At 40.4% G+C, this 60948-nt stretch overlaps 4 protein-coding genes across 6 annotated transcripts; 3 read left to right on the top strand and 1 right to left on the bottom strand.

The window, feature by feature from the left end:
* The first annotated feature begins 1882 nt into the window (after positions 1-1882).
* tm4sf4 (transmembrane 4 L six family member 4) lies at positions 1883-5285 on the top strand. Its single transcript, XM_029500784.1, has 5 exons — positions 1883-2053; positions 2666-2755; positions 4077-4225; positions 4695-4881; positions 5173-5285. The coding sequence occupies exons 1-5, from the start codon at positions 1883-1885 to the stop codon at positions 5182-5184; spliced, it is 609 nt and encodes a 202-aa protein (XP_029356644.1). The 3' UTR covers positions 5185-5285.
* Positions 5286-6610: 1325 nt separating this feature from the next.
* LOC115041671 (transmembrane protein 69-like) lies at positions 6611-9563 on the top strand. Of its 2 annotated transcripts, none has more exons than XM_029499327.1 (3): positions 6611-6704; positions 7346-7390; positions 7484-9563. In XM_029499327.1, exons 2-3 carry the CDS (start codon positions 7346-7348, stop codon positions 8270-8272), a joined length of 834 nt encoding a protein of 277 aa, XP_029355187.1. In that variant the 5' UTR covers positions 6611-6704; the 3' UTR covers positions 8273-9563. The 2 variants fall into 2 exon arrangements, with proteins under 2 accessions (XP_029355187.1, XP_029355186.1); XM_029499326.1 differs by having other exon boundaries at positions 6622-6704; positions 7346-7402.
* Positions 9128-19461, bottom strand: slc25a24 (solute carrier family 25 member 24). The gene is made up of 10 exons (XM_029499323.1): positions 19025-19461; positions 17086-17212; positions 16888-16975; positions 14984-15095; positions 12238-12396; positions 11846-11998; positions 11465-11572; positions 11007-11174; positions 10740-10890; positions 9128-10271 (listed from the first exon to the last, which is right to left on the bottom strand). The coding sequence occupies exons 1-10, from the start codon at positions 19202-19204 to the stop codon at positions 10090-10092; spliced, it is 1428 nt and encodes a 475-aa protein (XP_029355183.1). The 5' UTR covers positions 19205-19461; the 3' UTR covers positions 9128-10089.
* A 1849-nt stretch (positions 19462-21310) lies between these two features.
* On the top strand, positions 21311-37843 carry LOC115041670 (protein FAM102B). 2 transcript variants are annotated; one of them, XM_029499324.1, is made up of 11 exons: positions 21311-21553; positions 25629-25749; positions 26751-26780; positions 27199-27315; positions 27733-27779; positions 28704-28798; positions 31262-31363; positions 32256-32484; positions 33814-33950; positions 34215-34284; positions 34590-37843. In XM_029499324.1, exons 1-11 carry the CDS (start codon positions 21408-21410, stop codon positions 34630-34632), a joined length of 1137 nt encoding a protein of 378 aa, XP_029355184.1. In that variant the 5' UTR covers positions 21311-21407; the 3' UTR covers positions 34633-37843. The 2 variants fall into 2 exon arrangements, with proteins under 2 accessions (XP_029355184.1, XP_029355185.1); XM_029499325.1 differs by having other exon boundaries at positions 28704-28808; positions 31269-31363.
* The last annotated feature ends 23105 nt before the right edge of the window (positions 37844-60948 follow it).

Below are 60948 nucleotides of genomic sequence, written 5' to 3'. Positions count from 1 at the left end.
TGCGAAGGATTGTTGATCAAACCATTTGTTAGGAGCGGGGTGGAATAAAACAAATAAGAATCTAGTATAATTCAAATATTGCATTATACTGTCCACAAATAGTCTATTTTCAGAAATTTTGAAAAATTATTCAATGAGGGCCCAATTCTGGCCCCTCGTCATTATGTTCCCCTTATTGGTGGGCATGATGATGTAATGTTAACGTTAAGGTCTATGCAATATTCAGATAAAAAATGAGAAGAAAAGTACATTAGGTCTTTTTGACAAGTGTAATGGTAAATTTGCATGATCTGGGCTTCACAAGGTCCAAATGCACTATTTAGCAGCTCAGTAGAGCATTCCAGAAAAGGAGGGTCAAACTACAAACTTTTCTTAACTGATGACTTTGTGATGGATATCCTAATTTCAACTACATTGATTTTGAATTAAATATTAATCAGCTAGCTCTCCAAACTAAAAGGTTACTAGTTAATGTGTTACACCCAAAGCTGACGGGTTGGATGTCAGTAATGAATAACTAATGGAGAAGTTGCTCTTGCTAGTCACATAGTAGGTGAACATCAATAATGGCAATACATTTTATTTATAGTGATAAAGACCCTTCACTGATTTCTGGCTGCACATGACAAGGAAGACACCCCGTACACAACTACACATCCACACTAAAGTACCCTTTGTCATTGTGTAGGGTGAACACACCACAATAAACCCACAGTCATAACTTTATATGCATGCACTGCAGTAACATCTAATATTTGGAAAATAAAACACACCCCATCACCGTCAAGTTAACCCCGGGGACTTTATCCATCTCAAAGAAGCGCTCTGTTTCAGTGTCTTCAAGATCTGACATTCTTCTCTTCCACTGTCTCCAGGTCTAAAACAGAGCTGATGTGCAGGGATGTGTCTTATCCAGTGTATAGCTGCCACTTCCAGGTGTGATGTCTGCTGCCATGGTTCTCTGGCCACCAAGGCTGGGTGGTGGTGGTTGTCTGAGAGTGACTGCGAGACAGACCAGTGCATTTTTCTGTTTTTTGCAGTTTTTTTCTTTTGCCACAATTTTGCAGATAAAACCACCTCCAAACGTTTGTGCAACTCCTAGCCGTTTGTCACATTTCTTAGTCAAGTGGACCCATAACTGTTTTGAAACATTTGTAGTGCACTTTTAACAGTGCTCAAAGAGACTTTGCACAATCAGTAGAATCATACAGAATAAATTAAAACATAATACGCAGATATATAATAATAATGATGATGATGATAATAATAATAATAATAATAATAATAATAATAATAATAATAATAATAATAATAATAATAATAATAATAATAAATAGCTAAAAAAAGTTTTATTCATTTAAGGTATTGTAGATTTCATGAGCTTTGAGGGTGCCACTGTATCAACCAATTCAGTCACTTCATTCACTCTGTTTCCATGTACACAAAACACCTGGTGGAACATTAACTACTGTCTCTTCGCATGCATGCCTGTGCACAAATTACATTTATTGGTCTATGTTTGTTTGCCTGTAGCTACACAGAGTATGCAGGTGTGATTGCAAGTGTGTGTGCCATATGACAGCTGGCAATACAGTAAAAGTAAGTTATTAACATGACACAGGAAGACAGGAGGGAGGGGGTCTATAAAGCCTCAGCTGTAGTGCCAACGACATCCTCAGAAATAAGGAGAGTGAAGCAGACAGAATCATTCTATAGATACAGAAAGGAACAAGCAATAGATAATACTTCGGGCCTCCTTGCTTCGAGAGTTTGACATAATTTAATTGAGAGATCGACCTGAGAAGAGTCGTAAGGCTCACAAGATATTTTTAAAACCCAACGAGTTGTTTCTCTCAGAGGAGGTTTAAGAATCAGTATCAGGATGTGTTCAGGCAGTTTTGCCAAGTGTTTGGGGGCCACTCTAGTGCCTTTGTCAGTTCTGTGTGTGCTGTGCAATATCCTGCTCTTCTTCCCCTCTGGGAAATCTATTGAGAGCAAACACATCACAAATGAGGTCTGGTACTTTGGCGGTATTCTGGGATCTGGAGTGCTGGTGAGTGCATGAATACACAACACCTACTGCTTACAATTGGTGAATGTTTATCACAGAACAGAAGATGATATAATTTGTTTTTATATAGTTTGAGACACATTACAGCGTCTTTTGTATAGTTTTCCAAATGTTTGTTGTAACGAGAGAGTGACATGACCCAGGTTCCCTTTTGAATACAATAAAATTTAAACTACACAAAGAAAATGTATTAGTCTTGCATTTATTAGGACTATAGATATACCTACCAGGTTTTTCTTCAATTAATTTATTAGTTCAATTTGCACAATCAAGAAATACCCCTGTTAAAATTCTACATTCAAAAGTGTTGTCTTTAGATTAATTATATGTGTTTGGCTGTCTGGTCCTCAAGACCACGTCTTCTTCGTTTGTAAGACAAATAGACGATAAAGATGTGAAAGCACAGTACTTACAGCTCCACACCTATTATTCAACCTTTGTTATTTATCAGTTTTCTAGACATCTAAGTAATGTCTCTCATCAGCACAAACAGTATGAATCTTCCCAGTCTTGTCGTGTCGTAATAATATAATTAATTAGCATAATTAATCATCTGCTCTGTGTGTGTGAACTTTATGTGTTTTTTGTGAACAGATGATCTTCCCAATTCTGGTCTTCCTGGGTCTGAAGAACAATGATTGCTGTGGTTGCTGTGGCAACGATAACTGTGGGCGGAGATTTGCGGTGAGCAGATGTTTTGCTGTTCAACCGTAATCATAACCAATAACCATAACATGCAAATTTGCAACTGTGGCAACTGTGCTTCCAAGTGCTTCCAGGTGCTTCCAAATTAGAGTCACAGGAAAGGACCCAATGGTTCCCAAAACAATTCCGCAGAAACTGCTGCTTTGTCTGGGTGTTTGTTTGTTTGTTTTTGCTGAGTAAATGATGAACACACACACACACATCCCACTCTATTCTTGGATATGTTGATCACCTTAAACTTAATGTTTCCCTTATGGACAAACAATTTAGGGTGATGCCTCAACTTCACAGCTTTTTACAGACTGTGGCTAGTAACAACCACACAGTCTGAACTGCAGGTCACACAATGCCCAAAGACTTAGCTGATGCGCCAAAATGCATGTGATGCTATGAAGATCATCTCATGTTTTCAAAACGTACACCTAATGAAGGCTTAGTAATAATTATTATTTTCAAGACTCACAAAAATACTTATGGGTAGCTTTTCACAGCAGACATTGTGACACATGCCACATTAATAAAGTTGTGGGTCAGTGGTCCAGCTGCTTTCTGGTCCTGGTGTTGTTGTAAAGGCTTGCTGGAAAGCCTAAAGAGAACAGAGTTACTGCGGAGGTTGTTATAGGATCACCTCTAATGAAAAGAGGCACACAAATTATGGATTCTTAATTCTTAATTTTAAACATGGTTGCAGGGATCAGAAATTTAAGAAGAAAACAGATCAAATCAATTTATTTTTAGTGAAATTAGGTAAAACCCTAAACACAGAAAAGCTAAGCATTAAAGCTTGCAGTTTACTAACAGTTGAGTTGCTGTATGTTGCTGAATGTAGAACCTCTTTCTTTTTTCTTTTTTTTGGAAAAAAGCACAATCCCACTGTCTGCCCATAGACTACCCCTTGCCCACACACACATACAACAGGATGGCATATGAGTGTGCACACCTACCCACATACACACAAGCAACTTGATGAGATTCGGTCAGTGTGACAAAGAATTCCTCTAATGGGAGTTTCACATGACTTTCTCGCACAGAGCAGGTATTGCACTGCAGCAGACACACATTGATCAATACTGGGGAATGTGTAGGTGTATGAGTGTGAGGAAAAGATTTGACAAACAGAAGTCTGTAAGATCACTACACAGACTCACTCACACACTATCTCAGTGGCTCTGTGTTGGCCGTCCTCTGTAAATGACCCTGTGCCTATTCTCTGCACACGGAGAGAAAAACCTCATTGTTGTCATTGTTTAAGAGGTTCAAAAATGAATGTATTGATTCCCTTTCTTTGCTCTTTTTTCAGATGCTGGGCTCCATGCTGTTTGCAGCTGTGGGTGTTTTGGGGTCTGGCTACTCAGTTATAGTTTCTGCTGTGGCCATCAGCTCTGGCCCTATGTGCATGACTTTCCGTAATGCCACATTGACGGTGTGGAACACTCCCTTCAACAAAGGGTGAGACACGCAAAATCATTTTTGCCATCACTGTCAAAAATTTCTATGGAGTTCCTGTAGTAGAAAGAAATTCAAAAGGAAACTGCTGACGCTGACGTGATTGGCTTATCCAGCGTAACAGATGGTTTCTGGAAAGAGGTTATGCATTTTCTTCTAAAATATAATTTTTCAGTGTTGTGGGCCACACAAACATTTGCCCTTGTTGTTGTGAGGTCATAACAGACATCACAGATAGCATGTTTAGATATAGGGAAGAGTTTATGCATCTGCCTGGTGAAAAATGCTTGGGTCATTACCAGATGTGACAGATTTTACTTTTACTCTTTTAATCTAAAATAAATGGCAATTGAGTTTGTGATGCAAGTCACAGGGGCTGAGAACTGCTGTGCTTACTTCTTAATAAACCTGCTTTCTATTTAAATGTTTACATCTGAAACCATGTTGTCTCTTTCTCACCTTCCCTTTCCAGAAACTATTTATCCAAAACTTCTATGTGGTCGGCCTGTAAGGAGCCAGTGGATGTGGTGTCCTGGCATCTGACTCTGTTCTCTATACTGCTGGTTGCGGGTTTAATCCAGGTGGCAATCTGTGCGGTGCAGGTGGTGAACGGCCTCCTGGGAGCTCTGTGTGGGGACTGCTGTCGCTGCTGTGAAAAGGTTAGTACCTGCTCTCATATTCAGATTAGTCTGTTTGTGAAAGGAAATTATTCAATCAACTAAGCAAACAAAATTTAATCAATATAATTTGCCTGGAATAACAAGAAATATAGAGGAAATGTTAGTGAAAAAGGAAGGAGCCAATGTGGGAATTTTAGAAAGTAAAAGAAAAAAGTCACAAGTAAAACACTTGCAATACAGTACTGATAACTGAAAACAAATCAGTATATCTGTACACTGCTATTCAAGTCAAACTCTAATAACATGAAAATTTTTATGTTTGTCTTTCAGGGTGATAACTAAGTGGTTCCTGCTGCTAAAGGAAAAGAGGAGTCTGATGGTGGCTGTTTTTTGTTTTCCCTTGTATTTATTATTTCTTGTTTTATCTACTATACACCATGGCAACTTGAGCTACAGTGTGTGAAACATGGTGAAATGACGGGGCTCTGATCTAAATAGTTTCACATCTGCAGTCTTTTTATGATTGTTAGATATTTCCAACAACAACCACTGTTAATGATTTTTTTTATTCTATACACTGAATATAGAATAAGAAAATCTGTTATATATTTAGATACATATAAACAATTGCGATATTCTATTAAACCGTGAGTAAAGATGTTATTTTTATATTCATATGACAAGCAGACAGCACAGGACCATTATTGCATCCACTATTGCTTCATATGTTCTGATTTAATTCAAAAGACAACATTAAATGACGATAACCTACTGAAAAACAATTTCCTTTCTTCTTTCTTTTCTTTTTTATATATTGAATTGCTATCCTCCAGCTTATGAATGCCCCCTGCTGGACCTTTGGTGTGCATGTATGAGGAAGAGTGAGTGCACTGTCATGTGCCAGAACACTCTTACTTAGACCAACAGTAGAATAATCATATGTTGTATAAGTCTCACATTCAGAAAAGTAAGCTGAAGCAGGAAACAGCATGCACATTTATTTCTAACATTCCCATTTCTCTACGGCAACAGCTGCTGCCATCACTGGTTGTAAACAAATGTGGCATCATGCCTTTCTATACCAAACCCTTTGTTATTGCAAAGGGAATTCATAAAAATAAATGTCAGCTTCTAATATAAATTTCTGAAACTGAAATAAATAAATGCCTTAGTCTTTAAGAACATCTGATGTTGAAAACTGTTGGATCTGCTGTAAACTGATGGCATAACCAGGCACTGACCTTTACAAGGGCTGTGGTGGTCCAGCTAAAACCACTTTTCAATACCATTTTCAGTGATTCCAGAGCAAACATTTAAGTCAATCTTACACCACGTGACCATGCAGAAAACGATTAAACGGACAGAAGCTGATAATACTGCTTGAAAGGGAAGATCATTAAAAGACTTTGCACTTGCCAGATTTTAAAGAGAATTGCAAATCCAACAAAATTATTTAGCTTCGTAAAACTTTACTTTTAAAAATATACATAGCACACAACTAAGTGCGCTGGCAGCATTGTATGCAGAAGCAAAGATGCATTATTGAGATTTTAAAAAGAACAGAAAACCAAATATGTCCGTCCATGAAGTGATTGCCGCTTAGTGTTGTCATTTTTATAACTTGAAATTATTATGAGGTGGAATGTTATACGCTTTTAAAACGACGAACACTTGTTAGACTTGAGTTGGTACACATCTGACTGTTGTCCCGTTCGGCTCTGTAGTGGAACTGAAGGGAGAGCAGCGGGGCGAACACGGAAGGAGTTATCTGTGGTACCAGCTCGGCGTAGGTCAGCTGGCCTCCCACGGACACTGGGAGTCATCATAACATTAAAATATGCGGATTTTATCGTAAAACAAAGGTAATGACATTATCCGTTGTAGAGCGGCGTGTTTTTTTATCACGAGGCTTTCCAGGTGTGGTTAGGGTGAGCTGTGAGTTCAGTTCCGTTGTTGAACGTTACTTACTCTGAGCGGAAGTAGCAGTCCTGTCAGAAGTCCTTCACCTGAATGAAGCTTTCAACGTGAGCCGTTCAGGTGTAAAAACCACCACGATTTTTTTTTTAAATCAAAGTGCATTTTGTGTTTGTATTCTGTTTGGGAGACAGAGAGATCTTGAACTAAACGAATCCACCAGTTACCTGATACAGAGAAAATAGTTATTAAATAAATAAGGTACAATTTAAAACAATGGTATTTTTTTTTTTTTTTTTTTTGTTTCTTTGTTCGCTATCATAGTAGGTACTATGTCTGGGTTTTCATCTGTTGGACAAAAAAAAAAAACAAAAAAAAAAACAACTTTTATGTGCTGATTTGTTTTTTGTTTTTTTTTTTTTGTTTTTTGTGGGCATTTTTTCATACCAAATCATTTATCAGCAATTAAATCTTATCTTAAATTTCACCCTAAAACCAATGTACATTTAATTTTTATATTTTTTTTAACCAAACACATTAGCATTTATGGTGTTTCTGCTCTGCCTAACTACCTCTGTTTATTGATCAGATGCTCACTGCTGTATTTAGAAGAAGCACATTTGCAGCCCAGAAGGTAAAGGAAAATGTATGATGGTCCTATTGTTCATCTTCCATAATGACAAGTAATATACTATTTTAATTCTAACAGAGTCTTGTTATTCACCAGGTTTTTCACTGGGCAGGTACTCCACAAAGATGCTGGACATCAGCCCTGACTGGAGTTTCTGATGGTGATTCTGTCTTCGTGCAGACCTGCTGGGCATCATCAGCGCAGCTGCCTTCTAGAGAACGGGACAGCGGATTTTTAAAACCTCACGCTTTCCTCGGTTTAAAGAGGGCTGAGTCTTTCCTGAGTGCTCAAACTCATGTTTTTCCATTTCCAGTGAGGAACCAGCATTTCCACTCTTCTGTTGTGAGGATGAAGAAACGACTGCTGCCTGAACCTCCTCCCAGAGAGCTAGACCTGCTGCGCTATGATATGAAGGACTTGTTGAAGAGTCCCAAACCTGCCCTGTACCTGGGGTTTGCAGGGCTACTACCCTTTGTGTGTCCTACTCTGCTGATGGCTGTGACTGAGAACTACCTCCCAGAACTGGCCTTTGCCCAGTTAGCCTACAGTGCTGCCATTATTTCCTTCTTGGGTGGAGCACGCTGGGGATTTGCTCTTCCTGAGAGCAGTCCAGCCAAACCAGACTGGATAAACCTGGCCAACAGTGTGGTTCCTTCCCTTCTAGCTTGGGTGACCATGCTGATGAGTGACAACATCATTCCTGCAGTCACTATGGTTATCATGGGGCTTGGAATCTCACTGCATTATGACCTCTCTCTTCTGCCAACTTACCCCAGCTGGTTCAAAGCACTGCGCTCCATCCTAACCACTGTGGCAATGTTTTCTCTAGTTGGCACACTCATAATGAATGGCATATACCCTGAAAAGAAACTGTTTTCAGACTAAAGCCTGTATAATTACTCAATTTCCACCAGTTTTATTTTGTTGAACCAACATCAAGATTTGTCTTTTTTAATTTATGGCACAAGTAACTAGCATCAGCCCTCTTAAATTGAATGCATTTATCAGAGGATGTACGTTTTATGTCACGTCAGAGCAGAAAAAATTTCACGTGCCGACCTGTCACAAACAGGATGCAGTGAGGATAGTCCTTCTGAACTTCTGAACTGAAGGTCAATTGTCTTTCACATTAACCTATTACATTAAACGTGGTATGTGTATCAAATGTTAATGTGAGTATACCATCTTTCAGATTATATGCTGCCAGAGATTTTACTTGCTACCACTATGTGTCACCAGAGATATTTAATTTGAAATATGGACAAAGCCACTCATGTAACAAATCAGCATTAACTCTATCTGTATTGGTGAGGTAATGGGACTTAAATAATGTGAAGGAACACATAAAAATTTTTGCAACAAGCAAATGTTGCATATTTTAACTTAATTATTCAATTGGAAATTTTTATATGCACATCAGGTATTGTTAAGTTGAAAAGGTATTATTTTCTGCTTTATTATTGTAGTATTACAAATTAGCAGAGCCACTCTCACTCTTTCCTTGCTTAGGATCAGACACCTTAAGTCAGGAGTACTGACATCACAGGGGAAAAAGGCATTGCATAAGAAGTGAACTGGAGTAATCTGTATTTAAACCGCAGGGTCAGCTGCACGCCATCAAATGGCACAACATACAGGGCTCCAGTGAAAGCTTGTACTGAGTTTAGAATGCATCAAGGTTTATGACAAATGTTTAATATGTCTCTCATAAATTTAAACAACCTCACATCTTCCCATATGTATTCAAAATTTTTTATTACTGTAAACACCAGCACCTAATTAACCAAATATTGGAAATAAAAGGCAAGAAAAAAGGAGAGTGGAGAAGTCGGAAGACAGAGAGAAATCACATAAGGCACATTACTCCCCTGTTTACCAAACTCCCTGAAAAGGTGCCATAATAATTCCCTGTGTAAAGGAGACCATTGTGAACCCAGCAACACGTTGAGTGAAATCCAAAAGGTGTAAAGGTGTAGCTGTCTAGAAATTTGTGGTAAATGTCCAATGTTTAAATATGTTATCGCACTTAAATGAGCAATGAGACTTATGAACTCGACTAGTGATGTTCACGGAGATAATAAAATATGGTTATTCAACTTTAGCATGGGATATTTTGGATATCCCATCAGAATCAATAGCACTAGCAAAAGGTGCTTTTGGTAAATTTTTAGATGAACCTGTGACCCATTTCTGGTAAAGTGACATCAACAAGACCGATACATTACACAACTTGTATAAAAACATAGATCGTTTCTACTTAAACCAAAAAATTTGACCAAAATATGTTGGAATCAAAAAGAAACATCTCCAAGTGCTCTTCTTAATATCTTTTTCTTTGGTTGATTAAATGGATAGTTAGTTAACCCAAACTCTGTCCAAAGACCCTCAGTGCAGTTCAGTTTTTTTTTATATCAAATGCTGCCTGGATAAACTCCATACAGATGGAAACACTGTAGAAGTCTAATTAATTGCTTTTATGCAAATGATTTTCTAAACACTTTTTTATGTAGTGGCTCAACAGTTTTACCAAAGGTCCTGCAGTCACTCCAAAACTTCTACAGTGGCTCCATCTGCAGAGTACAAAATGAGGTGACCTAAAGGTAAACACTTTATTAGCATGACAGTCCCTCTGATATGTAAGCAGGGAGGTGTTTTTGAAATACGATCATTTACGTGCTGGTATTCAGAGATGACTCTGCTGCCTACTTCTGAATCCCCAGGCCAGACCGCATGTACTCATACACAACGTAGCTGATGCTGACAGCCGGTATAACCTTCATGAAATTGGGTAGGATGCCACGGTAAAGTCCAAAGAAGCCTTCCTTTTCTAGAATCTTCTTCACCATCCGGCTCATCGGCAGCTGCTCTGAGCCCTCCACAGAAGCTGAGAAAAGGAACAGTTCCAATCAGATGGTAAAAGAAAGCTTAATTTTGTCACATTTCTCGATTCCTTTCATGTGTAATGCTTATTTATTGAGACAGTCTTTTCTTTTCTCCTTAAGGCAGCACAGTTGTTTTTAAAGCTTTTAAAGTGCAGGACTACAACTTTAACAGTGATCTCAAAATAACAGATTTAAATAGCCTCCAACTGAAGAAGAATGTCCCTAAACACCTTTCTCACTGCCATCTTATTTCACTTCAAGCCGTCAAAAAAACAAACAAAACCAAAAAAAAAAACCAGCACACTTTGAACTCATCTTGTGAATCAAACTCAAACCAGTTAACACAACTACTTTTGGAGAATAGACTATATTTGACTTTCCTTGGCAATTACTTTTTTCTATATGCATTTCTAAGGCTATATTCCTAGTCTTTTAATGCAACAAGGTACATTCAGTTCAGTTAATCATACCTTGTGCCTGCATCCTGGTGCGAATCAAAGCCAAAGGGTAGCTGGCTAACTGGCCACATGTGCTGGATATGGTACCACAGCCGAGCAGAACCAGAACACCTGGGTTAGCTGTGTCTTTCGCGTAGCGGGACAACCAGAAGTTCTTCAAGCTCTGAGGATTGATACGCAGTATGTGTGTGAGGAAGATATATTAGTTTTGTGTTCCTACATAGCAAACATGAGTTCCCGTCCATATTTTCCAGATGAAGATGGGTGAACAACAAGTACCTCATAAACTGCCAGATCTATACCAGCATATGGGATGATCCCCAGAATATTAGGAACGTAGCCCTTGTAAAATGCCTTCACTCCCTCATTTTTCAGGATTTTCTTGGCACAATCAAACATTCCTGAGTACTGTCCAGTCTTCCTCAGGGTCAGACGGGTTTTCATCACCTGAATAGACAGAAAATACAAGTATGTAAGGAGTGGAGCTAAATATTTAATTAAGTGTTAAATGTGCAAATATGATCACTAAATGTTTACTTTTTTTCATGAAAATAATGCTACTTTATTGATCAGCTATGCAATACAAACACTGTACACATTGAAAATACACATACAAAATGCATGTCCCTACAAGTTGTGCAAAGTTACCTAAAAATACAGAAACATTACGACCACAAACACAGACACATAAACTCTTTTTTTAGTTCCTCTGAAGTTAAAGGGTCTTATCTGCTCACCTCCATGGGGTAAATGGCAGTTTGGGCTGTGGCTCCAGCCAGTGATCCAGCCATGAATCTCTCATGGGTCTTTATTTTCCCTGGCTCAGTGGACAGCAGCTTCTTATACTGATGAGAAATACAGCGAATAGAGGAGTGAGGAATGAAATAATAATCAGCAAGTCTGTTCCGAATCATCTCATTATGAGAATAACATTGGCTAGTAATTAACTTGAGCTGAAACATGAACCATTTCATAGTTTTAGTTCAATATTTTATCTCTGATAATACAACGTCACATTAGTTGCTCAAGCAGACTGATATGTCAGCTTCATTACCACCAAGAAATTGCAAACTATAATTCATTTGCAATTGCCTGAAACCAAACTTATGTGAATTTACCTGTTCATAAGCCATGAACTTAATGGCTGTCTCAGGGGCAATTTTCAGGACATTAACACCATTTCCTCTCCACAGAGATGTCACACCTCCCTCTTTTAACATCTGTTTGAAACCACCGACCAGGCTTATTTGGTTGCTCTTAGAAGCATGAACCTGTAAAGAAAAAAGGACACTGATGTTATGTAGGTTGAGACTAGAAAACGTGTTGCAAGCATTATGAATGCATATATGGAGGCAGCTGCCTCATCATTTATACAGGAGATGTGAAACCCCTTAAGTAGCGTTTTGAGCGCTCTCTGAATGTGCGAGTGCAAAGGCCTGCCAACAATTCTTGCAGCGTGAATTGAATATGTGAAGTCATACAGTATCTGATAACAAACACACACACACACCTGCATGAAGACCTTCATTCTGTCCAATGGGGCGGTTCCTGTACGGGACACAGCACCTGCCATGGCTCCTGCTGCCAGCTGCTTCCACCACAAACCAGTGGTCTTCTCGTCCTCCGTGAACTCATCTGGAATAGTGAGGCTATCACCGATATCCAGCACCTACACACAATGTAATACCATTAAATCACAATCAAGGACTGTCAATTAGCATCTGCAAAATGTGTTCAAGTCAGACTACTTCTGGAAACTCGCTTTCAATTAAATGTTAATCTTTCATTCTTCTTTGCATTAGTATAAGAAAAGATTTTTGTGGTATATTTGTGTGTTGTTGTTGTTGTTTGATGTCTTCAGAGCCTTCGGAAGCTGCAGCCGCCGCCATTTTGCCCTACAGTTACCATGGTTACTCCTCAGAATTTCCGGACTTGGCAGTTCCCGCTAAACTCTGTTACTACAGCTACCTGTGAAGTTTTTTTTAATAAACAAATAAACAAATAAGCTTTCGATTTATTTGTTATGTAAGAGTAGGTATTATCTCACACAATGTGTTCCGATAACATCTACAGGACGATATAGACGGCGGTTGGCCGACATTGATCGTGGAATTCATTTAAATTCCCTCTAATGTTAGCTTCCCCCAGCGCCTGATAGCAGCATTAGCTTACCTTTTTATAAATGTGCTGCCTGCGTGTTTTCATAGTTTGTGCCAACTGTGTCGTTTTAGCGAGTGACGGGAAAAAGGATAAATCATCTCCCGATCGTCGGAGGAAACTTTAGTTTGAGTAAACATAGTTGCCCCGAAGAGAAACGTCCGTCTTTCACATTGTTTCGTTTCTTTTCGATTATTTGACACCTTTCTGAGACACTTGATAATTCCCGGTTCAATTGATTACATTTTACTGAGTTACTTTTACTTATCGTTCTGAAAAAAAAAAAAAAAAAAAAAAAAAAGTAATTCAACAAACATTTTCGGTCACATTAACGACATTAATTGCTCAGTTTCTCGTTGATCTGAGACGCTTACAAGTCAACACAACCCCAAAAACAGATGACTGGCAGCACCAGATACACAAAATGATCCAGGAACTTACATAACTGCAGGTGCTCCTGAGGGATGAAGCCCCCCCCCCCTCACAGTTTACACTGACAGAGCAGGAAAAGCATGGACAGATCCTTGCTCTGATGAGACCATAGTGATTCATTTCGCATAATTTCACAGCACTGATTACTTCAGACTGCTGGTGACGACTGTTCATTGCCTGTTGTATTCAAGTGCAACACAATAGTTTAAATGTTCATGTTGCTGTTTCCACTCTCTAAGAGTTTACCCACCTGTGGAACACAATATATAAGACAATATTCATTTTAAACATAAGTATCCCTCAAATGTGTTAAATATAGGTATGCGCCTGGAAACGCTAGTTTTGAATTACCCGATACGTACATCTGACACGGTATTGTTGATGATCAACTAAAAGAGGCTGATATACTGGTACAGCTGATCACTTCAGGACCAAAAGGATCAATATACAAACCTACCACATCCACCTCCACCTCATAGATCCCTCCATCATCTTCAAAGTCGATGAAAAACCAGTTTGCCTGGCGTTGCTGCTGCTGAGGCTGCAGCAGAGCCATGGCCATCTCGTGCCTTTGATAAAGCTGCTGATCCAATACTGTACAAGATCCCCCTCAAACTGATATGGATCCTTTACACAAGTCTAACAAGCCGCTCAGTCAGATGAGGTGAGAGATGCTCCGTGCAGAACGGCCAGTAACCATCAATACTGGGGGGCAATGGGAATTTGCCACTGCCATGAATGTTACAAGCTACTGTTGCACTCTCACCCTCCTCTCTCCTGTATAGTCCTGTACTAGACTTCCTCTCTCATCGACCTGTTCCAATCCCATTTATGAGTTAATCCCCTCACAGGTCAGACTGAAATTAGCTTATCTCTGCCAATGTTAGCAGCTACAGGTTTATTTAACCTCTGAGATTGTGCCAGTGAACAGAGGCAGCAGACGTCAGAGATTAGCCATTGACTGTAACCGGCATGCTACAACTGTACGTGTCCCCTTATTCGTTCAATCTACACTTAAAAATGTATTTTAGCATTGTGACAGTGGCGGTCATTGCTGTAATAAAGCTTGTTGTGAGAAGGTCAAGCATCCTTTCCAATGCCAGCCTGTACTTCTCAGTACAGTCTTGATCACTTTCATAAGATACAAAGTTTTCATTCAGTCTTTTCAGTTTCCTCGTATTCTTTCTTTTCTCACCTCTTCCCCAGAAACGAATGAACATAATCTATTACCACAGAGGATCTGTTGCCAAAGTCCTCTGATAAATCCACTATCAACTGACATTTCGCTCTCACAACTCTCTCCCTTAGTGCTGGGTTGGATCTTAATCACATTTAAAGTGAAGTTTTTATTTTTCAATGATAGTGCTTCCTTGACCTATTCAGTTAGGAAAGAAATGCAGATGTTCATGACCAATTTCTTATCTCGGCTGTAATGGCAACTCTTTTCATTGAAGGGGATTGCAACATGACGTTAAACCCTTATCAAAATAAATGAGATGTTACCAAAGAAATTCATTTTGTGGTATGAAAGGGTGCCACTGTGTCTGAAAAAAATAAAAAAAATAATAATAATAATTATCCATGTTTTATGATCGCTGCTCTCTCTCTCAGACACGCTTACATATAGTTGCATCTAGTGCTGTTACAGAGTCGTGCCTGCCCCTCACCGTGCTGTGCTTCCAGTAGCGGATAATCTCCTGCAGGTTGGTAGCTGGGTTAAACAAGAAGTGCTCCCTCCATTCATTCCAGTCCACGGTCATGGTGCCATCCACATCGATACTGCATAACAAAAAGAGAAAACATTTCATTCATTTCATGCTTGGAATGATGTGATCTGTAGATCCTGCCTCAGTTCTGTCTGGAGAGGCACCAGATTGAGTGGAGATGTGTTCATGTAAAATCTTATTTTCTACAAAAATCTGAAACTCATGGCAAATTATTTCAGTCTCACATAATTACCACTATGCTCATGAGGACAATTCAAAAGATTGACTTTAATTTGTGTTACATACTTTAATGGCTGGAAACAACTGTTGGAATTATTAAGAGCAAACCAATAAGGCCTAGAAAATTAACAGAATTCATCAAATTTTGCTCAAATAATTAACCAAGCCACATTGTAAATTTTCTTCTTTTTTTTGCCTTGTTTATTGATAAAGGAAAACGTTGACAGGAGAGGACAGACATGTCCATCATGATAAAATAAAAATAATAATAATGCATTGTCAGAACTTTAATAATCTTTACCCCACATTCCAGACACATTTTACAAACAAGTAAGGCCATATTTTATAATATTTTAGAAGTAACATTTTGTTTTTCATTTACCTTTACTGATTGCTATCTTAAATTCCCATCATATATTTAAACACTCTGTCAAAGGAAAAGGGAAACTAGATCAGTAATAATGCTGATGTTTTGAATTCTTTTTACTTCTTGGACTAGTTAAGGTCCTTACTTCTGCTCAGCCAGTGAGAAGAGAGCGATGAATAGAGCGCATGCAAACCACAAGTAGGTCACAAGATATTAAGACCAAAATCATGTTAATCCCCAACTATAACAATAAAAATATTTATATAAAGTCATTTTACAGAATAAACAATACAAATTAATAACTTCCCCTTTGGTCTGTTCTTAGAGCTATTCTACGCTCATCTGACTCACTGTACATGTTTTATTTCCTTCCGATGTGCCAGCTCAGCTTAGTGATACATAAATTACTCTGGTTTCAAAAGAGTTCTCTCAGTCTGGTTCATTGCCACGCACATCCTGCCTTATTCTCTTTTCACACTATGATGTGGGCTCCCGTGCTGCAGCTTCAGAATTTGTTTATGCAAATGGACGACATACCACTCAAGTCCCTGCATAAAAATGGACAAGCTTGCAAAGCAAACAACAGTTTGAAGTCCTCTCCTTTCAATAACCTTCACTTTTTATATTCGATTTTTATGACCCCTATAATGTTAAACTGAAACTGCACCAGACATCAGATCACATCACATCACAGCAAGGGGGCAAAAAGGTTAGACTCCCATAAGACAGAAAAAAATATTATCAAAGTTACGATTTCCAAAAGAATTTTTTTATGTGTAATATATATAGATTAAGCTGCGTTTTCACACAACCTCAGTAGAGTATAAATGCATTCTTTAATTAAAGGAGGTAGTCTGAAAACGTTTGCACTTCTTCCATCACTACATCCTATCCGCGGAACTCGTATTTCACTACATAGTATGCCAAGTGGTTTGTTCAATCACCGCTAACCAGTCCTGCAATAAATACATCCCTCAGCTGCCTCTACATTCATTCAGTGGGCTCTAAAAGTCCGACACCACCTTCAACTACTCTTAACACGCTTTCCCCCGTTCAGTCCAACCTCTCGCCAGGTCTTTATCATGTGCCATGTACCCGCTTGAACTGGTTATCAGTCCGTCACACTGCTCACAACTTTGTGCTCCAAATTCCATTCTTTCACTTTGAGTTAAAGATGGTCAGATTTTTGTGTCACTGAACTCACCACCAATAAAAACAAGACCTAATTAACGACCAACTATAAAATAAGCAGAAATACCTCTTAAGGATTTTCTTTGCATCTTCTTTGGTGACTTCCACTCCCAGATCAGCAAGCGACTGCTTTATCTCCATGAAATCTATTCTGCCTGTTGAACATAAAAACACAGTAGTCCAGTAGTTGCAGGTGACTTGCCAAAATTAATCCATACTGTGGTCAAATCCATGAAGATTAAATTTGCTAGAAAACAAAACATACCATCATTATTTTTGTCCAAGCTCTTGAAGGTCAACTGTAATTTCTTTTCATGCTCCTTCAGGTACTTGGAAAACTCACTGAAGTCGAGCTTGTCATCTTTGTCTTGGTCACCAGAGGAGACAATTTTCTGCAGGAAAAACAGAAGTTTATTGATCCAGTTTATTCAGGTCATATAGTGACTGACTCTTTTGGCTGTTGGGAGTGTCAGACCTGCTCACTCAATGAAGACAAATGTTTCGGATTTGCTGTGACATTAAGCAACACTGTCATCTATTTCTCAGAGGAAATGCTTGGCTCTGCCAGTTGGTGGCGAGGTAACGCAGTGAAATGCTTCCTGAAGTTATCTGAATTTACTTCCTGTTCCAGCTCCATAACTTGGCCTAATTACCTGCCATAACTTTTCCCTCCTATGGTTTATGCTGTTGCCTTTTGGTTTTATTTGTCCTGATTTACTCTCAATGACTTGTCACCGACTTTTGCTCTGTAAAAAAAAAAAAAAAAAAAAGGGTTGTGCTAAGTTTATAGAGGCATCATTCTTGATTAGGAAAGTTTCTTTCAGTTGTCTTGCGTGTAGCAGTTACACAAAAATGTGCTAAGTCAGACTCACTTCCTCAAGCGATCAGCTGTTTCACATGCCAACATGTGAATCAAGCCTCTTGTTTAGCCTCTATCATGGAAGCTGATTAATGGACAGAAGAAGAGCTGCCATATAACAATTCCTCCAGCTAAATGAGGCTGTTAGAAAAGCAGCCAGTGTGAACGTTTGTTACATCTTTATCAAATTATTATCATATAATTGCATTCATAAGGACACCCCCTGTTTCATAGCACCTGGTCTTGTGCATTGGTGATCTCTTCTTACCTCCTTGTCTGACTCATATCATTACAAGTAACAGACCCATTAACGTGTCTGAAGAATGCATGATTATTTGATTTGGAAAGGTGGGACCATCCCCTTAAAGTCATAGCCCACAATAAAAACACTAATCTACACATAGCAATTTGCACTTTGAGACGGTTTGAGAAATACGCACACACCTTTTCAGCACCCTTACCTGCCTGAACTAGCTGCTATAAGAGAATCTAGATCACTGCGATATATTTATGGTCCTGGTGATTTATTACCATATCAAAGTATGAGAAAGGTTTGAGTAAACTCCTAGTTATAGATCTGGAGGCTGCCCTGAAAACCCAGTCTGATTTGTTGGATTATGAGTAAAACATGCTGATACAGTTCTGGGACATTTCAGCATCTGTAATGAGAGTAAGTCAAGAATAGCCCCTTCCGCTCTCTGCTCCTTACAAGGCATGAATTCAATATTTTACTGCAATAAGGAAAAATCTCAAACTTTGACAAAGTATTATGTAAGACATAATATGCTTAATATGTTAAAGCAAAGATCATGTGCTACCCAAACAGATACTAAATAGACTTTCCAGTGCCACAGAACTTTCATACAGCTCATAGAGCATAGAATCTAAATTTGCCTTGACTAGAAAAGGGTCATCTGTTGATAAAGGTTATGAAGTATTCAGGAAAACTTCAGCAGAGTTGCTAATCCAACCTGCAGTGAGAGGCTCACGTTTACGCTGTGTATGTTTTGCTTGGCATCAAAAGCTCTTTCCAGGACACCACATTTACAGTAGCTCGTACTGAACTGAACATCTACGGGGGGGCACATTTGGAACTGCTAATATGAAATAAATATACTTCAGCCTGCAGTCCTGAGGCTGGCTGATGAATTCAACCATTTATCAAGAGCGAAAAGAGTTTACTGTTAAAATCATGACCAACAGTTTTGATCCAGGGTGGGTGCAGCAGCAGATCCAGTCACTGAGGCCTGTAGTTTGGGTTTATGACTGACACAGCTCTGAAATCTTCCAGCGCTAGAATACATGTTTGTGATTACAACTGCGTCTGCCGCATCCGTGGCTCTACCTGAGCTACTCCCTTCCCGATTTTGAAGCCCATGGCGGTCAGGCCGGCCTTCAGCTCGGACACATCCACCTTCCCATCCCGGTTGGTGTCCAGCTGGGCGAACAGCTCCTCGTACGCTTTCGACGCATCTTCTGCGCACTGGCAGTCCGTAAATAAGAGCTTCTTTACGATGCGATGCATGGCTGAACTGGAAGGCCTCTGGAGGTCTTCTCACACACACACACACACACACACAAACCGATTCCTGCGGTTGGCACTTCTGGGTTCAAGCAGTTGGGCCGCCCCGGGATTTCCGCAGTGCAGCTTGGAGAAGAAATGGACGGGAAGTCTTCATAAATCGCTTAAAAGTGTAATCCTGCAAATATAGCGTGTGTTTCCCGAGGTCTGTTGACGGGATGAGGTAGCTGACAAAAAGGGTGGAGAGATTCTGCTGGGTTTTCCTCGGAGGACCTCCTCTTTTACTGCGCACACACACACACACACATACACACACACTACAGGGACACACCCTTCTACACTAACACACACTTCCCACAACAACACACACTGCTACTGTCAGGATACTCTTTCACCTGCATGTGTTAGTGTACTGGGGAGCTGTTTAACTTTTACTGTTTGAACCTCAAAAAAATAGTCATACATTCATAACTTTTCTATGTGTGGTGACATCACAGACGAGCGCGAATGGACCGCAGACTGCAATCATACGTGTAATCCCTGCCCCCATTGTGGTACAACGTTAAAAGGAGTAATCTGTTTCAGTTCTGTGACTCATATCCAGAGGAATCTGACGGCTGCTCCAAACAAAACATATCCCCAGAGGTTTTTCATCGGACTGTCCATTATTTTGGAGGCCAGAGAGGCAGAGATGTGGTTGCGGCGTTCAGGTGAAAGTCCTTGACCCATGGTCTGCTTCTAGTAACACACAGTGCTTTCACAATAAATAAATGCTTCTAATAAATTCTAATAAATAAAAATAAGGATTGGGTTTCCAACAGTTCTGCATTTAAGAACTCAAGGTTTGAGAAAACTTTGCATGATTGGCAAGAACATACATGTGAATTATTTATATGCAGGTACTATATAGGACTTTTTTCATGTTGGAATTACGCACATGTTGATTTTGCAGATTGTGCCTGTGTACGAATAATATTGGTTAATGCACATGGGGAGGAAAAAAATTTAAATAATGCCATGTTTTTCTTGCTTGAAAGTTTCATAGCAGTGGCTCCATTGGACCAGAGGGAGGCGACAGATGTTATGCAACAGCAGCTGGTTTCACTTTGTTGTCATCAGGTCAATCGGTGCTACAGTTGTTCCGACTGGCCGCCTGGTGGCAGTAGAGGCGGGAGGCAGGTTCTCCTCAACTACAATCAAGGTAGCATATGACATCACAGTGCATCCGTGAAATTAATACTTACTTCATAATACAAGCAGGAATACCTATAAATAAAAATTGGGAACCCCAATCAGTACATATTAGTAAAAGGCTATTCGTTCACACCTAAATTCAAATATGAGTTTGTTTGTTTTTTGTATTATTTTTGTGCAGCATGTGGAAATATGTACATTGAATGTATTCAGCAATGTTCAGTATTTAAATTCCCATGTGAAATACAGTTATTTTATATTGTTTAACAAGAGAGATACTTTTGCATTTGCTGTCACATTGTACAGAAGTGGCAATCTCTGTTCAGATGTGCAACCTTGATCACATAGAAGGATGCTATGTCTGAATTAGAAATGTTGGAGAGAGAGAGGGCTTCACTGAGACCGCGGGTTTAATCTGCCTAAAACATTCAACTATCTACGTTACTGAATTTTTAACATTTGCACATGTGACAGTCTTCTAAACTGTAAGTAATTATGCGTCACACCTCTTACAGAAGTCTTTATAGCTTCTTTTAAAACATCAAGCACATCAGTTTCACGTACTTCCTTACAGTCTTAGTAATTAATATTTGAACAGCCACACTGACAGAGAAATTTCAGTGGACGATGAAGATTTTCTTCAAACCGTGGTTCAGAGCAGAGTGTTTGACAACATGGTCAGTTTGGAGGCCGCAGACTGTGGTGCTGTTGCTGTCATCTCTGCTATTCAGGAGCAGATTTGGAGTGCTACCCCCATTTGGAGTAATAAATGCTTTATTGAAATGCAACGACGTGCCTCTTATTTTTTCGAAGCCTTTTATTTTGAAAATCCGGCGGAGGAAGCTGCTCTCCTCCGTGTCCTCGGTCGGGCTGACTGTTGTCAGCAGCAGCTTCACCTCCCACAACACGACACAACACAACACAACACGGTGTCTGTGCCACGACACAATGGGACTGTAATGTCAGCGGCGGGCGAGGTAAGAGCATCTTCTCCGGAGAACTGAGCCCGTGTATGGATTTAATGATGATGAAGAAGAAGAAATTCAAGTTCAGGGTGGACTTCCAGCTGGACGAGCTCTCGTCGGTCCCCTTTGTCAACGGTGTCCTCTTCTGTAAAGTCCGACTGCTGGACGGCGGCTTCTCCGAGGAGTCCTCCCGGTGAGGACGACTGGTGTTTTGTTTTGGTTTTTTTTTCATTTTAAACAAAACAATACCTGTTTCTTCCCCCCTTGAACCTGCTCAGTGTCTTCAGCCTTTTAAGCTAAGCCGTTAGCTCGCCAGGACTGACCGGACCTGTGACAGCTGACCGGTGTTTTTTATTTGTGTCCCCCAAGCACACATCGACAGACTAACGTCTGACAGGACCGTCAGCTACACGTCTGCATCGTCTGCAGTAGATATATACATTAGTAAACGTAGCAGCTAGGGCTCAGAAATATCCCATAATTAGTTGGCTTTCCCTGCTTATTGAGGTCGATGTCTGTCCTCATTAACCGGGTGAACTTCCTCTCCCGGGTTGAGGAATTGATCGTGCCCCCTGAATGGCTGCTGCTGCCGGATCGATGATGTCTGCCCCGTCCTCCGATCTGACCACGAAGTTGTCATCTTAATCACTTGTTTGGTCTGGCTGTTATTAGTCATAACTAATCAGGAGGTTTAGGCCAATTTCTTCTCAGGCACAACGCATAGCCGCACAGCTCAGCACACACCATACACATATCACACAAACGCGTGTAAATGAACGGGTACGGCAGTCTTTCAGCTGATGATCATTATCAACTAATCTGAGTATTTTGTGCCGTGATGCTTTTGTCTAGAAGAAAAACATCGGCTCTTCAAACTCTCCTCAGATAGGGTCACTTTACCATAGTGCGACAGAAAACGGCAAAGAGAAATTCCTACCTGCTGACATCCACCTAAAAACGAATCCGTTTTTTAAATAGTTGCCATAGCTGATTCACACGTGCAGCTCTGGAGTACTGTGATATCACGTTTGTCATCTAATAGGGCAAATTAAAGTATACTATTTCTTCCATATGCTGTACAGGATAAAAAAAATAGCTGAAATAGCAGCACATTTATTTGGCACGAAATAAAATATCTTGTACTTATTATTTAGTGTCTTTCCTCACTTCACAGCAGTTTCAGGATCATTCTTATAAAGCTGAGAAAAGCAATTACAATCCTCCCCTCTGTAACCTGCTTAAGGCTGTCTCACAGATTACAGTTGAATTGGCTTCTATGACTCCACACATTCTGCATTATAAAAGGATGCTTCCTTTAATTCTTAATTAATTTTTGGGAAATCCTCGATTAATTGTCATTTTTTTAATCATCTCAGAAAAGGAAAAAGTAATTTGCCTGGTAGAGTTCAGGCAGTGTAGCCCTCATATTTCTGTCTCTATAGACACATGAGAGCTGCTTGATTCATTGAAAAATTACAAAGATTTCATCCATTTTAGAAATAGCTGTTAATGTGCTAGTAGCAAATGTTGTAATTCCTTAGATATTTCAGTCCAAAAGCACATCATGTGGCATTTCTCTGTCAGTTAATGGAAAACGGACACAAAATGTAAAAAAAAAAGATTGTTTTAGCACGTATGAAAATGGCTGACACGTCCAGCTTTTGCTACATTAATCAATACTGCTAGAAAGACAAACGTTTCTAAGCCTAAACATCAAAATTTAAATGATCGGCATATCTTGCATGACAAAAATGTAGGTAAAGCAAACTATATGCAGCAGGCGGTGTCCAGGAAATTACACTTGTGCTCAGCTGAAGGCGTCATGGGGTACATCAGAAAGAAAAGGGCAGATGAAGCTGAAATATGGTGCTTTCCAAAATGCTGGACATAAAAAGGGAAGAGGAATGATTGGATTATTCAGAGTCACCCTAGGGTGCACTGTCCTGTCAGGATAATGCCAGTATTTCTGTCAAGTTGAGACAAAGACAGCCCTCTCCTCTGTAACCTGATGGGGCCTTCGCTCATAAATTAGACTGGCCTTTACCATTGGACAAAGAGAAAATCATTGTTTTAGAGGAACACTGTAGGGATTAGATGGCTTCACCATGATTATATAACAAGCCTTCTGTTTGCTCTACAGTAAGTAGCTCGTATAAAATAGCTGAACAGAAAGCTCCAGTGTGTGCTGGACTGTCTGAATCAGGATGCACATAAGGTTATGGCATTGGGGGCAATTTAAAATAACTGCATTTTTCATATCAGCAGTGACCTCTCTTAAATCTAGAAATCAAGTGAGGCTTATAAGAGGTTATTTTAATTACATAACCCGCAACGTGAACTTTTGGTTTGAATAACAACATCCTGTTCTGCCTTTCTGGTGCTTTATACCTAAGCCCTTTGTTGAATTTATGCCTCAGTTTACAGATTTAATACAGACATAAATGTGACCACAATTCTCATAGTAGTTGAATCACATTTTTCTGCAGTAGTTTGATTTGATAGATGTCCCCCACCCCACTATCCCATTTGAGTCATCCCAACTGTGAGTGTAAGGGAAGTGCAGATTGTTGTTTTTTGAGTCCTTTTTTCCTTCAGTGAGGCTTGTCATCAGGACTGTACCATTGTTTCCGTGCTAAGCAGGTTTTTCTTGTTACAGGATTACTTTTTGAAGCCTTTTGCAAACAAAAGCAGAGCTCATGTTTTCATCTCACAAAGCCTTCCATCAAGTTCATACATTTATTTTATGTGTAGCAATGAGTTTGAGAGTCTTACCACAGCTGCCTTTTAAAAGGAGAGCAGCTGTACTTTAACAAGATATGTAGTCCATGTAGAGAGATGAGCGTGACGACCTCTGCTTGTGCTTAAAACCAGACTTACTCAGCCTCACTAACAGGATTTTGCTGTGCTGAGAATTGCTGCAAGCTACAGTGCAAGTAATCAAGCCAGAATTCCTGAAGCACGTAGTGTCCATCTGGCTGGGAGTTCCCACTGCAACTCTGAGAGTTGACTCTGATATTTCTCAACTTCAGGATGAAGTCAGTGTTTATTAAATGTTGGTCACAGATCTGCTGCTTTTTATTTAGTTAGGTGTGCAGCATAGCGCTGAAAGCAGTCAATCTCTCTGATAATCCCAACACCCTGTTTATTGTTTAAGTGTTATGTCACGATACTCTTAGCACTACAACATTTTCTACATCATACCTTGGCCCTTTTGTCACTTTTTCAGAATGGATATAAATTAGTTTGTTTTGAAATGTTTTTAATTGTCTGTATTGAAATCCAGGATTTGATTGAAATGAATGGCGTGTGGACTGTCTTAGCCGAAGAGATTTGGTTAGGTGAGTGGGAGAGAAGACGATGCCAGTGAAAGAGAGGCCATCTGGGCTATCATAATGCTGCCCACGCGCGTCTTTCTCTTTCACTCTATCTCATCCTTTCACTGAGAACAGGCTATAGCTCACAATCTTTTAAACTCCTAGCTGACAGAGGGATGTGTACTTCTCTATTTCTCACACGCAGATACAAGCCGCACCCACCAAGCTATGACCTTTGGGTTCACCAGTCAAATGAATCAATAGGTGAAAAGAGGGCCGTAATTAATGAGATAATTTATTAAGTGGCCAGGGGAATCTGAAGATAAGTACATAAGCCTATATTGGCAGTTTGAATCTATAGCCTTAGTAGAGAAGAGATGTGAGGACAGTTAATCCAGTTGTCATTCCACCCAAGTGCATTTCATTGTTATGTAACAGAGATATTAACATTAATGAAATGATAGACTGTGTGTGGAGTTGTGAGCAATTTTGCACAAGTGGGGCTGCGTGTGACTTAAAATTATTTTATATTATTGTGAATATATTGCTTTGTTTTGGTAAAGATATAAAACATTTTAAAACCAGTTTTTTCATTAGTACAAAAGAAGCAGATACTGTCAGATACTAACAAATATATTCAAACTTTTTAGTGCCAGCTTTTTAAAATTTTCAGTCTTCAAAGTCGCCAATTATTATATTGGTGACTTTGAGTTAGTTTATATTTGATTGTGTGTCACATTGATACATATTGCTTCTCATGTCCAGTACGTGAGGTATGTGAGGCATTTTGATTCTTGGAATATGGGCCAAACTGTTCATCCATGTTGTCGTGTGAGTTGCTACTGAAGGAAATTAGCCAGACTGGCTAATGTCTAAATGCTGGGATGATTCAGCTCTTTGACAAACAAAATCTCAATTCTGCTACAGTTTCACCTTTGTGATTTCCTTTTTCAGAGAACCAGTGCAGGCCAATTGTGTACGATGGAGGAAGCAGTTCTCTTTCCCCTGTAAGATGAGTGCCAGTGCAGGAACTGGTGTACTGGACCCCTGTGTGTGTCGAGTATCTGTCAGAAAGGTACAGTAGGTGGCTGCTGAGCCATCACTCCAGAATGAGTTATTGATGAAGATACTTCAGTATTGTTAATGCTTTGTGTTTGACCAAATCATACCAGGTTAAAGATGCAGCAGGCAAAGTAGAGTTTACTGGATTGGTCAGAGTGAAATATGCATTTCAGGTATTGTTTACATACGGCTTTGTGTGGCAAATTGATAATTGAGAAGGAAACCCGAGCTCTGAAACTGCAGTTAGCAAGCAGAGCATTCTGAAAAAACAGACTCATCAATGAGGTATCTTTTGCTTCTCATCCATCAGTTCACATTTACCATTAAGCACATAAATGTGCTTTGCACAGTTGAATTATATCATGTTACATAGTTTTTATGGATGTAAAAAACTGTAAAAAACAATAACCCTGAACAAGATCCCCTGGCTTCTGTATCCACGTTGTGTACCCAAGCTCAATGCATTAAAACTGTAGTACAGTTATGTCCAAATCTGTGTATATGCACAAAGATATAAATAAACACACATTCCTTTTGTGAGATCTTAGCACACGTGGTTCGTTTTCTAAAAGGCAGTAATTGTTGAAGAAAGCACATATGCATGAGCCTCCTTTCCACTGTTGCAGTTTTCCATAAATAAATGCAGAAACACCTTTGTGTGTCTGTCAGTGGCTATTTATATCACAGATCTGTAAACCAGCAATGCTCCAATAGCTCAATCATCCATTTAAAAAATTACAGCATATTCAAACCTATAATATTAATAATTTTAGTATCCTCCTTATCATTTAGTTCACAGCTGGCCCCATAAACTGTACTCCTGATCTGAAATATATATTTTTCCATGCTAAATTCTAATTTCTCTATAGGAAATGACATGAGCATGTCACATATAATTTATATAATTAATCTCCTTTACTATTTAAGTATTTTGGCAGATGGTGATGACTAAATCACTCTCAGTGAGGCTTTGAGACTCACCGAATACTAAATGTTTGTGCTTGTCCTTTTCAGGAGCTGAAGGGTGGGAAGGCATATGCAAAGGTAAAATGCCCTCACACTTGTGCTACCCAACCCCCATTCGCTAACCCAAGCTCCAGGTCACCTACATTTACAGTAATCATCCATATTGATGTAGTTAGCCTTGTGCGCCCATAGCAAACAGATGGCTGTCACTGCCTACAGGTTGGCTCATTATCTCATATTTTCCCCTTTCACTGTTTGAAAGTAATTATGTTTATAATATTTTTATTGCCTCAGTATTAGGGTTAGGGTTAGCATTGCAGAATGTTACCAGCTTGTCATTTAAAAAATCATTTGCAACATGTGCCGGTATTCTTCAGTTTCTTAGAAAAAGTTCAGTGTTTTCATATGTATACATTGCCACACATTGCTGACAGAGCAGAAGAACAGCCTCTCGAGAGGAAACAAAGTTGAACCCTTGTCCTTCTTTCTCCTTCAGCTTGGTTTTGCAGATCTGAATTTAGCAGAGTTTGCCGGCTCAGGGAATACAACCCGCAGATGTCTGCTGGAAGGATACGACACCAAAAATACTCGTCAGGACAACTCCATTCTCAAGGTAACATTGAAGCAACAGTAGAGAATCCATAGCACCCTGGTGTGACTTTGTTAGGAGGACACCTTGTTGTTTTGAATATAAGCATGTTACTTTTCTCAACGAGGATTGGGGAGAGAAAGGGTTTTTTCCATAAACATGTAACATTGGGAACTGCAAGGGCCAGTTTTCCAGGTAGTCCATTAGATCATAGGAAACTGTTTAACTTGCCATTTGATGAAAAAAATGTGTCAGTTCCTCTAATGTCATATGTGACAAAACTTATAGGAAAAAAAGTTAATTTAACATTTTGAACTAATCAGTGGGTACATTTTTCCTTTTTTTTTTATTTTTTTATTTGAACCAAAAATCAGTAGTAATGGAAATCGTGAATATAAGTCAAACCTGAATTACTTAACAAATCTCTTTTTCTTGTCCTAGGTTATCATCAGTACACAGCTCATGTCAGGAGATCCCTGTTTTAAAACGTAAGTCAGAGTAACGTTTCTCTTCCTTTGTATATGGTACTAAACCTAGTTTTGTGTTGTGCCTGTAGCTGGGTTTGTGTCATTTTTAAGTATTGACTTGTTCAATCAGTGGAAGTCTAAAAACCCTTAATGATACTTAAGGTTATACTCAGTGTGACAATTCTCACGCTGGTGCACAAAAGTGACCTTTCAGAAATTTTTATATTTGTGGTTTGTTTTTTTGTTTTTTTTGTTTTTTTTTTTAAGTTATTAGCCTTTTTACGTCTCAGTGAGAGAAAGAAAGCATATGTGGGGATGACTTAGAGGAATGTACTGCAGATCAGACTCAAAACCAGGCTACTGTGGCTAGGACTTGCTCTTCGAGCTGTAGTTTATGCATAGGGTTCTTAATTTCAACACACCATTTTACTCACGCCTTACAAAGATCTATTATTTAATCAACTTTCCTGTATGTAATCATGTAATGACATCAGATGTGCTACATGTGACTGTACATATTCATGAGCTGTTCCAAGGTGTGGTACTCACTGCTGTCAACACTGCTTTGTCAGACAGGAATTGCCATGGGAATTAAACAATACAGGGTTATGTAAGCCTAAGTAACTCTTAGATAATCACGAGCAATGGCTGGCTTAAGTCTGCAGTTGTATAGGTCATCCATACTAGTTCCTTTAGTGGAAACATGATTGAGTTTAAATATGCCAGTATACCAAGAGAGAGAGAAATGCTTAACTCAAAAATGGATCTGAAAATAAAATGCCAAAAGTTGAATGCTAGCTTATGACCTGAATGGTTTGACTAATGATTATTTTTTTTAAAATAATCTCCCCCCAGTTGTCTTTGTCTTTAGTACTTAGCTTTCATTTTTACTAACTGAAATAGAAAAAAGCAAATAAAATCTCATTGTCTCCCCTCTGTCTGCAGCCCTCCCTCCACCGCCACAGTGATTGGGATCCAGGGTGATGCGGAGAGCCTGCTGGAGGAGAGAAGGGGAGGAGACTCTCAGAAAGGCTGCTCTGGTATGACCAGGCTCAACCACATTACACTCTCTGCTCTGCTTAGTCATACCATTTTATTTTCCAAACACTTGTAGGCATCTGGTAAAGCGTGCTGCTGCTAATCAGTGTAATAGATTTACTTTGAAATGACACATTTCCATCAACTTACGGGAATCTTAAAATATCAGTCCCGACCAGTGACTGTATGTAAACTCGTTTTCACTTTATGCACATTCTATGCTCCTAACATTGTGTCACAAGGCTGAAACAGGATGGATCCCATCTGTGCGCTGTAGATCAGCACAGAGTCAGCACACTGAAGAAAATGCTAATTCTGCATGACTAGCTTTGCTACACATTACATCACTGCTAGTCTGTGATGTTTAATTGAAAAGAGCTATTTAGATTCAAGATACTCTATTAATCCATAAAAGGAAAGTAGTGTTACAGCAACAGCATCTCATACAGACAACAACCATCACAGCATTACGTGCAATAAGTGTAAAAAAAAAAAGTAAATATCCAAATAAATAGAACAGATTTAAAAGATTGCACACTGGGGAATAAGAACAAAACAAATTATTGCATACTATTGATTGTTAAAAAGCCTTTTGGTAGCAAGCAGAAAAGACTTCCTGTAAAAATTTCGTAAAAAACATGTCATTATTCATTATGGCATTCATTTAGGTAGGTCCTGTCTAAATTCACTTTAGGAGAGGGCATTATTAATATGGACTAATAAATTATTACATTATATATTAATAGATTTTCTAATAGATAATTGCCCACAAACTTTGAAAGCAAACACGGTCCTCACAACTGAAGATTGTCTGTTTCTGCTTTAGGTTTGACAGATTTTCATTTTATGTAAGGAAATGGACAATAAATTAATCTAACCTAATCTACATAATTGAAGCAGTGAAGCAGCTACAACAGGCAAAGCCTTCTTTGGCACCGCCTTTAGAAACTAACATATTAAATGTGAGTGAAATAAAGTTCCAACTTCCAAAAAATTTATCTTAAGGCTTGGCTGGTCTGGGGTGCTTTTGTTTTGTTTTTGTTCCACATTATTTAATTAAATTGCATTCATCTACTTACTAATATCTTAATGTTTGTGTGTACATGTGTCGGCCCACTCAAGCATTTTTGCTTCATCTCCCATCAACTATTATGAAAATGTCTCTCTAACAGCCATCCATTTCTGCTACACTTGTCTCCCTTGTTTCACCCCCATTTCCTTTGCTTTTTGTGTGTGTGTTCATGTGTGAACACATTACAGTGTTGAGTGCTTGTTCGTCCTGGAAGCTTCAGACTGTAGTGCAGCTCTTTCATGTATTATTTAAACTAGTTCTGTTCCAGATTAACCACAATCTGCTATGACCCTGTAGGCTCTTATATGGTTAAAAATAGGACTGCATGTATTTCTAAGGGGGTATGTGTGTGCATGTGCACACTGCATTTTTTCTGCTGTACACAGTTCTCTTTTCTGTTGTTTGTAGTATATGTGCAGGTGCATTTTGTGTGTGACTGTTGATGCTGATTTAACATTTTCAGATTTTAGAGTGCCTAAACAACAATATGCGACATATTGTCACAAGCATAGTGGGGACAACAGGGTCAACACGAAAGGGTTAGTCTGTAGCCAAGTTATTTTTGAGACTCCTATACAGACGTGACCTCTGAAATGTTTCTGCTTTCCGGCAGTCCAACTCTTTGTCCATTTGGCTCCTTGACATTATATTGGTGGCATGTGTGCTAATGTTGCTGGCCAATACAATTATAAAAACTATTCTCAGCTTTCAAGCTGTAATATAACAGAATGAGTCAATTTATCTCTTCGGTTAGATAGATGCTGTGTAACGCAGAACTACTGAGTTCTCAATGGTAAAGTTCTGTGATGGCATCACCTCAGGGGTTGCAGTATGTTCAGCCATTCTTCTAAATGAGACCATTTCTGTATGAGCATTGATGCTGTGTCCATTTACCAGCTGTGGTCACCCACTCTATTAGCTCGGAGATGTGCTGAGGAAAAGTGTGTGGGAGGCAGAGAGGGGAGTCTTCTCTGTGAGTCTACTGCTGACTGTTGACAGCAATAAGCGACAAATCAGCTGTGCATTGATAAGATCCAGGCTGTATAAAATAGAACACTGTTTTGTACAGGAAGGAAAGCAGACACAGAGTTTATGTCCGTGGTTTGAAGCAGCAGGCATAAAGGTTTGTGGCCGAGACGGGCCAGGTCTCATTAATTTCAGTAATAATGTCATGGCAATGAAGAAGTAAACAGCCTGCGACTTGGCAGATGACTTGGCAGGTTTCAAATTTACTTTGCCCTAGTTTCTTTGTGACTATAAGAACAACAATAATGAAATTGGTACATATTGTATTTTCACTCGAATTATGACTTTTTTTTTTTTTTGGAGTAGGACAGACCACTGCAGAGTTTTTCAGGAATGTGTCATTCTTGCTCTCTTTCGCTCTGTCCAGCTGAAAGCCGAGATGGGAAGTGTCAAGTTGTTTCTGATGATTTGGGAGGCTGTGGCCACTCCCGTACATCCAGCTATGCCAGCCAACAGTCCAAACTTTCAGGTATGGACACTCTAAGAAAAAAAAAATGCTGTTTGGTCATGACACACTAACATAGACCAAATGTAACATTATGTATCTGTAATTTTTTGTGAGCTAAAGCTTCAGCTTCGTAAGACTTTTAAACTAAATCTTTTGCTCTTCTAAAATAAAAAAAAAATAATGATAATAATTTCTGGAGGGAACGTGTCTAAAATCAAACTGAGGAAATCTATTGACTAAGTAGGGAGGGGAGTGATAATACGTCTGGAGTACTGAAGCATTTCAGACCTGGGGTTCAAGTTTCCATTGCAGGCAGATCAGATGACATGTAATAAAAGATCACAGGAAGTTGTGTGATGCAGTGAGAACAGCTCTAATGGCCCTCTAATTCTGAGTTTTAATATGCATTTCCTGTGCCAAGTAGTTCTCGATAGATTATCTGAATTTATGAGCAATTTAGGAGCAATTCTTGCTCTTCTGAGGCTGTAATGAACTGATTTCCTGAGATCTCTTTTCCTGCTCTACTGAACTGCTAAACCGTTAACTGCTGTAAGTTCCAAGTTAGGTCCACAAAACAGCTAAATGGATTTCACCAGAAAAATTAACCCTGTGCAATTCTGAATGTTAAGCAGGAAATCCCTCTCTTTGTCTGCATTTGTCTTCACTTGGTAATCCAAAAATTAAGATTTTTAGGTGCATATATTCTATTATATTATTATAATATCTATTATTTACGTATAAGTCCAGATTGGACCATTGGTGCAATTACTTCTTACATGTGGATTGTAACAGATACAATCACCAGCATTAGCCTAGTGGCAGTACAGATGCCAATCAAGATAAGGATGACAATCTCAAGACAGCATAGTATTTTAGAACCATTGGCCTTTTTTTTTTTTCTTTTTTTCCCCAGGCTACAGTACAGGTCACTCCCGCTCCTCTAGCATGTCAGAGTTCAGCCACCGGAGAAATCATTCAGTGGGCAGCGCCTCAACCGGCATTGGCAGCATCCCGGAACCCAATGAGGACCGAGAGTCCAGACCCTGTCCTGCACTGCCTGAGCACCCAGTCTCCACTGCCACCACTAGCAACCCACAAAGCACACCAGTACGGAGTGCGTCATCCTGTGAACGACTTAACAGGTAAGTATGTCAGCAGCCTGTTACAGCAGCTCTCACTCATTTTGAGTTCTTTTCTCTGTTCATTGTGTTTATCCTAGTCATTCTCTATTTATTCCTCTGCAATATTATTCTTGACCTTTTTGTGCACTATGGAGACCAAAGCTGCGGCTTTGGGGAACCCAGTAAGCTCTATATGTAACTCAGCATTGCTGCCTGTACAGCAGCATAATGTCCCCTGCAAAACGAGGAGGACATGGGGAGCCATGCTGCAGGCCAGCACTCACTTAACCCACTGCAGTTACCAGGCCATGGGGGGTGCTGGAAGCCATCCCAGCTCAGAGTTGGTGAGGGCGGGGTACACCCTGGACAGGTTGCCAGTCCATCGCAGGGCCGTGGCCACTCACATCACTCACACCAACAGGCAATTCAGAGTCACCAATTAACCCATCTGTGGACCTGCTTCAATTTGCCTACCAACCTGGATCAGGGTGGACGGCGGCATCATCTTCCTCCAACATCAAGCCCTGTCTCACCTGGAAACACCTGAGCACACTGTGAGAATCCTGATCTTTGTTTTCTCCAGTACTTGCAATATAAAACAACCTCTGCTACTGAGGAACAAGCTTGAACACTCAGAGGTGGACTGTCTCCTCCCATCCTGGATCCTTGACTACTCCACAAACCATCCACAGTACAGGACTACACAGAGCTGTCTATCTGACATGGTCATCTGAAGTACAGGGGCCCCACAGGAAGTGATCCTTGCTCCATTCCTGTTCACCCTCTACACTGCAGACCTCTCAGACCCCTATTTACATCAATGTGCCAATTCTACTTTGTTTTTATACATTTCTTTCTTTTTTCTTGCTTATTTTTTGTGATACTAGTCTCTTTGCTGCTGTAACATGCAAATTTACCCATCTGAGGGACTACTAAAGGATTATCATCTTATCATAATGAAGACAAAGCGATCGGCAAGTTTAGTATGCTAACTTTTTCTATTCAGGATCATTTAAGTGCACAATAGAGGGGCAGTTACTGTAGGGAAGTTAAAACTGTGGATATAAACACACCTGGGACCTCAGTTAGATTTCAGGAAGCAGCTGCAAAGCAGAGCAGCGGAAGAGTGTTTGTGGTTCCATCATGTAATGTCAGTGCATGAAAAAGCTGTCATCGTGTTTGTGTGCAGCCCATTAGCAGCAGTGAGCAGCTCTGGCAAATGTGTGGCTGCAACCAGAAGCACCTGATTGATGGCTGACCACAAAACAAAAAAGTGCAGGAAATCAACATTTCAGCTTGGAAGGGAAACCATTAGTAACTCAAAATGATTCTCCTATAACTTCCCATCAGACACCCAATGAAGCAAGACTCCATGGAGTCTCAGCTAAAGAGAATGGATGACACACGGGTGGATGCTGATGACGTTGTGGAAAAGATTCTTCAGAGTCAAGATTTTACACCCAGCTTACTGGACTCCAGTGCTGAAGGTAAATCGCACTAACAAACACAGGGTGAGCTCTTTTTGTAGTCTTTTGGAATCCCCACGTCTGTTGGTTTCATTTTGACAGTATTCTGTTCCCCATTAGTCAGTCTGTCCTTTTGCTTTGTATCCAAGGTGTCATCCTGCTCAAAGCTAGAAAAAGAAAGATGCTGTCAATATGATTATTTATAGATTGCCTAGCAACTGGCTTCTCTTCCTGTCTCAGTAGGATGCTGGTGTTCTCTGTACTGACTAAATGTTCCTATTTCAGAGGAAGGGTTGCGTCTGTTTGTTGGGCCTGGGGGAAGTACGGCCCTTGGAAGCCATCACCTTCCCACCAGGTGAGCTTTACCAACCTTAGTTATGAATACAAGCAGGCCGCCCCTTACAAGGGTGTGGCTGTTGGTTGTCACGAGTTGGTGGATGATGGAGCTCTGGGGCTCTTCCTGAAGAAGAACTTTAAGTGTGTAGAATCAATTCATTTTTTATTTTTATCTTGACAACAGTACATAATCAGATGTATTCCTTAACTGATGCCCTGATTTAGTGCAGTTTTAGAAACATGTTAATGGAAAAAAAGGGAAGATGTGACCTTTGTTCTGTAATTCTACATGATGGTTAATTTTATCCTTTCTTGTCCTCTTAGGGTTGGAGCTGGAGCTTATGAGCAGGTGGTGATGAAGCATTAAGCCTGCAGCCTCTCTCCACAGATTGACGCTGCTCACATCCAGAAATTGGAAACAAGGTTGTCAATTTCAATCTGCATTCCTACAGCTCTTTACCTGCTCAGCAGTGCGTTTAGGCTGATCACTCAGTGACATTACAACAGTGCCCTCCTGTGTTTATGTCTGTTACTTGAAACAGAAGCTTCCTTGCAGATTTTAAGCAGAGGTGGACCATTATCATATCTCAACCAAACACACAGATGTGAATCGACAAAAAATTTTACATTGACCAGATTGTTCAAATTATTCAACATGTACACAACAAAAACTGCCAACACCTCACTTTCTGGGTGCAGAATATCTTTTGAGGTCAACTCTCACCCAGCACCTGAATCTTAAACTATTCATGACTGGAAAAAAAAACAAAAAAAACAGGATGAACCCTTCATCTCCTGTGGAGGACAGAAAGATGAGCTCTGTGTGCAACAAAACAAAGGAAAATCTGCACTGACGGAATATGCCATACGTTTTCAATACATTCCTTTTGTCTCCGAGCTTGTTTTAGATAGATGCTCTATTTAATAATCGCCAATAAGCTGCAGTTGTTGGAACCTCAACAACAATTGGTGTTTTGAAACGGAGAAATATTTTACTACAAAGACGAGGCGTCTTTAGATGTGAGTATGGACTGACTGTGTGTGTGGTTATTCGTCTGCTACGTGACTACTTTTCTTACTAGTAGTGTAGTGTCTCCCCAGGGTTTACTTTTTGTTTTGTTTTTTTTTCTGCTTTCGTGTGGGTGTTTGGCTTCTCTTTGTAGCTGCAACAGCAGGAGAGCTCAGGACTATCCTGCCCACCACCGCCTCTCCACTTGGCTACTGTGAAGCTGATATTTTGGCCTAACTCTCCAACGATTGTGGTTCACCTCAGTCCATCTTTGGTTTTAGAGGGATTTATAACAGGTGTTGGGCAGCTTTTGTTGCACGAGATGTAACAAGATGTTGACTAATGTTTCCTCAACCCCCCACCCACCCCTCACGTCAGTGCTAGAAGAAACACTGACACCTTTTTATCTTGGCTGAGGAATATATCATCTATTGTGAAAAATGTTGTGCTGGTACTTTGAACAAGAAAAATGGAGGACCCAACATTTGCTTGCATGTAATAAAGTAGGTCCCTGTTTGGAATTATCTGCTGAGGATTTTTGAACATCCTACAGAATATAGAACTGCCCTGCAATGGCAAAAAGCATTTAACAAAGCATTTGCTCAACTGACAATTCTGACCTTTTGAAATGTGCTTTGCTGCAAAAATGTAGAATTCCTCTAAAAACCGTTTTTGGCAGAGACAGAAAGTTTTCTTAAAGCTGAAGCATCGGAACTATGTATATAAAAGTTAGTTTGGGACGTGACCACATGCAGCCTAAAGCTAAAACAAATCCAAGTTATCTCTTGTTAACTGTCAATGGGAAGTATCCTTTTTCGTTAATGCTAATTTCTTATTCCACATAACTGAGGCAGAGATGTTATGGGTAACTATCTGAGCAAACCTCAGTGATGTCCATTTTTCATTTTGATGAATTTAAGTCATATCTATGAAATAGTAAATTCAAGAGATAATTTAGTTTTAGAGATGCAAAACAGCCCCATAAGCTACAGACTATAATCTAAATAAAGTTTATTTTCTTGCTGTAAAATCTAAATTTGTTGGTAAATACTGCATTTTTACACATTGCTTAAAGTAGTCCAAAATGCAGAGTGGGAAATGGTATTTTAACATATTGTGTGTGACATACTTTGTTAGTGATCCTAAAAAGTTTGAACCTGCTTTATCTCGACTTCACTGTTGGGTTAAATTACTGCTCTCTGCCTACATAGAGTGTAAATACTGAACGACATACTGGGGGCCTTTGATAAATATGCTTTAAAAGGACATATATCTAAATTTCAGATGCATATCTATTGCACCATATCTAAACGTTCCATCTCCAACTATATGAGCTTGCCTGTTGACCGGGAGGCTTCAATCCATGAACAAATTCAAGCTCCCGTTACACATCAACAATTTTATCGACAGTAGTAGTTAAGAAGCCAATGCCACGAAGGCAACTCTTTAACAGCAGTAGCAGCATATCTAGATTTTGCTCTAGCAGTCAGATACATAGACGATTAGTCCTACAGAAAGAAATCTAATCTAACCACCTGCCTGCTGAGAACATGGGCATCCTGTGGTGTCATGCATCCAGACTATTTGCATATCTAGTCTAAAAGGAGAATAAGTGTAGTTTGTTAGACGGAGGAGCAAATTAACCAAAGTACACAGCACAGTTATTACTTTGTCAGCCCTTTGCACAACCTGTAATGACAACTTCAGACGAATGATAACTAATGAGCATGTGGACTCTATAGGATCTGCAATCTCAAGTCTTCTTCTAGATGAACTATATACATGTGATATCAATATCTACACAAACATCAGTGTATGGTGTATTATCTATACGTTAGTGTACTCTGATTTTACATTTGCTGGTTCTGCATGATAGAGATGTCCTTTTGTTTCCATGCAGAATTTAACACATCTTTTTCCCTCATTTGACACTGTGCCATCTTTTAATCTCAATCTCCCCACGCTGAAGAAACTATTTTGCTTGCCTGTTGAGCACGTCGAGTCATTATGTTCTCATTACTTATTGTTAATAGCTGATATCAGCCCAAATGTCAGTGTGTGAGTATAAGTCAATGTTCTCATGTTCATGGTTTAGCTGTCCTGTGTTGAGAATCACATAAGATAGTCTTTGTTTTTGAATCTTCCATTGCTTATATGGTGCCATATTTTAGCTATATTTTATTGTTTAGGGAAAACATTCACACTACATAATTAAGACAGTATTAAATCTATGGCTACCAAATGTCAACTGTTTACTTTTTTTTTTTTTTCTTTTTGGGGGGATTTTTGGCCTTTTTGGATAAGAGAATTGTTTTACCTGTGACACAGGTCTGTTCATTTTGGTACCTAACATGTTGTTACAAACATGGTTGCTTCTTCTCTTCTGTGAAGCTGTTGTCTATATAAAACTGTAAAATGTATTCTCCTGTATAGTGATATTCTGCTGTTTTGACACTGTCCGGCGTTAACTGTTAAAGACTTGTTCTTTTGACCAACATTTGCTTCCTTAATAAGTGTATTGGATGCTTCAAATGTGTACCTTGCACTGAATAAAACTGTTAAAATCCTCAGTAAAGACAGGGCCCCTTTCAACCTGTCACAATGTGAACGTTTTCTCACACTCAGATTTATTGTGATTTTTACAGTTAAACCGTCTCGAATGTCTCTGTCCATTCAAAATACATATTCTATCTTCAGTGATCCAGGACTTTACTCCCTCGCCACAAAACATAAATTTGCAGTCCAAACAGACAATGTAACAAATCCAAAAGCCAAACTTTTCATAGTGCATGGGATTTGGGAGTGAAACTTGCACTGGAAGCGGCAAAAGCCTTTGCTAATTTGCTTCCCTTGTTAAATCTGAACAAATCATATACTCCTGAAAACAAAGCTTCATCCTCCACATCAAACATCTGCCTTCCCATCTGCCTCCTGGTCAGACATATGGGAGCACTGTATGGCTTCTGCATACCCACTGTCTTCCAAAACATGATGATCTGCCTCCTCTTCGGGGTCTAAGAACACAAATGACATCACAGCCACAAAATAAGTCAACTATCCAGTTTACAAGTGGATGATAACATTGTTCTTTTTTAAATGCAATGTGGTAGTCGTGGGTGACAAAGTTTGGGTCACCATGAGACCACTACAGAGCTTCTGGCCTGCTTAAATGGGGACATCAGCTAGACTAGCCTTAGTTTTGTATTTTACATGGGAAGTCAAAGGTTATCTGGAGAGTTCCACATAAATAAACTTTACATTCAGTGTTACTCACCAAAACAGATGTAAGTTCACCTTTTTAGGTCTAATTAGCACATGATTGTGCATTTTCATCCTCAAAAATATTTGCAAAGCTAATTTCCTCTTTTCAAGTTTGGTACATCAATCTTTGCACTTTGGAGTATTATTCCTCATGTTATCGCTGCCTGGAGATCACTGGCCTGGGCAATATCTAAAATATAATGTCTCAGAGTCCTGCCAAAATATTACAATTTAATACAATTACATTGTATTTTATTAAGATATCATTATATTTTTAAAATGTACTAATTATAAATATTCTATAATTGTTCCATTTTATAGGGTTAATGATGCTGCCTCCAAACAGCAGTTGAAAGTTTTCAGTATTATTGACTATCAATCCAAGCCGATGAATTGTGTCCCACTATTGGAGGCTCTCATTTCACACATTTCAGAAAAGACACACAGAGATGATGGAATGGAAATAGTACCTTGTTCAGTGTAATTTACAAGCACAGCATCACCATCCTGGCTCAGTTTAACCTCAGGGGCATCAATCAGTAGACGTCTGAGATTACTGACACTTCCACTCAGGGCACTGACTTTGGGGGAGCGGGACCACAGCACGTCCAGAGGTACAGACACACACCTACCAGCACAGATTAAAGGTCTTAATAAGAAGAAAATTTAGACACATAGACAAAAGATGAATTCAAAGAATATTACTGTAGCTTGATAATGTTTAACAGAAAAGTGTACAACCATTCAAATTTTACAATTAAACATTTAGGAGGAAACTATCTACCAAAAAAGGATTACAGGTCCTGTTGACAATCCCCTCTTGAGAAAACTCACCTTTGCATTGTGCAGGAATCCTGTTGTGTTTGGATATTTGTCCCAAATGTTTCTTCGTCCCTGTCCTCCTGATCGTCTGACACACCTGTCCCACACTGTCCTGCTAGGCATTTCACCTCTGCTCTGCACACTAGGTGTGAGATTTGATTGGTTTGGAGGAACAAGGAGGAAAATGTCTCATATGGATGCAATTAATGAACGCTATATTAAATACTTTACCAGCAGTGTCAACACTTCCATAAAACTCCTGAATTAAAAATGGTTGTTGAATATTCACCGGGCTTTTTCTCATCCATCTCCATGTATCTCTCTGAGAGACTTCTCCTTCCTCCTTCCGGTGTCTGACTTCGCTCATTCCTCTCACCAGTCTTCTCCATGCATTCACCCTTCAGTTTTTCTGCCCAGTACAACACCTCAAGCACTAGGAACCTCAGCAGGGTGTTGTTGTCACTCAGGCTGGGATAGTTTGTTCGGTACAGCTGTTATAAAAACAGTAGGGACACCGAAATCTAAATCTGTTGAACCTCTAATCTGCTGTCCTAGTTTATTTGGAGCTATTACTGAAATCAAACTGGACTGTATGAATTACAGGTTTGGGGGACAACGGGAACTATACCATGGACTGGGTAGATGTGAACATTGAACCTGCATTTAAACCAATGACCACAAAGTTACATTTTTAAATGAGGTAAAGAGACAGTAGGACAAATAGGGCCTGACAGACTGTCCCTCATGTGGCAACATGCCTGATAATCAGGATACAGAGGTGGTCAGTTCAAGCCCTCACTCCTCCTCAGCTCCACTTTCTCCTCAAAATATAACTTTTTTCTGGTAAAAAAAGAAAAAAAAAAGAAAAATTCTAAGTGGCAGCTGCAGCTCAGAAAAAAATGGGTGACATGACCGAGGGTTGCTGCTCGATCTGTTTGAGGCTGTGCTACAGGTGTCAAAGCCACCTTAACTGTAGTTTGTAGGAGCCACCAGCAGAGGTCAGTCAACCTCAGAAATGCTCTTTAGAAAGCTCACTCGATTCAAACGTGGCAAGACAATCCTTTACTACTCTCAGTGGGGAAATTTGCACATTACAGCTGCGTCGGACATTTAAGAAGGAGAAAAGAAGCATATTAAGGTTTGCATTTCCCAATGCCATGTTTTGAGTAGTACTTAAAAACTAAAATTTGATTCAAAATAATAACTATTTCCTCTTCATCTTACACCTGTTATCTAATAATGCCAACATATTCTGGTGCTTGCCCGCAATATGAGTTCCTATTTTTAATAAATATTTTACAGTGTTTATCTATCTTATTTATTTATTTAATAATTAATTTATCTATCCACCTTTCATTTATGTAATGTATGTATTTAATTACGGTACAGCCAGGGGGAATATTCCCCTCTGACAGCCATGTGGTGGTGAGCAGACTTTTGCTGCAGGTCGCTGCTTGGACCTGGAGCAGGAGAGCTACTCTGGCTGCTACTACCAGAGGAGCGACTGGTGTTGCTATCATCGCCCTGTGAGCGTTTAAAAAACGCTGATATTCTGCTTTGCTTTTCTTGTGACATTTTTCGACACTCGCTGGCGGGAGTCTGCTCACCTGTGCGTGCAGAGGAGAACTGTGCGAACATGGAGAGACAGAAATGACATTCTGTCGCATAAATAAAATAAACATATTACTATGTTGCTTAATAAAAGCACAAGGTAGCTATAGACATGTTCCAAAGGAAAATTAACCTTAAATGACGTCTGTTGTGATCTCACGCTATATAGAAAATTAAATTATACGAAATTAACTTGACCTTCTCAGGGGGGCGCCCCTCCGAAAATGCTAGGGGAAACACTATTGGACTGATAAAATGACTAATACAGCTGGAAAAGACTATAATCACAAGTTTAGAAGAAAAACCCACAACATCCATTCCACATGCATCTGCTTATTGATCAGTCAGCTGGTCTGATGGACAAATAGTATGAACAGCCACCTGTAGCTGAAACAGTATTAATATAACATCAATAATATTGCAAATTTCCCCACTGAGGGACTAATAAGGTCTATATTATCAGTGAAACACTACAGGCTTGGCAGACTACCAACTAAGATAAAATGACAGCAATAATTTGAGCACTCTCTGTGACTCTTTCTACGTCTCCTACGTTTCAGACTTAATGTTAGTCAGATGGAAAACACTTCAAGTTCAAGCGCTGGACCATTAGGAGAGCCAACATATTACAGAGCCAAACAATTGAGAAATAGTGATATAAATTTAACGAACTCACCAGGGTGTAGGAGAAAACATCCTCTAGCAGCACATTGCTATCATCTCTAGCCCTGAGCCGGCGAAACACCCCGATCTGAGAACAGAAGCCAACTCTCTCCTGCAGGCCTGACGGTGCCTGTCCAACACCAGTGAACTCCACCTCATAACCAAAATCCTGACACACTTCCAGGGCCCTGGGAAGGAATGGGAATGTAGTTTTCAGCCACACTGATGATCTTCTGGTTGAGTTCACCCATTAATATTTGCCATCACAACAATCCTCCTTACCACATGAGTTTGACAGGTCAAAATATAGATCTTTGAAAACTGCATATTGTACCAGGTTCTAAACTCTGCTCTGCTCCACTCAAACTTGTGGTCACTGTGCCTGAAACCTGCCAGTCCAGGGAAGAGGGGGTTGAACTCAGAGTTAGGGGTGCTGATGATAGCCACCGCTGGGGTCATGTAACCAAACACAACCTCCGAGAAGCTCTTCACGTCGGCAAGGGTGAGGTGCTCGATGCTCGAGAAAAGCAGGGAGGGAAACAATGTGATGAGTAATGGGACAGAGGGACAGCAACAGAAAATTAAATCCACACCAAAAGAAAGTAGGATGGAAAAGGGAAAATATAAACTGCCTTTGTCTTAATATTATACCAGCAACCACTTACAGCTCTATACTGGTCAACAGATCAAATCCTCTGAGTCGGGCGTCTTTTTGTGTGACTGAGCCCTGGTACAGCTCAATGCACAGCTGATTATAAGTTGGCTGCAGATAGTCAGTTGATAAAGGTGCCAACCCATGCCTGAGAGTAGACACAAGCACAGTGTACATGTCAGTCCACACACAACAATTATGATAACTGCTTCATCTTTTTTATCTTATAATCTGTCAAGCGGGCGGAGAAGCATTTACTGAATTTTGCAGATGTTTGTGATGTCCAGGTCAGGGGCCTGATTAGTCTTTGTTTATCAAGCTGTTCAAGCTGAATTTTTTTTTTTTAGGTCTGATTCGATCATTATTGTAGAAGCCAGCCTTGTTTCACAACTGACTGCTGCACATTTGCACCCAAAATCTAATTAAATTTAACCAAGAAAGCATCTAAGTACAATCACTGCTTAACACAGCACGCAGGTTTGTATTGTTTTCAACTTCAATTGTAAAGAGATGGATCTCTTTAGCAGGGGTCTGAAACCTTGTAAAGTTTTATTCTTTTTCAGTTTTTACCTGTATTATATTACTGTTTTCTTCTTTGAACTCTCTCAGGGAGGGGAAGTGAGAGAGCGTACCTCTCTGTACATCTCTGGCAAACACAGTCATCTCGTGCTCAAACATCAAAACATCCTCCAGCATCTGCAGGGCCATGCTTCCCTTTCCCTGGAGATTTTTGTTCAGCGTGTTTAAGTGACTTGTCACACTAACTATGAAGTGCATATTTTTCAGCCAAACCTAGATGTCCCAGGCAAGTAGTGAAGCATCACAGCACCTTTCCCCTGTACAGCCACCAGACTCGGTTGTTCAGCAGGAGAGCCAAAAATGCCCTGTCGACTTCATCTAACAATCAGCAGAACTGTCAGTGGTTTAACATGCGTGCCATTATTTCTTGACTCATCACAAGCAATTAAATATGATTTCATAAATTTGCTTACTGGTTATTTTTGTTGCCATGTTAATGGCTTTGTCCTTGATTGTCTTTGCAGAGAGAGGCATTTCTCTAATTTTATGAACAATTTCCTTTTTTTTTTTTTAAAGTCTGAGAAGAAATGCTCTGATATTTTCATGAACGATTCCTCATTATTCTCTGTTTGTCTGTGATGGGCTTTCCCCTCCTTACGATCTCTTGAGCTGCCACAAAACTAGCAGCCGTCATTGGGTTTGGAGAGCTGATCCACTTCTTGAAAGCATGTTTGCTATGTTCACCTTTCCGTAGCAGTTCTGAAATCACTCTCTTTCGCTGATCTTCAGTTCGGTAATTTTTCAGCAAATGCTTCACATTTTTTTGTGGTTTGGCAATTTCTCGCCACATACCAAGCACACAGGTAAGCCGGCAAACAGGCAAATTAATCTGTAAACTATAAACTCAATGTTAAAGTATGCCCTCAAACTCCAAGATAGCTGTGCAACAAAATAAACAAAAATAAATAAACATTTTTAACAAAAATGCATTTTCATTTTTATGTTTTTGTTTTTTTTGTCATGCCAGAGGGATCCACAACAAGGAGGCTGAACAGCCTGGTCTAATCTTTTGCAGCTCCTTGGTAAAGTTCATAGTAATGTGGCTATAATCACATCATGCTCCATTAATCTAGCTGCTAAACAAATTCTTCTATTACAAATCCATTCAATTTTTGGCTTTTGAACCATCACAAAATGTGGACCTCCACAGTGTGTGTCTGCCATCTGACTTCATCCATGAATGTTAATGTATTCAGTCAGTCACACCTTTCCCTTCTCTCACACAGACAGACAGACAGACAGACAGACAGACACACACACACACACACACACACACACACACACACACACACACACACACACACACACACACATACACACATACATGTTCTTATGGACTTGGGTCCCGTTGATGTCAACTCCAACCAGAAGTTCAACTTCACGGTGAAACCGGAGTTTTTTGAGGAGGGAGCACTCACCACAGCCCAGGTCCCCGACCTGAGGAGGACAGGCACAGGAAAACGATGTTACATCGGCCAAAAGGCCAAAATTTGACACCAAACGATGAAAGATGAACGGACTGAGCTTCGGGTGGAGGGGGAGCCGTTAGCTAACTTTAGCTAACGTTAGCTGCTTCGGTGAAAACAGTCAGCTGTGGTCGGTGGCTTTGCGTTCAGACTAACTTCGAAAACTTGAGTGATTAGACTAAACGCGTTTCTCCTGAAGACCCCTGTTACCTTTTTGGGCTTGTTTCTCTCCACGAAATCGATGACAAACTGGTGTCTCTGCCTGTGAAGCGGCGGGCTGAACATCGTGACGTTAAGCGGAGCTCCTTCACTCCGCCGGCACACGGAGGGCGCTGCTGTTATCCTCCCTCCGACCAAAGCCAGGTCAGTGCTGCTGTCCGCTTCATTCAGTACGATTAGGAGTTCACTTCTCAGCACTGACACACATTCATGCTCCCCAGAGGATGAGCACAGCTGACTTTAATATCATTTCAGAGTTTAGTTAGTGTTATTTTACATGAAGGGCCCTGCAGAGCCCCTCTGGTGTTAAGTGAAGAGAAAACATCTATCAATTCACTAAATTACCCCTCAGATTAACCAGTCATACCCTCAGATTCACAAATAATTCCCTCAGATTAACCAGTCATTCCCTCAGATTAACCAATCTTTCCGCCAGATTCACAAATAATTCCCTCAGAATAACCAGTCATTCCCTCAGATTAACCAGTCATACCCTCAGATTAACTAATCTTTCCGCCAGATTCACAAATAATTCCCTCAGAATAACCAGTCATTCCCTCAGATTCACAAATAATTTCCAGATTAACCAGTCATACCCTCAGATTAACCAGTCATTCCCTCAGATTAACCAATCTTTCCGTCAGATTCACAAATAATTCCCTCAGAATAACCAGTCATTCCCTCAGATTAACCAATCTTTCCCTCAGATTCACAAATAATTCCCTCAGATTAACCAGTCATTCCCTCAGAATAACAAATCAATTCCTCGGATTAAATCATTCACTCAGTTTGACAGATGGTTCCTTTGGTTTAGCGATTCATGTCCTTCCCTTGGGCCTGACTTGTTTGGTAAATAGAAATACATCGCAGCCACAATTTTTACCTGAACCCTTTCTACAGAAATGCACGCACACATTAAATCCTTGCATGGAAGAACTGTACTTAATTAACATCACTTGGCAGAAGTGGTCACAGTCATGCTCCTCCTTCTCTGTCAAATTGTGTAATTCCTATTTAGCACAGTCACGCCCACAGGGACCTCCCCTCTCTGTGTACACAGAGGTCTAAACTGAGGTCACAGATTAGTTCATCTGAGGGGAACGGTTTGTTCAACTCAATTTGTTACATTTCAGGAACAAATTAATTTATTGACTGAATTTGCAGTCTATGCAGTATTTCACTTCATACCAATGCTGCATTTGTTTTGGCTGTAAGAGTAATATCAAGAAATAACTAAACAAGCAGCGGTCAAAATAACAAAAAAGGAATTTGTCAACTGAAACTAAGTAACTTAAAGTGGATCCAATAGCCAGCTGTTGTGGGGCAGTTGTTCTTTTTGAATTCCATTATCATTAAAATGTTAATTATGTATTCCTGATTGCATTGTGTTTTATTTTTAGTTTGTTGTCTACTTCAAGCAACCTTGACTGAAAATGAGGCAAACGTGCCAAATGTGCCTTCTCCCTTTTCTGGCCTTAAATTGCTGATAAATTATTCTGTTTGGATAAGTAACAAACAGTAAACAAACAGCTCTAAGAAAAACATTAAAGTTTTCAACACTCATATTTATACAGAGGGGTGTTTCTTTTTTTTATTCCTTCATTTCTGGGATTGTTAAAAAAGATGTGTCAAAATGTTCACAAAAGAGGAAATATAGTACATCATAAAGAAAATATATTGCATGGTTTTAAAAAATATTGCTTGATAAATTATATGTTTATTAGTATACAGTACTTTTAAGAATCATTCAGGAAATCTAATAAAATTGTCTTTAAAATAATTAATTTTTTGATAAATATAATGTTAGCAATACTTTTTTAGACAGCTATAAATCCACATGCTGCTATGACACCAGGCGCGATTATGAGAATGTATACAGCCTATTGCTAAGAAAGATTCATAAGCATTGAAATCTAAAGGTTCTCCTCAGGTTTGATTATTTATTTGTGACATGTAAAACAACCCACAAACAGAAATTTGTTTTAAAGCGCAGAAGATGTAATTACTTTATTTGTACACCTTTAACCCTAAAGTTCTTAGAAATTCTGTTATGGATGCTAAAGAATGGAGAATACAAATATATCCCATGTGGTGATACTTCTTCTGAGTTCAGAGGGTGTTCAAATCGACCTTTGCTATTTCATTAGGAAGAATCAGTGGTTCTGCACTCTGGTTTGGAGTAGTTGCTTTGGCTGATGGCGTTCTTGGCTGCGAGCCTGATGCAGTAGGTGGTCCGTGGCTTGAGCTCAGTCTCTAAGTAAGAATCACCATCCACGGTTCTCACTCTCCATGGCTGAGTAGCCTGCTGCTCTGTCTGTTCCTCCTCGATGACCAGAATGTACTCGATTGCATCCTTCACCGTCGTCCACTTCACATACAAGGAAACATCACTTACTGTTACAGTCTGCAACTCTGGAGTGCCAAGATCTGAGAAACAGAGAAAGACAGAAGGATGATAAATTATCAGCTGCAAAAAACACTACAATGAATTTGACTGATTATTAAATGTTATTATATGTTAGACTATCTTTAATTTATGTCACACAATGTGTATTTAAACCATAGTTACCTGTGTCTAAATGGGCATAGACTTTAGTGGCCCGCAAATCTCTTCTTCTGCGAGATCCTACTGGACCTGAGGACAATTAGATATGTGTCACAAAATGGTAATAACAGGAAGTGCCTTAATTTAATGGAGCATTAGTTTTAAAATTTGTTTAACCGCAACTAACTCTGCTTTTCTCTGCACGAGGAACAGTCAAACACTTTGAATACTTTTGCGTCATCCAGTTTGGCATGTATGCATAATCTGAGCCTACAGGGCTCTAAGAGGAGCAACACTCTGAGTGGGAAGGGCTTTTCTAGCTCCCTACCTACAGCAGAAACAGCATTACTTCCAATGCAAAGGAGTACAGACAAGATGCCAGTGAGTTGTTGGTGTCTGACCTGTAATATGTCGGCTAGGGTTGCTCTCTCCCACAGCATTGCCGGCCGTCACCTCAGTAGCACTGGCATTGAAGTTAGTCAGCTGGCAGGAGAGTCGGGTGGTGTTACACAGCTCGGTACGGCCTCTGTCTGATAGACTGTAGACCGTGTACCTGGTGGCAAACACTGATGCATCCCAAGACAGAACGGCAGACTGCATGCTACCGCTGTATTGCACATTCTGTGGAGGACAGGGGACTGAAAAGACACAGTGAAAATCCAAATGTCACCACTTGAAGAGGGGAGTATTTTTTATTCATTTTAACAATTTAAAATAAAAATGGTTGGACTGTGACATAGGTTATTTGCATTTCGCCCAGTGTCGCATATTTTATAACATCCTGATTTTATAACCATGTCGTCTGAGAAAAATCACAAAACACATAAATTAAAAACTGAACTGTGTTATGATTTAAGGAAAATTTACCCAAGATTTCTGACAATCAATAGTGTAACTTCATTACTCAGTCATTCAGTTATGAAATGACATCCACCTTAGTACATAAAAAATTGTGTTTGTTAATCTTAATTTTTTTACTTAAAAGCAGGAAAATGAATTTTACATCAGCATATAAAGGCACCAAAACACAAATCCTAACATCAGGGATGAGTACATGGTATAGTTACCTGTGACTCCTGTGAAGGCACTGGAAGGTGTGCTGACCCCAGCTGAGTTTCTGGCACGTACGGTGAGGTTATAAGCTGTGCTGCAGGGCATTGGGAACTCAAAGTATTTCCTGGGTAGCCAGTATGAGGACAAAGCCATCAGGGACTGGGGACTGTTATTGATTCTACCGCTTATCTCTGCCAGGTACTCCACGTCAGAGCAGTTGACGCTGTCCCACGACGTCATGGCCCAGTAGGTTTGGCCGATCTTCTGCATCCGGACGTTCAGAGAGGTGGGAGGACATGGAACTGAGGAGGAAAGAGACAGTACTTTACTGATGGAATGAGCCCGGTTGTATCTTCTTCTTTTTTTTTTTTTGGTTCCTGTTGTTCAGTTGTAGTGTACCAGCACACAACATGGAAAATGAATAAAACAACCAGCACTGAGATTATATATATATATAAAAAGCAGAGACTGGCAGAAATAGCTATCATTGAATACATAAAAGCCCTTCCACAAAGACCCATATTTACCTGCTCCCGCCTTCAGAGGTGCACTTAGCGAACTGTTGCAGGTGCCATCAGAGGCTTCCACTGAGAAATTGTACATTTCCCCACACTCTAGGCCTCTGATTGTACAGGAGGTAACAGTGCTGTTACAGTAGAGTGCTTCTCCCGTCATGGACTGCGCACAGCCGTAATACTCCACAGCATGCTCACTGGCATTCCAAGAAAGGACGACAGAGTTGGTGTTGCAGTCGAAATCCACTGAAAGGCCAGAAGGCTCACAGGGCACTGAGAGGACAGAGAGAGGACTGTGTCAGCGATTCAGAGAAACAAATGCCCCAACCAGTGTGCATCATCATTTGGAGAATAACTTGGTGGCAATGTAAATTCTGCAAAAGTTAACAGCTGCAAAGTGAATAGTCACATCACTATGATGAAAGAGGAGAACAATGGGAGATTTGAATCACCAAGACTGATGATTAATGAAATGGAAAACCTGGAAAATTACTTTGGTGAAGTGAAATGGACAATTTTATACTTTGTCGATTTGTTTGGTTTTGAGATTTTTTTGGTCATAGTGAATAAGAAAAAAGAGTTTTTCTAAGGTCAAGTTTGGAAATGTTGGTATGTTTCCCAGAAAAATAACAAAAAAGACTCACTACTGCAGATGTAGACTACCATCCATCATCATTTACAGTTTAATAAACAGTTTACATCAACAACAGCTATTTCAACAGCGGAAAGACATGAAACTCTTGAACAGAGAAAAAATAGAAAATGTCAGATTTTGTCTGGACCTGTAGTGAAGGATGAAATTCTGGGTTTGCTGGTGCAGTTGCCTCCACTAGCAGTGATGCTTAAGTTGTATGTCTGGCCACAGTGCAGATCAGCCAGGGTGCTGTTGGCTGCAGATGTGCTGATGCTGGTCATGTGTCCATCCGTTCCTGTGGCTGTTAGCAGGTAGGATGTGGCCACAATGGAAGGAGCCCATGTCACGGCAGCGCCATGCTCATCACATAACTGTACCACTGTCACATTGTCCGGTATACAGGGCGCTGCATAGGACAGAGCACATGTTCATAGGTGCTGGGTCAGCTTTTAGTTTTGCTAAAATATTCCATTTATAAGGAACAAGAAATATAATGTGTCTGCAGAAATGTACCGGTTTTAATCTTTTTCGGCGGACTTCTCAGGCTGCTGCACTTATCAGAGGAAGCCGACACGATGATGCTATATTGCATGCCACAACGGATATCCTGGAGTTCACACGAATAGGAGGAGCTGTTACATGAAATAAGGGTTTGGTCGTGACCCTCAGCGGTCACCAGGTAGAGGGGTGAGTCCATTGTCATTTCCCATTCAACCAGGATGGTGTCACTGTTGCATTGTGTCACTGCACTAACGGATGTCAGGGCACAAGGACCTAGAAGACACAACACATACAATTAATATTTTGTTCAAGTTGTACACTGGACCAAACTAAAAGTGATGCAGTGATGCTCCAGTGATGCTACTTTTTTTCAACTCAGTCAATGGAAAAAAAACCAACAAAACTTTCATTTTTTTTATCATTTGAATATGAAATACAACAATCTATTTTGTGTTACTAACATCCATTCATCTTCTACCGCTTTTTCCACTTCCTGGTCGCGGTGTGCTACTAACAGGGGCGTATATGTTTGATAGGTCTCGAGGCCTGGAGAGGGGATTATTCACACTTTTGAACTATTTGCTAGTTTTTCTACTTAGACATATTCATCGAAAACAGCCATTTAAAGAGAAAAAACATTTTTTACTGTAGCCAAATTTTGCATTATTGCAAGTCAAGAATTTCGAGGACTTTTGTGCCAAACAGCATTTAGTGTTTTCCTCAACTGTTTGGTTGGTAACCTTTGAAAATACACATCACTTCACGAAGTTGTTGTCTCGAAAGTGCAGACTCTGGTTGAATACCTGTCTCAAGCTCAAAGGTGGGGCTGTGTGTACTGCTGCAGTATTTGTTGATGGCAGTGACGTAGAAAGTGTACAGTGTCCCACATTTCAGATCTGGGACATTACAGAGAGATGAAGCTGAGGTACAGCTGGAGTTGGATCCGTTCACCCCTTGAGCATACACATAGTAGCTGAGGGCTCCCTCTGAATCATCCCACGTCACCCAGGCTGAGTTTGACACACAGTCCAGACTGCCCTTGGAGTTCCTCGGCACACAGGGAGCTGTGGAAGGGAAAATGCAGAGGGTGTTACTGAATTCTATCTTTTCCTACCTCGACCGTTTACCTTTCATTTCACATTTCTTTGTGTATTTAAAGTCACATAGGAGCATAGGCTGGAAAGAAAATTAAAGAAAACTTATTCTCAAGCCAACCCTTCTCAAACACAACGTATGGCAAAAAATTTAACAAAAGCAGCAGTTGCCAGTGAACAGTTTTTAGGCATTTAACATTTTTAATCAATGTTTTACTGAAGAAACAAACATACAACTCCCCCTAAACCCTTGGCAGGACTAAACAAACAAGATAACAAAGCTTGGCTCAATGTGCCATTGAGGCAATCCTACAGTAACATTGGTGCACCACCCAAACTGTCAAAACGTTCCTTTAAATAAAAACTATTAAACCCAGTTGCTATGAATACATCACCAGTCCATCATCTCATTCACATACAGACATTTGGAATTTTTGCATCTGACCAAATGCTGAAGGTGTACCTGAGGATGCCTCGACCACTGGGCTTCGCTGGCTTTCACAGCCATCTCTGACAGACAGCACAGTAACGTTGTAATTCTGTCCACATGGCAGATTGTTAATGGTGCACGTGTTGCCAGTTGAGTTGCAGTGGAGTCTTGCCCCAGTGTTGCTCACTGCTGCCACGTGGAAGTACTGGGCATCAGGGTTGGGGGACCAAGACACAGTTATAGCTCCATCAGCACAAAGTGCATCAACAATCACATTCTGGGGTTCGCAGGGGGCTGAAAAAGACAAGCAGGTTAAAAGCACTTTTAGATCCAGCTGTTCCACCTGCTTCACCATAACAATAGTAAGGTATTTACAGTACCTGTCCGGACGTAAATCTTGTCACTCTCCACACTGGAACAGTACTTATCCTGGCCGAACACGCTCACGTTGTAGGTCTGCCCACACTGCAGGTCACTCAGATCACAGTAGGTCACGGTGTTGTTACACTCGGTCTGATGGCTTCCATCTTCTGAGACACCCACTGCAAGATAGGATATTGCACCGCTGGCTCGCTCCCACGTCACTGCAGCTGTGTTTGAGTGGCATTGTAGATTGGCCTTGACGTTCATGGGGCTGCAAGGCACTGGGAGAAAATAAGAGGACAGACAAGTGGGAAGATGTTGGATGATCACATGCCAGCAATACATTTGAATCATCCTTCAGAAAGAGAAGAATCTTTTCCCATATCTAACCATAAACACTGTATATTGCTTTGCCACATTTTTTTGCTATTTTCACAAAGTACTACATGTACTACAAATCTACAAATTGTCATTTTTACACTGGCTTTTTGATTACTGGAGAAATTGTGATGAAGAGAAATGAATGATATTGATAAATGTGTTTTGTTCTGGTGAGTAGAATGAATTTTATTATTCATGGGATGATGTTTCAAATCCCTGACAATCTCTATAATAACAAATCATCTAACAAAAACCCTTCAACTTCAGGATGAGGCAGGTTAAAAAATGCTACTTTATTTCCAGTTTTCAGGAATAATATCTGCTGTACTCTATAACATAAGTGCTGCCTCTGTTTATTGCACACTCTAGTGCAATAAACCGTCAAAAATAATTCCTGGAAATTCTTCATTTATTTATTCATTACAGAGATCACTGAGGTTTTATTTTGAAAACCATCTTAATTTTAATGGTGATGAAAACTCAAACATTTGGTTTGCCACCTTCAGATGTTGCTGTTGGTTGAAAAAAAATGCCACAGTGCCAGTGCACCAAATAAATCAGCTGTAAATGTGGAATGAACGAATAAACGAACACACTTGTCATACCAAAAAAAAAAAAAAAAAAAATGAATTTTTTTACACTTACCTGACTGCAGGTTGAGGTAGGCACGGCTGTTGTCACACAGTCCGTCCTGAGCTGTCAGTGTCAAGTTGTAGAACTGGCCACAATGCAAGCTGGGTAGCTGACAGCTGGTTTTGGTGCTGGAGCACTCAGTCTTGTGACCATCGGGGCCAAAAGCTTGCACTGTGTAGATGGACACGCCCTCCTCCTCTTCCCACGACACAATGCCTGTGTCATTACTGCAGACCATCTCTGCCATTACTCTCTGTGGTACACATGGCACTGCAGAGACAGTTGTATAAATGCATGTATGTACTTTTTGCTTATGTTTAAGACACACGTCTGATGAAGGTCCGAGATTATTCAAGAAAATTAAAGGTCTCGTATTTTATACTTTTCTTACGTATTTCAAGTGTTGATATCCACTGAGATATTTTTTTTCTGAGTTTAAGAAGCAAAACCCATCTTAACATCATGTTAAGGTTGCTGTAACGTGTTTTCTGAGTCATCTTATGAAGATATAAGAAACTTTGATCTTACATGTGTTGATCTCCACAGTAGAGCTGCCAGCACTTCTACACATTTCATCTGAAGCACTAACAGTGATGGAGTAGTTCAGGCCACACAGCAAGTCCGTGAACAGGCACGTTGTCTCGTTGCTGTTGCACATTGATGCATAGCCGCCGTTGCCATGGGCGACTGCAGTGTACGAAATTGCCCCTTTGCTCGGCTCCCAAGAGACTGCCACGGCACCGGAGTCACAAACCACCCGTCCCTCAACCTGCTGTGGTACACAGGGCACTGAACAGACACAGAGGGAAATAGTCACCCTTTGTCATGATGCCACAAAACAAGTTGTTAAACAGTAGCTGCAGTAAATAAGTCAGCAGCAAAAATATGTTTGTATTTCTAAACTCTATTTATCCTACAGCCCGGACCCCAAAAGTACCTGTTTGCAGGTGTTTGATGTCACTCTGTGACACATTGCAGATGCTGTTAGTGGCAATCACACTGATATTATAGGTGTAGCCACAGCGGAGGTCTGGGAAGGTGCAGGATTGTGAGGTTGTCTCACAGACAGATTGATGCTTTTCCACGCCAAACGCTTGGACAATGTAGGACTCAGCCCCTCTGCTAGCCTGCCACTCAACCTGGACTGTGTTATCAGAGCAGTTCAGGACCGTCATGACATCTTGAGGAGGACAAGGCACTGAGAGAGGAAATAGTAAGTGAGGAAAGGTAAAAAGTTGAGTTGATGTTTATGATGCTACAGAGAATATATATATATATCACTGTTAGTGCTACATATATTATATCATCTCATCTTCATCAAACATGGGATTTTTAATGAGTGGCCCTAAACTGAATTACAGCTGTGTGAATTTTTCAGTTGGACTTTATTGCAATAAACCTAAGGCACAAAGTTTGTTTGTGTATGTAAGACCTGACATATTTGTTTAAGACCTCAAGATCTTTCAAAAGTGAGAAGATGTCTGTGGACTAAAGTTTGCCTGATTCACCTGATTCCACCTGCAAACTGGCACTTGGGGGGCTGCTGCACTGCTCATTTGAGGCCATAACGATGACATCATAGGTCTGGCTGCACTGCAGGTCGTGCAGCTCGCAGTTAGTGTAGTTGGAATTGCATGTAGAAGCATCCCCGTTGGAGGACCGGGCAGTGGCGATGTAATCCAGGGCACCCTCGGCATAGTGCCAGTCCAAGAGAGCGGATTTGGTGTAGCAGTCAAGAACCACAGAGCCAATGATAGGGATGCAGGGAACTGAGAGAGGGACAGAGGGAACAAATTAATGTGAGTTTAGATTTAAACAAGAAGGCATCAAAATTCTCTTATTCCAGTTATTCCACCTGATAGGAATGTTGTAGCTGAGCTGGGCAAACTCGAGCAGATGTCGTCCACGGCTGCCACCTGGACAGAGTAGGACTGTCCGCAGGCCAGGTTTGTCAGCACACAGCGCAGATCTGTGCCTCCACAGGAAGCGACGGCTCCCTGTGTGCTCTGAGCTGTCACTTTGTAAGACAGAGCCCCATCACTGGCACTCCAGGACACAAGAGCTTCATTGTTTGAGCAGTCCACCGTCACATTCACATCAGTAGGGACACAAGGCACTGAGAAGAGGCATGAGGAAAGGCCAGTGATTATCTGCTGCTATAGTGATGACTGATGACAGTAATGCACCAAAACAATAATATCAATCAGCTCATTTTGTGGGCCTTTACAAATGGCAATACGGAAATGAGAGCGTGTTTCAGTTTTATTTAGGCTATACTTCTGTCTTTTTTTTCCTCAATTTCCATCAGCTCCTGAAGATCTAAAATGTGACCGGACGTTTAGTTGGGAGAGTAAAGTTTAAACTGTCTGGAGCCATGATATTTTTACACAAATTTCTGGATCCACTGCTGGTTACTCCAAGGGCACAGTTTGTGACAAAAGGTGACCAGGCTCTCATTATTAGCTTTCTCAATAGTCAACTTGCCTCCTGAACTTCAGCATCTTTCAAATCTCTGCTTAAAACTTGTCTCTTTGCTAAAACCTTAGGAGCTTGTCTCTGTCTTTTGTGTATGTGTGTTTGTTTTGTTTTGTTTTTTCATTAAGCACTTTTTAAGGTGGCTTTAATTTATGCATACATAAATGTTATTCTTTTTCTTCTCGTAAGTTAACTACCCAGCTTCACTGTAAGCAACCCACCTGACTGCAGGGTGTCAGCCTCACTGGGGTCAGAGTTGCACACGTTGTTGTTTGCGATGACCGTGACGGTGTAGTTCTGTCCACACTGAACATTCGGCATGCCACATTGCTCGCCGTCAGACCAGCAGCTTTGTGACTGGCCGTCTTCTTGCGTTACTGTGGCAGTGTAGAAGTCTGCCCCCATTGAACCAGTCCATGACACCACAGCAATATTAGAGACGCAGTTCATGAAACTGGAGACATTGGTGGGTTGGCAGGGCTCTGAGGGAAGACGAAAAAAAGTTTAAGAGTGGCCTGTTAGTAATCTTTACAGGAATCTTTATCCCCACTCGGAGTTTTGAGCAGTCTGTTTGTAGCCGGTTGTGCACATCTTAATTTCCATCATGGCTAATTGTGATCTTTGGATGTGTACATAAACTTCAACATTAACCATTGTTATAAACTGAAGTTTCCGAGTGAAATACCCAAATGTAAGTGGTTTGAAGTCTCATAAACAAACCAATTCCAATAATTAACTTCTAGGAATGAAGATTTCAAGAATGGAGAATCGTCACAAAAATGCATCCCAAAGCCAAACTTTCAAATACTGATGAAATAGCAATCCCATTAGATGCAACACTGTAGTATGCATCCCTCCTTTACATTTTTTAGTCATATGGGAAACATATGGGTCCCCTTAAAAAAGGGTTTCTAAAATAAGAACCTACCTGACTTGAGGTTAAAAGGCTCACTGGGTCGACTCTGGCACATAGAGTTTACGGCCTGAACAGACAGGAAGTACTCGTGGCCACAGAGGAACTCAGAAATGAAAGTCCAAGTGTTGTTGGTGCTGAGCTGCACTTTGTGGCCACTGTAGGCCTCGGCTGTCACTATGTAGAACTCTGCTGTTTCACTGGCGTTCCAGGTCAGAGATGCCACCTGACAGACAGATTAGGTTTTCATCTTAAATCACAGTCTCTCAAAAAACAGGAAGCCAATTATTTCACTGCGCAGAAATAAACGCATGAGATTATGTCATGTTTCCTGAGAATGAACAATTTAAACACTTAGAGAAACAGGTCTAATAATAATTCACCTTTATAGAGCAGTTTAGAGATGACTTCAAGTTCTGGGGTACACACGGTGCTAAAGGCAAAACAAAAGTAAAACTGTGATTGTTGTGGTAAATACAGCTGTTCATTTTCAATTAATCTGCTACTCATTATCCCAACTATTCCAGTTCTAGTGTGAATTCATTTTTAGGGTGTGACCTATAAAACTCTGTAAACGTGGTCCGAATAGAATTTGCACTGAAAATGTCTCAGTACTTTGGTATCGTTGCCATATTTACCCATCTGTATTGATGTGCTGTTGCTTGGCATGCTGTTGCACAGGTAGTCATTGGCAATGACATGAACGGTGTACAGTTCTCCACAGTGCAAGTCATCCCAAGTGCAGCTGCTGGTGTTTGTGGTGCACATGTGGGTATGGCCATCCTCTCCTGTTGCTATGGCCATGTAGGACTCTGCCCCATCACTCATGGCCCAGCTGACCGACCCCAGACTGTCCTCGCAGTGTGTGTAGCTCTGTACGTGCACAGGGATGCAGGGGCCTGGGGACAAAGGGACCTTTTGAATCTTCATGAACCCACTGACTCACATATTTTATGAGGGGAAAATATAAATGAGACCGGTACTTGTCTTGAATTCTTCAGGCAGACTCATAGGGCTATCACACCGATCATCCTGAGCTTTTACAGTGAAGGTGAAGAGTTGTCCACAGGGCAGCTCAGCCTCTATTGTGGTCTCGTTGGTTTGGAAGGATGTAACATATCCCACGTCTCCTGTAGCTGTCACCATGTAGAGCGATGCTCCTTTAGCCGCTGCCCAGTCCAGCACCACTGTCTTATTGTAGCATGACCCATCAACTGTCAGGCTGTTTGGCTGGCAGGGCTCTGGTGGCGGAGGAAGGTTATGGTTAGTCCCATTAATATACATTTGTATCAATTTGGTGTCTTATTGTCAAAAAAATTCCATTTAGGAGCTGATGTTATTAGTCCATCAATCAATCGGTTGCTCACTAGAGGATTATGGACAAATGATATTGATAGTGGAGTGATTCAGTTGCCAATAACTTTTTTGGTATCACCCTCTTGTTTTATTTAATCATGGAAGAAATATTTTAGGATTTTGGTCCTATTTTTCACAATTATTTTCATTGCTGGTTTATTTGGCAATGCATCTTGTAATCATTAAATCCCAATAATCAAAAAATAATCTCAAAACTTAAATCTATTTTCAAAATAAATTTTGATATTATCGCCCCATACCTGTCTGAATCTCCACAGTGCTGCTGGTTTCACTGTAACAACTGTTACCATAAGCAGTGACAGAGAGTTCATATGTTTCCCCGCAGTACAAGTTAGTGAACTGGCAGGTGGAGTTGGTGGAGTTGCACTGCAGAGTCATCCCCGTGCTGCAGGTGGCAGTGGCCAGGTAGCGCTCCACTCCCTCTCTTTCCTCCCAGTGCAAGTTGGCTGTACTCGTCCCACACTGCAGGTCCACTCCAACGTGTTTAGGTTTACAGGGCCCTGGTTTAGTATCACAGATAAGAAACAAAAATGTTCAGGCTATCAAAGAGAAATGTATGATTGTAGTCTGACTCAAGATCCGTGGTTTTATTCACTTCCCCCTCAGCAGCTCTGGAATGACATGTAGCTCCACTCACGTGTACTGATGGTGACATTAGTGTGTGTCTCAGTTGCACAATGGTCGCCGATGGTTGCGAGGCTGATGCTGTAGGTCTGACCACATTGCAGCTCTGTCAGTTCACACTGGGTCTCGTTCGTCTCACATGAAGCCTGGTAGCCATCGGTTGCTACGGCCGTAACCATGTAGGAGCCGGCTCCGCTGGCGAAGCTCCAGGAGACCTCAGCTGTGCTGTTGTCACAATCCAAGTAAGCCGTCACGTCTTCAGCTGGACAGGGAGCTACAGACGGAAGGCAGGAAGGGGATACAACAGGGTTTGTGTTTTCTAGCTAGGATTTCATCTTCTCTTCTGTATTTTGCACATATATTCCCATATTTCCTTTAATGCCATCCGTCCATCTGTAGCAGGAATGATCATGATCACCCGCACACTCATGCTTGCATAAGGTAAAAAAGATGGCACTGCACTGAGTCAAATATATGCGTTTAATATCATTTAGCTGATACCACAGTTGAGGCTGCTGTACAGTACCTGAGACCAGGAGGACAGTGGTGGAGGCGCTGCTGTTGAGCGTCTCTCCAATGGCGACAACGTTGGTGTAGTAGACGATTCCACAGTGGAGACCCTCTACATTACAGAAAGTTTCATTAGAGTAGCAGAACAGGGAGTGTCCATCACGCCCAGCAAGATGGGCCTCGTAGCCCACTGCACCAAAACTGGCCTCCCACGACACGGTTCCCATGTCGCTCTGACAGTGAATGCGGGTTTCCACGCTGTCAGGTGGGCAAGGCTCTGTGGACAGAAGACGAGACTTATCAAGTTGACTGATGCAGAGCAGATGGAGATATTATCTCTCATGCTGCATAATTAAAAAGTCTATTAAACTATTCATTTTGTTTTGAAACAAATCTTTATAAATTTACAGAAATATGCTGTAAAAGAAACCATTAAAGTTTTTTAAAGCTGAAGGGGATGTCTTCAAATGTGACGATGTCTGAAGATATTTAGTAAAAAAACTGTAAATCCTCACAACCTACATAAGAGAAAGTTTGGTACTTTTGTTTTGCAACCAACTAAATAATTGCATATTATTTTAGGTTTTCTCACCAGTCACTATCGTAGCTGCTTCGGTTGACGTGGACATGCCTTGGCACACATTGTTGTTTGCTGTGACACTGATGTTGTACAATTGACCACAGTCTAAGTTATACAAGGCACAGTAGGTTTCATTAGTTGTGCAGGAGAGTGGGTGTCCCTGCTCCGTAACCCCCTCCACTGTGTAGAAATCAGCACCAGCAGCCATGTCCCACAGCACCTGGCCGATCATCAGGCTGTACTGAGTGGTGATGTGATCCGGGATGCATGGAGCTAAAAGTGGGGATGGAGGAAAGTGTTGAGGAGATGAAAAAACAAAGATGGATATATAATGTGGAAATTTCTTGTTTAAAATGTATTGAAATGAATACAGAAGGTGCTAAGGCGAGAGCGCTTGGCTGTTGCGCCGCCATGATGGATGCATACATCAAGCACATATTTTAAGCATATTTTTAAGCATATTTATATATATACATATATATATACATATATATATAGTCCTGCTCTGGTTTTATATGTATGATATGTTGATGATTTGATATTATGTTGCTGAGAGAGATGCTGCTGAAATTGTTTGTCATTGTCACAACACAGACAAACAAGTTCAGCAGCATCTATTCTATTCTAAAAAAAATGTGTTGAAATAATGAGTAGTTCTGTGATGAGCAGAAGTAGAGTTTTCATTTTGTAGAACAAGAATAGAGTACTAATGTGAAACCGATTGCGTTGCACATGAAGATTCAGGATCCAGGATGTGTCATTGTAAGATATTTGCTTTTCTGAAAATCTTTGTCCATTCCATAAACGATAACTCTTTGTCGGGCATCTTATACTCACCCACAGCTACATATCTTACAGTGTAAAAAAATCTGCAATTACAATACGATCATTTTAAGCTACTTCCAACACAAACCAGTGTGCGCCCATGCGCCCTTGCTCACCAGTGATCAGCTGTCCTGTCATGTATGCGATGTTGCTGCAGGTCCGTCCCACGGTTTTGATATACACAGAGAAGCTCTGACCACAGCTCAGCCCCTCCAGATCGCAGGACGTTGTGTTGGTCTCACAGGTGACATTAGCGCCCGATGAGTTGGTGGCCGTCACCATGTACCACAAAGCACCATCGCTTGGGTACCACGACACTAAGGCCGTCTCCGTGTAGCAATCAAACACTGCTGAGATATGTCTCGCCTCACAGGGAACTGACAGAAAAACACGGTGACGAGTCATGAATTCGATGTGGCCGACATATGACGGCAGACATGTACGTTAATGATGCTCAAAGTAAGTGTATATGATCTGTTACTATAATGCAGCAGAACATAGAAACAGCAGACTCACTTGACTAATATAAAATTATTATTGTACTGAGAAAAAAATTTAGTCTTTTATCCCATTAGACCATAATAATACTGAGAATAAAAGCTTGTTGTTTTTTTTTTTTACTACAGCAGGTTTTAATATCCAAATACACTTCCAGTAGCTTGCTTAGATTTTCAAGAGTTCTTAAATCCTAAAAGGTCTCTTTGACGGCAAAATAAGCTGTGAATCCCAGGATTTTAAGTATAAAATATGAATTGTCAATTTCCCCGATAGTTCAGTGTAGCGCCAGTTGCAATCATTCCCTCTTCAGTCTCTCTGCTTGTAGCTTCAGTTCCCCATCTGTCCTTGGCGTACTGTAACGTGTGTCATTAGGCACCTTCCTACCTGAGTGTGTGTCCACCACAGGAGTCGGCAGGCTGTTGCAGTATCCATCGGAGGACACTACAAGAA

This window comes from Echeneis naucrates, chromosome 4 (assembly GCF_900963305.1).
Source record: "Echeneis naucrates chromosome 4, fEcheNa1.1, whole genome shotgun sequence".
NCBI classification, from domain to species: Eukaryota; Metazoa; Chordata; class Actinopteri; order Carangiformes; family Echeneidae; genus Echeneis; species Echeneis naucrates.
The sequence above is the reverse complement of the archived record's forward strand: the minus strand, read 5'-3'. Positions and strand labels throughout refer to the sequence as shown.

Coding starts and splice junctions, on each gene's coding strand:
- tm4sf4 (XM_029500784.1), top strand. CDS start 1,883: ATGTGTTCAGGCAGTTTTGCCAAGTGTTTGGGGGCCACTCTAGTGCCT. Junction 2,054..2,665: donor TTCTGGGATCTGGAGTGCTG/GTGAGTGCATGA, acceptor TTTTGTGAACAG/ATGATCTTCCCAATTCTGGT. Junction 4,226..4,694: donor AACACTCCCTTCAACAAAGG/GTGAGACACGCA, acceptor TTCCCTTTCCAG/AAACTATTTATCCAAAACTT.
- LOC115041671 (XM_029499326.1), top strand. CDS start 7,346: ATGCTCACTGCTGTATTTAGAAGAAGCACATTTGCAGCCCAGAAGGTA. Junction 7,403..7,483: donor CCCAGAAGGTAAAGGAAAAT/GTATGATGGTCC, acceptor GTTATTCACCAG/GTTTTTCACTGGGCAGGTAC.
- slc25a24 (XM_029499323.1), bottom strand. CDS start 19,204: ATGCATCGCATCGTAAAGAAGCTCTTATTTACGGACTGCCAGTGCGCA. Junction 17,213..19,024: donor TCGGGAAGGGAGTAGCTCAG/GTAGAGCCACGG, acceptor TTTTTCCTGCAG/AAAATTGTCTCCTCTGGTGA. Junction 11,175..11,464: donor CTGCCATTTACCCCATGGAG/GTGAGCAGATAA, acceptor CTGTCTATTCAG/GTGATGAAAACCCGTCTGAC.
- LOC115041670 (XM_029499325.1), top strand. CDS start 21,408: ATGGATTTAATGATGATGAAGAAGAAGAAATTCAAGTTCAGGGTGGAC. Junction 21,554..25,628: donor TTCTCCGAGGAGTCCTCCCG/GTGAGGACGACT, acceptor TTCCTTTTTCAG/AGAACCAGTGCAGGCCAATT. Junction 34,285..34,589: donor AGCCATCACCTTCCCACCAG/GTGAGCTTTACC, acceptor TTGTCCTCTTAG/GGTTGGAGCTGGAGCTTATG.